Raw genomic sequence first — 72,089 nt, forward strand, 5'->3', positions numbered from 1 at the left:
AAGGAAAAATAGGAAGGCCATAACACAAAGCTTGTTCTGTGGATCTTTACCAGCAATTGTTGTGGAATTGCATTACATGAGTGTGATGTGAGAAGCAGCCATTCAAGCAGAAAATAATGTTACAGAGGCACTTTACAACCCCCACACAGTATCATAGCAGGACAAACACTGGCATATCTGAGTAGGGCAGAGGCCATACCTCCTAACTGTGACAACTTTCCAGGGATGTCCCTGATTGTGAAACATATTTTAGCTGTGTCCCTCCGAATCCCTCAGAAAAGTACTGACATCAGTCAGAAAGGTGGGCTATTACACAATGAATACTGACAATAATAACATAGACACCGCTTGTACTTCATGAAAGGAGTACTAATCCATATGCACTGCATCACTGAAGTCTACACCTACTGTCCCTATTATGTGTAAGGTGTACCTTGCTTTCAACTACCTATCCTTGACTCCATGCAAAGATGTATCTGAGTGTTCCATAGGCCCGTCAGAGGCACAAACACACAGGCATATTGGCTATACTGCTGTTACACACTCTGCAAATAGCTTTGGTAGGACCACCACAAGCATACCCTTATGTAGGAGTATAACACAGAAATACCAATGGATGTAGACATGTACTGGTAGCAACTGACTGTAACAATGCCATTGTAACAGTGCTGAAAACACCTGTGAGTTGCACAGACAAATAATGACAGTGTAACCTCTGGCTACCATCTGTGTAGGTTCACAGTTGGGAACTATGCAGACAGATGACCTGCCCTGATAAACTCACAGGTACACACCAATCCTGCAAGTCCAGTAAGATAATATTTACACATTAATGCATAATGCTCTCTGTATGTAAGCACCCCCCCCCAATTAAAAGATACTTGTGTGTTTAGGTAGGCATACTCAGTACAGGAATTGTCCAGTTGTCCTGCAAACCCTGTGCTAATGTCAACACTAAAAAACACAAATCCTGCAGAAGTCAGTACATTAATATACCCAGTATAACAGTTCACAAGCAGTTCATGTGCCAAGAGAATATGTCTCAATAACTACATTTGTATGATAGTTAATTATATGAGTAGAAAATAAACTACATAGTCACTTAAATGTTGTGTAAGCATTTGTAGTGGTGAGTAAAACTCTACACTGATAGCTCAGTACTGGAAGTGGCAACAGTCAGGTCTGAGTACAACATGTACATCACTGTCTACACCTGTATCTTCATTTATAAGATGTATACCAACCTTCTGACTTACACAACAGTGTCCACAGCAAACAAGCATGGGCCCCACTCTGAAAATCTGAAAGGGCTACGCCTACATACCAAAGCAATTTATAGCATTGGGTTGCTATGACAGTGAGTACTGCAATTACCACTCAGCAGGCTGTATGCATTTACCAAATGCTGGGCAACAATTGATGCAGAGGGTATCACATGCACATGTGCAGATACCTATAAAAGCAGATAGTACTTGCTATCCTCACATGCAATCATTACATTGCACGTTCCAGATAGTGAACAACTCCGAGCAGGAAAAAATAAATAAAAATAAATTCAAAACTAACAACAGTACATTTCTGTACTTAATAAAAAAAAAAACCCATCAAAGCATACACAGACGGACCTAAAAGGGACATACAGGTATGTAACAGTTTGTAGTTACTGGCAAGTAGTAGATGTTTATGGTTAGTACTGTAGATTCTCTGAAACATGCATATGTGGCAGCAGTAGGTATGTATGCACTGATGCCATGCATAAGTATTGCCATGGAGACATTGTTGTGTAGCTGTGTGCAGTGGGACATAAGTGTGACAATTGTAGCTCAGCAGTACATGTCAAACATCTGAACATGTTATCTATGGTCTGTACAGTACTGCGTTTAATGGCAGTTCGGGGGAGTACTGCAAACACCTATATAAACTTTGATGTCACAGATTAAGACATGCATGATAGTCACATAATGTGTAGCTTAGCATTGGCAACTGCTGTACCAGGCTAGTATAGTAATGTATCATTTGCAGATATGTATACCCTTGTACTATTACTGTATGCACAAATGTGACAACTGTCCATGTTGTAGCAAGGCCCAACAGGTCATCCGTGAGGTGTATGTACTTACAACAGTGTAGACCTTGTGTCTGTATGGCACACATATATTTCGAGATACATGTGTGTCTGATTTATAAGCATCTGAACATGTGCATAGAGCAAGGGACATACTGCAACTGTTTGTGAAGGGCGGACATTGATATGTTGGTGCAGGTTGTTATGTGCATATATATATGTAGGTTGTAGTGTGTGTCAAACAAGACAGCATACAGTGCTGGCATATGACATGTGTTGTTCAAACGCCATGGGTATGACTTGTTAGGTATATAGTCTTCCAGATAGGGGGTCCTGCTAAACATATATGGGCTGAGAACACCTTCCATGCATTCTGCACAAGACTGTGCAATATCATTACATAATTCTATCCCCCTCAACCTGTGCATAATTGATATTCCCACCATGAAAGGTGGACTGTATATGTGCCAATATGCATATCTATGTGTACACCAGTGGATGTTCAAATGTACGCTCCAGCTGAATGTTGTACATGTATTGCCATCCCTGTTGTTAAAAGCCCTGTACCCATGAACTAACACATAGGTGTTAGTGTACTCAACACTGAAGGTGTGATAAGAGACTATGAGACACAGGTGGACAGTAGTGTCCCTAATGATGATCACTGTGCCACACTAGTCATGTAAACCTAGTACAGTCCACATGTCGTCAGTAAATGTGTGTCATCCATGGAAACAGAGGTCAGTGTTCCACTCCACTCATCAGTCATAACACCCATCATAGAGTACAATGTCCCTGTTTGTATGTACCTCAGAAGACATCCACAGCAACAGTAGATGCCAGACACATACCTCACAAAGAGTATTACCAGACTCCAACAGATGCCCTATGCTGACTGTCTTACAAAACCACAGCTACACTGTGTTGCATACCGCCTACCCAGAGGCTACCCCTGCCTAACATACAAAGCTATGGCAAACACACAGGTGTTGGACGTGCTCCATGTAAACAGATGGAACACCAGACAAGATACACACTCTACTGATCTACACCTTGTAATGTAAAAAGCAGAACATGCTCAACTGGCACATTATCATCACAGACACATACCATACTGTGGAACCAACTACCTATCAACAGCATATGAAGGTCCTCATTAGCAGTTGCCATGAATAACCATGATGACTGCATGTGAGATAGGAAACACAACCCGGTAATCACCCCTGTGGCTCTGCATGACAGGGGCACATGAACCTACATTACATGGGTGTTGTAGTGCAGGGTACCATATGTCCAAGCTTCCATAGGCCCTATGGATAACAGCCTATCAGATACCTAGGACACGATACACACACGCATGTACCTGTTGCATCACATGCTATGTGAGGTTGACTGTGTGTGATGGAGAATGTGTATGTGAATGTGTCAATGATGTGTATATGTGTGATAGCCTAGTGGGAATCTGTGTATACCATGGTATGTAGTGTTGTAGCTCTAATCCCATCCAAAGGTCCGCATGCTATTGCCAGGCAGGAAAAGCCGTATGGCATATGTTGTGACGTAGTCTCATGGTGTCGACTGGAGTGTGCCATTGTAGGCTAAAGCAGTACATGTATGCTTATTGATTGTTAACACTAGTGAATACAAGTCATGTATGGACTGTAGTACTACCTGAAGCTGTATGCCTCAACTGCACAGTATGGTTTATATCCACATGGCTTGGTAGCATACTTTTGTTTGTTACCTGTAGTCCTCACACATTACATACCTCAGGCATGAGGTTATGTAGGTGCTGACACACAGTAATGTATGGTACACAGGTAAATGTAATCTGGGTTGCCATACCTTTGTGTCTTGTAGGTATGTCTGATGTGTGTGTGTGGGTATGCCTGTAACATGGCCTCATGGTATGTGTGTCACAGGATATAGGTGCATATCTAGCAACATGTATAGTGTAGTACAGCAGTATGCCACCTATAGTGATGAATGTGCACATATGTTACTGAGGTGTTTGCTATCAACAAGTAGTGTGGTGTACTGGTAGTACTGTAACCATACTGTACATTGATTTCAATGGATGACAAATGTCTGTATGCATTAGCTTCATATACACCTCCTGTGGCTAGGTGTTGCATTGTGTCACATACAGTGTGCCATGTACTGTTGTATAGTCTTACATACTGGTTTCACTTTGTGGCTGTGCAAAATATGGTTTGGTATATAGTATGTGCCAGGCACTGTCAGGCAGTTGTGGGCTTAGCAGTCATATGTGGTATTAAAAGTGTGTATCTACTGACAGCCAATAGGTTGCTATATATGGCATTTCACTGATGTCTGTACATTAGAATGTTGAGTGTGCCACATAACTTGCTCACAATTACTGTTTAATTGTCTTCCAGGGTTATGTCACACAACAGAAAGCCAGCCTATTCCCCTGAGGAGGAGGAAGTTATCTCAGATGCATTCATCCAACATTATAACCTTCTGTTCTCAAGATCCTGCCAGGATCAGCACAGTCGCACTACACTGTGGCAGGATGTTGTCCGTTGGGTGAATGATGTAGGTATGCATAACCGGACTTATGAGCAGGTACGCCATCACTGCAGTGATTTAATCAGACATGTCCGGCAGCATGCCTCCGATGTCCACAGACAGCAGCTTGCCACAGCTGGTGGTGCTGCTACACACCCCCCCCCTCACCAGAGTGGAAGAGCTGCTCCTCAGTGTGGTGGCTCCTGGCCAACCAGTACAACACACCTGTGTCATCATGGAGGCTGGAGACACCCAGCACAGTGATAACGAGCGTGCAGGTAACATGGCATATCCGTAGACCGCTGTTATCCCAAGTGTTATAATATGCATTAATCAGATGTGTACTGTGTATGCAGAATATGTGGAGCCTGGTTTCATGTAATACTGATAATTCGGGACATTATATGCATGCCTGTGACTGTCACCACATGTACTACTGTATAATAGCAGACTCACAGCAGCAATGCCATAGTTGTTGACATTGCCATACTGTCTCATATCCTTGCAGGTCCCTCTGGTGTGATAGCAAGACAGCAGACCCATGCTGGTGAGTGGGCTACAGTCAATATAGCATATAACATGTGCATGTCATAGGAGAGTTGTAGGCCATATACACTTGTTAAACACCTACACATAGTGCATGCTCTGCATGTTCTCTGTGTGACTATGCACTTCCCAGTGACATGAGTAGCTGACTCATACACATGCAACACACAGAGCATCACAAACAAGTGGGGTACACTGTAGTGGACATTGTATAGGCAGAGTCAATACACACGCACACAACATACACCACTTTGTCATATGCAGTATGTGTTAATATGATACACATGGCATATGTAGACACCTGCTGTAAGGTCATACTCCAGTATCCCATATGTCATCAACACAGCACACATACTATACCTGGGGGTAGAGGCCTATCATGGGGTAGTGTGACACGCGTCAACACACAACACAGTCATGTTAGGCAATGACCCCTATTGAACACCTGACATGCCCATGTAACAATTGTCTGTGAACTGTTAAATGTAGTCTAAGTGGTGCAGGTCAGGTGCAGCAAGATAGTTGCCAGTATGACATGCATCAGTGGCCTTGAGTGACCACATGATGCACTACATCCAGTTACAGTACCTGCAGTACTATACATAGCATTCATTGTTATACACCTGACAGTTGTGTGCATATGGCCATGTTTTGTATACCTATGAGTGATGGTGCACAGGACATTGGAATGTGTTTCAGACTTGCAGTGCAATGTTGTGTCCATGTACACATTGTGTACCAGGGTGAAGACAATCATTGAACAACACACATGCATCAACGACATGTATACTGTTATCAACAAGGACTCTCTACACTCGCACTGCATGCTGTTGAGCAACACACATCCTGCATGCTGACACGTGTGATAGGACTCTTTGGCTTGTGATACTGTACTCCACCATCAACCACTAACAACTATGTTCCATATTGCTGTTGGTGTGGGTGTGTCAATTTGAATGTATAGTGTATTATTGTGCATGTGCGCATGTGTGCATGTGTGCATGTGTTCATGTGTTCATGTGTGCATGTGTTCATGTGTGCATGTGTGCATGTGTTCATGTGTGCATGTGTTCATGTGTGCATGTGTGCATGTGTTCGTGTCCATGTGTGCATGCCATGTGTGCATGTGTTCATGTGTTCACGTGTGCATGTGTGCATGTGCGCATGTGTTCATGTGTGCATGTGTGCATGTGTTCATGTGTGCATGTGTGCATGTGTGCAAACATCCTGTACAGATGGTAAAGTGTGCTTCCTGTCTCCCTCTCACAGGTGCTGAGGTATTGTTGGATGGGTGCAGCAGGGAACCTGAGGTCACTGCCACAAATAGTGTCCATGATGATACATGTGTAGTGGCACAGGCATGTTTGACAGGGTCTGTCGGTGGTTCACCAATCAACAGTACACAGCTTTCCACTCCATCTATGCGCACATACGTACTGCCATTATATCCCTCAACACCAATGGCCTTAGGTGAAGAACAGCATATGGTAGGCATTGACCAGGAAAGTGTGGTATCTATGGCACATGCAACCCCACACAGTAGCCATGCCCAGACACCCAGAATGGTACCACATAGGCATATGTCCAGGGGTTCTCGTGGGAGCATCGCTGGTCGTAATGCCCCTGGCAGGTGTGCCTGCACAGGTCTCTCAAACTCAGGTATGTTCCGGGCTATGATGCAAGCACAGGCACATATGGAACGGTACACCGGGCAGGGACTAAAGGTGCAGAGGGCTCATAACACCGCGATCAATGACAGTATCCGTGATCTTGCCGGTGCCATCTGCAATTACACCGATGTCAATGATAGATGTTGGGGGGAGACACTAGATGTCCTCCGCAATGTTATGCCCATGTGCCAGGACAGTGCAGGATGGCTGGGCTGTCGATGTGGACATATGCCAACAACATCATCAGTGGGTAGTCGTCCCGGATGACACCCACGTGCCAGCTGCGCCCGTAGTGCCAGTACCAGCCCCAGCAATGTTGTGGCTGGCCTGTCAGTAGACCGTCTGAGACGACCATGTGCACGTGGCTTTGGACAGTCCCAGCAGGGACATGGGTCCAGTCAACATCCCTCTGCCTCTGACGATAGTACACAGTCTGGCTTAGTACCCGATACTGTCCGTGTCACCCCTGCCAGCCACAGGTACTGCGTCCGTGGCTGGAGACAGTGATCTGTACAACCTGGCAGGTACAGTCTGTGGCTGTCCCACAAACTTCCATATTTGGTAGCCACAAGGGGGTACTGTGTGCATGCAGACACACACATACTACCAACATGTAGGGCTAACACATACATACACACACACATCACATCAACACTGACCCATACTGTACTGTTGTCCCTCACACACACACACATACATGTTGATTGGATGGGTCATTGTCGGGCTCTGGAAAAACAATCACACACCCTGTGAATATGTGCCACCTCTTGTCATCTGTGACATTGATGCAGGGACAGGATAACATGGTGCTGATGCACAGAGTGACCTACTAGCAGTGTAACAATGTTAGCATGTTGTGAACAGTAAAGTGTAATGATATCCTTGTAGGTGTATCTGAGCAGGCATGATGCATCACAGCACTGATTATCAATTTAGTATTGTTTACACCAGTGTTAATTCAAAACATGGATTGTCGACACATCTGCCAGTTGGCTGATGTGTGTGGTACTGGCAGCATGTGTCGGTGAGTGGATGTTACGTGTGTGATGTGTGCAGTACAGATTTCAAGGTGTACATTCGTGAACATGGTGGAGGTGCACTGTTTGCATGTACGTGCATGGTGGACAAATGGGAAGGGTGACATGCCCTGTATTACACAGTGTTAACACTTCATATTTCCTATTGGTGTCCAATATGCATGTCACTACACATATGTCACAACTTGGGTACACATGTGTGTATGACATGGTATGACACTATGCTGTGGGTGATACTGTTATCGGTCATTGGTTAGCATTCTGGTAGTGTACATAACCTCAACAGCCTGAGTTTAACCAATCGTTAGATGATGTCTTGACAACTGACACACAGCTGTAGGATACACAGTAGCATTAGAATCTTTCCGGCATTGTACTATACCAGTTACCAGTGGTAATGACCACCACACATTCCGTGACCATTCCTGTTTGTCATGTGTCCATCCTAGGTACAAGCAGACACACTAGGGATATGTACGTCCACATCTGGTGATGCATACAGTGGCCTACAAAGCATTCCCCGGATTAGACACTTATCCTCCACAAGGGTATCATACAAACAGATACCTGTTGACAAACGCATGTTGTGAAGCTATGAGACAACAATAGCATAGTCATCCACATTTACTACACATAGTATCCTGATAGTACCACACTGGTCGTAGCACACAACATGTAGCAGGGGTACCGATGTGTACAAACAGCCATATGTGATTTCATCTGGCCTTTGATATACACATTCCCAAAGCTATGCTGATGTACCTCAGTGTATCACATAAGCAATAAGGGGTCTGTATGCATATCCATGGAGTTGTTGTATACCTACAATGATTGGCCATTATTGACAGACTGTGTTGTGTTCGAACATATGTGTCATATGCCACAGGCATACACCCACACTCACACTATTCTATAACAACTGTCATGTGTGTGTGTGACACAGATGGCCTATGGCACAGCTCACTATGGTGGCTGGACTTGTCACATACATACTTATGTGAGCTACAATATAAGAAGCAGCAGCAACAACTGTCAATGTTAACAGATGTAGTCGTGTTGACAGCAGGCTTCACACCTATGAAGTGAATGAGGTCACATGTACATATATGTCTTGGCCACACAGTTACCAATGTAGGTCAGATGTACATATGTGTATTTGCCACAAAGATACCTGCAGTGTGCAATGCACATACTGTTGTTTTACTGATATGTCATACAGTAGTAAAAGCAAAACCCACAATACATTGCTCAACAGTGTCACACACACACACACACACTCAGAAATTGCAGGATTCAGACCCCTACCTACCTATGTCATGATACTAGACAGATATGCATTACCACAACATGTCTTATGCTTTACTGGGAGTTTTCATTTCCGCTGCTGTATTTGTGGGATACTAACATCATCAAACTGGCAAAAGGGGAATTCACACCTTTAAATGTGCTTTCTCCAAAATGGCCACTCTTCTCATAAGATTAGATACACACATACACCCACACACTCAGCATTTGCAGGATTCAAACCCCTACCTAACTATGTTATGACACTAGGGCAATATGCATTAACACGACACGCTATATGCTTTATTGGGAGCATTCATTTCCAAAGCTGTATTTGTGGGATACTGACATCATCACACTTGGCAAAGAGGAATTCACCTCTTCTAATGTGTTTTCACAGTCTCCAAAAAGGCCACTCCTCTCAAAGGGAATTCCACACACACTCAACAATTGCAAGATTCAAACCCCTACCTAACTATGTCATGACATTAGTGAGATACACATTAACACGGCGCGCTACTTGCTTTACTAGGAGCATTTATTTCCAAAGCTGTATTTGTGGGATACTGACATCATCACACTTGGCAAAGAGGAATTCACCTCTTCTAATGTGTTTTCACAGTCTCCAAAAAGAGCCACTCCTCTCAAAGGGAATCACATACACACAGCAATTGCATGAGTCAACCCCCTAACTATGTTATTACATATAATGTGAGATATGCATTAACACAATGCACTATATGCTTTATTGGGAGTATTAATTTCCAAAGCTGTATTTGTGGGATACTGACATCATCACACTTGGAAAAGAGGAATTCACCTCTTCTAATGTGTTTTCACAGTTTCCAAAAAGGCCACTCCTCTCGAAGGGAATCACACACACACATACACACATACACTCAGCAATTGCAGAATTCAAACACCTACTTAACTATGTTATGACACTAGTGAGACAAGCATTGACACGACGAGCTATATGCTTTACTGGGTGTTATAATCTCCACCGCTGTATTTGTGGGATACTGACATCATCAGACTTGGCAAAGAGGTGTTCACCTCTTTTAATGTGTTGTGAAAGTCTACAAAAAAGCCACTCCTCCCAAAGGGAATCACACACACACACACACACACACACACACACACACACAGAACAATTGCAGGATTCAAACTCCTACCTAACTATGTTATGACACTAGAGAGATACGCATTAACACGACACGCTGTATACTTTACTGTGTGGTTTCGATTCTCCTGCTATATTTGTAGGATGCTGAAATCATCAGACTGGACATGGTAATGTGTGTGTACTTAGTTTTATGCAATCCCAGGAATGAACCTTGTGGGTCAGCAGGTGTGAACAGTTTGCACAGGAATCCACTATTCATAGCTTGTGTGATGTATCTGTGGACAAATTGCCATTCCTTCATATGACAATACATATTTATGCACAGATTGTTGGTTTTGTGGATACAACATGTGTCTGTGATGCTGATAAAGGGCTATTCAAAGTCTATGTGGGATGTGTGTTGCTCCTTTCAGTGATGTATGTCCTGGGTGGCTGCCTTGAAAACAATCTAGCAGGTTTGGGGAACATGATCTGCTCATTAACATACCACAGACATTTGGGTTGTGTGTTTGTGGGATTACAATAGCTCTGATCCTGACTGCAATCATGATGGACTCCATGGCTTAGCAGTTCAGACTTTATAGGCTTATAGGACTATAGTTCCCATGGTCTGTTGTGCACCAACACTTGTGGGGTGTGCCACATGTTGCTGTAACACATTCAACAGTGTAAGATCCTGTAGAGAGTGTGAGGCTCAACAGACTGTTCAGGTGCAGGGTCTGTTTGTTCTGTTGTTCACTTATGACACATATGGGGAAACAATGTTATCCACATGATGGGATTCATTTGGCTTTGGGAGGAGCAGTTTACACATTCTACATGTGATATCTCCTGGTATGATGATAGGGCCTTTTGTCACTGGGAGGTGGGTATGTATGTATGGGTCTGTCTGACAGGATGTCGACATAGTCAGTCAGGTACAGTTGACCCTGACTCAGGACATATATGACTGTACATTGCTATTTCTGACATAGCTGAAGGAAGTGTAATGGTTCTGTCTGTATTCCTTCACAGATAATCTTTCCAAAGCAACGACAAACCTGAACACTAAACCCCTGTTATACTCTTTTACACACTTAACTCACTACTGATCCTTTGTGATCAGTCAACAGTGTATGTCATCATTATATCCTGGCATGTCCAAAAGTCGGTTTTGTGTGTATTCTCCAGTCCAGCTGGTGCATATTTGAATTTTAACACATTGTTACAACTGCCTTATGTACACAGAGAACCCTGTCCTCCTACCAACAAACTCAGATATATGTGAGAGATACAACTGTATAGACAGACAGGAGGCTGAGCTCTCCCAAGCCGGGACTGGCACAGTCTATCAGGTGGTGAAGGTAACCACACACACCACAAATCCAGTCTCACATGGACCTATGATGACAGCAAACCAAATACATTACCACACAAATACATACTCAAAGCCTCTAAATATACTCTGCTTAAGCAGCAGAAACATCCAAAGCAGACACCCAAACAACTGCTAACCCACAACTATACACACATATCACATAGTTCACAAAGTCAGTGTGCCACACAGTCACTGCCCTTAGGCCTACACAACACACCTAATACACTTGTAATAGGTGACTATAATTGTCAGTCACACTGACAACTGACATCCCACTCACCAGGCTGAACAAGGAGAAGGTCACTTTGTGCTGTCTGTCGGGTGCCAGGATCTGCCACATGACACATGCACTCTTGTCAGTCCACTGCAAGTACAAATATGGCTCCATAATTGACCATGCTGGTGTATAAACCCTCAGACATTCCTCCCTGGACTACATGACAAGAGACATAGTGGAGCTCTCTGATCATGTAGCCCAGGCCAGTATGGCCCTGACCTTGTGTAGCATCTTTTTTTTTTTTTTTTTTTTTTTTTTTTTTTGACCAGAGAAGTCAGGACCAGGTTCCACAGTTCCTTTTTTCAGTGGAGGAGGAGGAAGAAACACTCAGCATGTCTTCTTTAGAATGTGGGAGGAAACCGAGTACCCGGAGGAAACCACCCATGCATGCAGGATGCAAATGCCACACACACAGAAGGCACCCCAGAATCGAAACAGAAGAGAACCTCTTGCTGTGAGGCGACAGCATTAACCGCTGCACCACTGCGCCTCCCTGTCCCTCTTACCCTCACCAAGAATTATGTCACAGTATACAGACTAACTGATCACTTTTAACAGTTGGCTAACATATTGGTGTCATTCAAAGGGGCTCCAGTGTCAGTCAGCCTGGGATTACATGCTCGACATGCCACGTAGATTCGCTATGGACGCCATGCACCTGTCACCCCTAGGCTTTCACAGACTGGCTATGGCTCTTGCCACACCCATAGTGGCTGTTTGAAGCGAGGCTCAGAAGACAAAACCACCTCCATAGATGTTACAAGGTAAGGGAAACGGAGAGTGCTGCTGCTCAACAACATATGTCTAACCCTCAGAATGCATGCACTCAGGACTCACATCAATATGGAGACTGTCGATATATGTGCAGTAACAGACACCTGGTTCAGGCTCCCAAAAGCACACCAGCACTACCAGGTTTTACTTCATACCATGCTTTTCGGACACAAGACTTGGACTGGCCAACAACAATAGGGGGGGTATCCATATACATCATACATACACATACCTCCAGGTTGGTAGCACTGCACATAGCATCGGTGAACGTACATGTGCAACTGACAGTGGGCCAAACTGCATTTCAGTTTGTAGACTGCTACACACCACACTCCCAAAATCGAGAACAACACTCAGTATTCCTGGAAACACTGGGGAATTTGAATGTCTCTCCAAACACCATTATATTGTGTGACTTCATATACACAAACATTGACTGTGAATACTACTCAAGCACCAACACCCTCGCACAACAGTTGCTAGGATTTATAGACTCAAATGCTATGGCAGAACTGGTCACCACAACCACAGGTGGGTAAAACATGTGGGACCTGATCATCACCAACATGGAGACTCTATGTTCCACACCAGAGGTATACCCCTCATTGTTAAGGTCAGAACATACATTCATCTCAGTGGACATACATATCCCATACACACACACATCCTAGGTGATCTCAGTGAAGTACTTCACATAAGCAAACATCACACTTATACAAACTGAGGTGGTATCCATCAAATACCCTGGAACAGTGTTAATTATGGCCCAGATGACTACATGACTCACTCCTCCAAAGGTAGGGGACCTGTCTGGTGGACCATGGCCATTAATGAGCTATACAAGGACAGGAGGAGGCTACTACATTATAGAGCACAATCCCAATCAGGAAGGCATCTCTGATCAGTACTATGGAATAGCTACAATCACTTGTTGATTCATCTAAGGGCCACTTCTAATGGACACTTGCAACAGACACTATGGACAATCACAAGGCCTTCTTTAGTTATGTCAGGGACCTGGGTGGGAACTCACAGATATGCTGTGAGTTACTGCATAATGACAAAACATACAGTGAACCCACTGACATTGCAAACATCCTGGCAAACAGGTTCAGTGGAAATGTTTCCCCCACATCCCCCCTGCGGTGCACATCTCCATCCCAACAGGGTGTAGCCTCCCTGACATTACAGATGAACAGGTGAGTGCTGCCTTCTCCATAGCAGACAACACAGCATCAATGGGACCAGACGATGTCCCAGACTGCGGCTTACAGGAGATTCATGACGAACTTCACACTCACATTATGTCACTGTTCAATATCAGAGTTACTACAGGATATGTACCCAAGGAATGGCGTACAGCAACAGTGTTGCCGCTCCACAGTGGTGGTGCCACAGTAGACCCTGGACAATATCGCACTATATGCCTAACTATCCTGGTCTGCTAAGCTATTGAGTGTATCATCATGGAACACATACACATAGACATTGTGAACCTACAGACACTGGACCCTACACCATTTGGCTTTATTGTGGGCAGATCTTGCCTCTTGCACCTGTTTGATGTCTTTAAACAGTTAACAGGTCCATAGACGTATAGAGGGTTGTCCATACAGCCTACCTGGAGCTCACACAACAGTTCAACACAATACCCCACTCGGCCATTATACATAAGCTCATTGGATTCAATATCTACACATATGTCACAAGATGGATTGCTAACTGGATCATGGATAGCACACACATGATCAGTATTGCAGGTGCCATGTCTGACTATACACCAGTTACACGTGGCATCCCACGGGGCTCAGTCCTGGGACCTCTCTTGTTCCGTATATATTTATCAGACGTACTGGCTAACACAGGAGGAATATGGCTGACCATGTTCACAGATGGCTGCAAACTGTGTGCCATAATCAATTCTCCAGCTGGCACAAGCATTCTCAAAACGGGTCTCACAGAGATGGATAATTGGTGCAAGAGCCATGGCCTACAGCTACCTTCCATTAGATGCATAGTCATCACCTTTGGTAATAACGTGCCCACACATTACCACATAGGTGATGATACATCACGTACGGTGTGTGTGATTTGTGATTTGGGGACATGAATAGTTAGTACTCTCGCCTTTGACATTCACATTGCCAATGTTGTTGGATACACCTTCTATATAGCCCACCTTATCCCGTAGGGTTTTACATCTAGATCAGGTGGGGTCATTGTGCCCCTATACTCATCAGGCCCATGCTTGGATACATTGCCCCATTTCGGATGTACCTTACCCAACACCTGCAGCAACTGTAATGTCCACAAATGTACCTAACCAAGTGGATCTAGGGATTCACACAGATGTTATACACAGTTTGGCTATGGTGACCCCAGCTCTCCTCAGTTGCTTACTGCCTACTTGGATGCGATCTGTGCCTGTTGTTTGAAGCCATGTCCATCACAGCATTGATGGACAAGCTCAACCTCAGGATATCAAAGTACCTGACAGCTACACACTCCAGGGACAGGCATGTCAGCACTGATGTTAATAGGACATGCTGGAGGGGCAGATTCCCATCCCAGAGGCTACACTCACTCAGGAATGAGATCACAGTCCCACATACGCAGAGAGCCACACTGACCACAGATGACATCTTGTCAGGTGGATGGGTGATCATATGTTTAGCCCTGGGATATGTTCTGGGTACCTGCTAGATAGAGGCAGAATTAAATTGAACATATGTGGGATATCTTGTGTGACCTACTATTCACAGGCACAGTCTACTAATCTAGCAGGGTTGCAAAAGCCAAACACACTGTGGCTAGGCTTATACATGCCCTAGGGCAGATAGTCTAGTGTCAACCTCTGAACCTATGATAATGTTCAGGATGCACATTGTTCATTGATGGTACTGATTGCTGGTTTTGTTTCTTCTTTGCTTTCCCACTTTCTATGAACAACCTAAGTATCTGCATAAAATATTTGATTATGACAGGGTTCCACTATATTATATATGTGTCTGTTGTCATATCACTGTGTGCACAAGGTGGATTGGTGAATAGTGCGAGGTTCCTGGGTTGACACATGCAACTGACGGATATGTGTGGCCCACTGCTGTACTCAGACATGGCCTAAGTGTGTGAGCATGTCCAGTTCGGACTTTCAGTGTTTTGTTGCCTGACATTTGTCTCATTTATTCAAGTGTGTGAGCGTGCCCAGTGTGACCTTGCAGTATGTTGCTGTCTGAGGTCCACTACATTTGTTGATGTGTGTGAACATTATCAGTATTAACATTTATACTATATGTGTGTTGAATATCAGGTTCTATTCTTACTGCAGGCCTCACTTTGTGTTTTAACTCGACAGGGATTATGCTATGCCTGCAAGGTTTCCATGAGATACTTTGCATAAACTTATCAACATTTCTTCATACAAGCTGACCACTGACATACTGTCATGGTTTAGTGGTTCTGTACTATGACTATAGTGCACAGTATCCTGGGCTCGAGGACCGTCAATGCTTCATATTTTCATACTGGGCAGAACAGACTGCTTCAGGAACAGTGAAGCAAATATGACCATTTTTACCTGATTTTGCTGAACTATGCCCAAATTTGACCAGACTTGCACAACATTGCTCAATGTTAACCAACATTGCTGAACAGTGCCCAATATTGCTCAACATTGCCTGAAGTTGTGCTACTTAGTGTGTGCAATTTTGTTTACATATACTAAATAGTGGTGAGAGCTGTTTAGCACTGCTTTATATTGCTTAACACATGGCAATCATGCCTCAGGTGGTGCTGCAGGGCTGCCTATGTTGGATGCACATTTTACACTCCCTATACATGTTTGTTAACAGGTAGTGTCAAGTTAGGCATCCCTTTTACTATATGTGCGAGTTGGAGAGAGGTATCATTTCCAGGGTTCCTACTGAGCCAGTGTATATGCTATGCATTGCCTCTTTGCCAAGGCCAAAGCATACCGGGCATGCCTCCTTCTGACTACTGGGGCAGGCTCAGGTTGTTCCTCCTTCAAGTCACGCTCTGCCTGTGATGGCCTTGGCAATGGTGGGGGGCTGTTTGGCCTGGCCCTATGCTGCTCCTGCTGCAGCTGTTTTCGCAGGATCATATTGTGTAGCATAGCAAATACCATGACTGTTTGGGTGCATGTAGTTGGTGAGAAGTGCAAGACTCCACCAGATGTGTTCAGGCACCGGAACCATGACTTGAGCAGCCCAAACACATGCTCGATTACATTTCGTGTTTGTGCATGTGCCTCATTATGGCATTCCTGTTCAGGGGTGTGTGTGCATTTTTGATGGGTGTCATCAGCCATGGCTCAAGTGCATATCCAGCATCCCCCATTAGGTGACCATGAGGGATGTCCCCATTGGCAAATGTCTGATACAGCTGTGCCAGATGCCAGATATGGGAGTCATGGTAGCTTCCAGGGCAGCCAGCACACACATTCGTTACTATGCCCTTGGCATCACACACGACCTGGCAGTTGATGGAGGGGTAACCCTTGCGGTTATAGTAGACCCTACCCCGCTCACCAGCTGGTGCTTTGATGCGAATGTGCATGCAGTCTATTGCACTCACTACCTCAGGGTATTCCGCTATTTGCTGGAAGAGACGCATATTGCTGGCCAATACCTCATGGGAATTGGGGAAATATACATGATCACCGACATGTGCTGACATGGCATTCAGGAACTGGTGCAGTACCCTGGATGCTGATGCCTGTGAAATCCCATTCATATCGCCAGTTGGTCTCTGGAAGGTACCTGTTGCTAGTATTCTTAGGCCAACACATACCTTGGTTTCCACTGGGATGGGTTCCCCTCTGTTGGTTCTGTGTGTGAGGCATGGCTTGCACAGCTCAACAATTTGCTGCATGAGGTCTCTGTCCAATCTATAGCGCTCCACTATCTCCAGCTCATGTAGCCACTGGTAGGTTACCCTGGGCCTGTACACTCTTCTCTGTCTTCTCACTGTGGGTTGCTCAGCAGCATTCACATTGTCACCACCCTCAGAATGTTGCATATGTCGCCTTATAAAAGCAATGGCAGCCCCTAACATTTCTTTGTCTCAGTAAAGCTTTGTCAGTTTTCACTTCTATTAGCTTACTGCAGTGTTGCAGTGTCTCTGAGAAAAACATACTGGAAAGTTGTTTGCTGAGCTTTAAGTGCTGGGCTGGGCTGGGCTAGTGTACTGCCTATGTAATTGTCTGATTCTGATTGTTTTCACCTGCTAGCTCTGCTAGTGCTCCCTGATTAACTTCCTACTATTTCTTGTGCTTCCTTTTCCTTTTCTGTTTCCTCAGGGGGGCAGCGCCATGCACACAAGCACAAACACGTACACACCAGCTCACATGCACGCACACATGATTACACCGGCTCCATCTTGCTTATTCTTGTTAACACACGTGCACACAGGCGCAAATGCACTTACACGGGTTTCAACATCCTTACACTTGCTTACTCAGGCTTAAATGCGCGCATACAGCTGCACACACGCACACACAGGCTTACTCGGTTTTACAGGCGTGCACACATGGGCATACACATTGCAGGCCTTTCTACAAGAAACTTTGGTGTTGTTCATGGCATGCACCTTCAATTTCTTGCCTTTAGCTAGGGTACCTATTGACACACCTCTTCCAGTGATTAGTATCTGACAGCAGACACATGCCACTCTACTCCAATGAGCTTCACTTCTCTCAGATATACCCCCCTTATGATGTCACCTATCTTCTACTCTGTTACATCCCTTATCCTACTCCTACACTACACTGACTGTGCTCTTTTGCTATGTAAACTTGTGATTCACTATCCTTACCCTCATTTGCATAGGATTGCCTACTAATGCTTGGTTACAACTCTTAGACTGAGCTTCCCCACTTAGCAACCTCTACTCGGTAGCCATGTTGTCTTTGGACTGTCATTCCCTTGCATTGTATATTAGGGATTAATGTAAAATCCACATGTATGCATTTTAATTACTGGTTTTTAGAGCGCACCGTGTTTGTGCGGCGCTGTGCTATGCTTAAACATCAGCGATCGGGAAAAAAAATTTTATTTATTTTATTTCATTTTTGCATCGGTGGACATTGCCAATGGCCATATTTTTGGCCATTGGCATGCTTCCTCAACTGGATGCATCCTTTTTTTCGAACTGTCACTGCTCCGTTTTGCTATTTGCAGAACCGTACTCAGTTGTCAACGGAGTACATTTCTGCAAATAACACTACTCTTACTCAGACAGGTTAGGGTTTCCTGAATCGCAATTTTACCTCATTTGCATGCCTTTCAGCAGCAAATGAGGTAATTTGCATATCCGAGCTCTGTCCGTGTAAGAGAAGTTTTAGGAGCTCTCTTACATGCCCCTGCCAGCTGTTTCTGGATTGCTCGGAAGACATGTTGGCTGCATGGAGTCTTACTCTACTCTTAGACTCTGTGCAAGTCTTCATGAATCCGGCCCTGCATATTTTCATAACTACTAACAAACAACTAACAATATTTGTAGTACAGTGTGATATAAACCAGCATTTTCAGTGAATTGTCTTGTTGTCCACATTGGTGTTTTACACCATATGCCTCAATAAAATGTAGATTTATTTATTTATTTACTTATTTATTTATTTATGTATTTCATTTGTTAACTGGGTAGTGTCCAGCTGGGCCAGAAGCCCGTTTTCAGTGGAGGCCCAGGGAGAAAAGCTCCAAGGAAGATCACAGTAGTATATTACAAATTACACATGCCAGTTACAATAATTATAGTGCATAAAAAGTAATGCAAATTAATTAAGTTCTTACCATAGTGTTTAAAACAGGGGTAATAAAGTTAGGCATATTAGACAATATTAAACAATTACATGCAATCATCAAACATTTCAAATAACATCAATTAATTTAGATCAATTATGAATTTAAATGTCTCAGTTATGAAAAAAATGAATATAAATATGAAAATATAAATGATACGTTGCAAAGAAAGATTAATTTCTCTACTTCAGGAAATGTTAGACTAGCAAGCTTAGTGCCATTTTTCTTAATAATTCCTTGCCCTTTCTAGTATTGTCTGTTATTAGCTGGTCCATCATAGAACAAAAGCAATTGTACAGCCCGATGTTACAAATGACACTTTAATCAGAGAAATATTCTTAAATTAAATTTTATTGTGATGAGTATTACATTCACATCCAGTGATAAGCAGTGAATACAAAGTGAGGTGGAAATACGTTTTCATGATGGCACATGTTCTCTTCTTCTCATGCATAGCAAGGGATGGAGTACATAACAGAAGACCTGCAACAGTCAGCATGACCATCAAAGAAGGTAGGAGTGTGGCACTGAATGGAGAAACATAGTAACAAGTGATGCAACGGCCCGAGATTGATGGTGATGATGATGATAATAATGTCTAGCTTCAATAAATCTGCTTTGGTCTAACTCTGTAACTCTAGTTAGCGTTTTGCTCAAATCATCATGTTTGTTATGATTTAATATCAAAATGGGTCTGAAAGATCATAGAGCTAATGAATCTTTGGCTTCTTTTGATCTAGCTACCACCAATGTTTGAGGGTAAAGCCCCCACTTTAGGATATTTTTAAAGTACTAACCAAGCATTTATTATCCCCTTATTTCTCCTTTTCCATACTTCTACTGGAATTCCCCCTTTCTAGGTGTCTTCCCTGTGTTCTGATGTCTTATCATTAACTTCATTTCATTTCTTGCATTCCCCTTAACAATGCCCTTCTTTTTCCTTCTGTTACCCAAGACAGCTGCAAACTCCTCACATATTTTACCATTTCATGCATATTGGTTATCTTCTTGTAGATCTTGTATATATAAGAAATTATAATAACATTTCATTTGCTTGGATCTACTGCTATTTTACCATTCCTCTGATTTGTTATTTTAGTTGTTGTTCTTTCTACTTTCTGTTGCCTCTAAGTCTGTGCTAACAGTTTTGTTGCTCTAGATGAGTGCCATGGTTCTGTGCTCTATACTCTCCAAAACCTCTTCTATTGCACTCCTCACTTCCATCTCTTATAGGCTCATAGGTTCATAGGTAGGTGCTAGGCTATCTGCCCGAGGGCATTTATAAGGCTAGCCAGAGTTTGTCAGCTTTCGCCACCCCATTAATTAATTAACTGAGCCTCTGTCAAGAAGAGCCAATGAAGTGATCCCAGGGGTGTATTTTCTGTTACCCATCCACTCGTCAAGGTTTCTCTTGAAGAGTGTCAGTGAGGGGCTCTGCCTAATGTAGTTAGGAATTTTGTTCCAAATCATGAGGAGTCTCTGTGACAGGAATCTATCCCTCCAGCATGCACTATTTATTGTTGTGGTGAGGTTTAGCTCACTAGAGCGAGTGACTCGCAGTGACTTGGATTTCTTTAGGTGGAGCATGTCCATCAATTCTGAGATGGACATGGCTTTGTAAGTCAGGCAGAGATCACCTCTGAGTAAACGATATGCCACTGAGTACAGCTGGAGTTTTTCCAGTTGGGCTGCATAGAACATATGTTTGAGGCCAGTAATCCTCTTGGTGAGGTATTTTTGTGGTCTTTCCAGCTGTTGGAAGTGTCTTGTGAGGTACATCCCAAATGGGGCATTGTACTCTGTGATGGGTCTCATGAGTGATGAGTAGAGGGGCACTATAACCTCTTTATTTCTACATGTGAACCCTTTAGTAATTAGATGGGCTACATAAAAGGATTTCCTAACAACTTTGGCAATATGATTCTCAAAGGAGCGATTGTTATCTACCTGGGTCCCCAGATCTCTTATTACCTCTTCTGTATTAAGGGACTGCCACCTATGTGGTAATTCATGGATGTTTTGTTTTTCCCAAATGGGATGACTATGCATTTTTTAGCATTTAGCTATTTAGCTTGAGACCATGACTTTGACACCAGGTGACAGTCTCAGTAAGGCCCTGTTGGAGAATGTCCGTGTCAGCTGGAGAGTCAATTATGGCTCCTAGTTTGCAGTCATTGGCAAACTTGGTGAGCCATAGTCCTCCTATCTTTGCCTGCACTTCTGAGAAGTATATGCTGAACAGTAGGGGTCCCAGGACCGAGCCTTGTGGGACACCACTTGTGACTGGTTTAGAGTTGGACCTGGAGCCCGCTGTTCCTACTGTGTGCATTCTGTCTGTAAGCCAGTTGGCAACCCATTTCGTGATGTAGGGGTTTATGTTCAGGCTGGTGAGTTTTTCTATAATTCCCGAGTGGGGAACGGTGTCAAAAGCCTTGGCGAGGTCAAGGTAGGCTGTGTGAACCACCTTCTCCTCATCTATGGCCTTGGTGACTGTCTCATAGGTTAGTACTAGGCTAACTGCCCTTGTGAGCCATTTTAAGCCTAGCCAGTTATCCCCTGTGAGATTCAAACCATGTACCTTGTGTTTGTAAGGCAAACACCTTAACCATTAGGCCACCCTCCCAATCCCCATCTCGAAGAAGTCAACCAGGTTTAGTAGACATGATCTGCCCTTAATAAAGCCAACCTGTGTCAGGTCAAGTGTTTGGAGGTTCCCGAGTTCCATGATGATGCGCTTCATAGCCTTGCAGACCAGGCTACTCAGGCATATGGGGCAATAGTTACCAGGGTCAGTTGTGGCCCCTCCTTTGTGGAGCAGAATAACCATTGCTGTACACCATTCTATGGGCACATAGCCTGTGGAAAGGCTGAGGTTGAACAGTGTGTTTAGGTGGGGGGTTAGTTCATTCTGTAGTTTGTGCAAGACTCAGCCTGGGACACCATCTGGCCCCACTGACGCTGTGCTTTTGGCTTTTGAAATGGCTGTTTTCACCTGTGTGTCTGTGATTTCTGGGACACTACACTTTTCCGGTATTGTTGTGGGCCCTTTTTGGGGGTGAGAGGGGGGCTAAGTTTACACTGAATCTATCTGCCAGGATGTTGGCAATATCAGTAAGTTAAGTATATTTTGTGCTATTTTGCACTAGCTCAGAGCATATCTGCGAGTTGCCACTTAGATTCTTGACATAGCTAAAGAAGGCTTTGTGGTTATCTTTTGAATCCTTGGCTATTTTTCTTTCGAAGTTAACCTTGGATGATTTTATGAGGAACCTTAGTTTCTTCCTGATACTGATCAGGGATGTCTTTCCTTCTTGGGATTTTCTGAACTAGTTTCCTCCTTCTATTGTATAGCCTGTTTATGGCATGGGGTCCACCAGACTGGTTTCCTTCTCTTAGGGGAGTGAGTCTTGGTTTTGCTAGATATGGCATGATCCATGCATCCTTGTAAGTACTCATAGAGTGCAGTTGTAAAGGTTCCTGCATCTTGGACACTGTTATCCTTTAGCGTGGGGGCTGTGAAACTTACCACCTCTGTCTTAAGTAAGGTGAAGTTTGCTGTAGAAAAGTTTTTCACTGTGGTTTCCTTGGTTGGGGGTGGTGGTGTGGTGTGGACATCCAGAGTGATTAGTTTATGGTCTGATCTAACCAGTGAAGGGTTGACCTCTGGTGCGGAACACCTGTCACCCATGTTTTGTGATGACCAGGTCCAATATGTTTTCACCTCTGGTAGGGGAGTTTACCAGCTGATCCAGGGCATTTGCATAGATAAATTCCAGGAAGCGCTGGACCTGGGAGTTTGTACTTGAGTCATTTTCCCAGTTAATGGTAGGGTAATTGAAATCTCCCAATATCAGGGTGTTGGGTAGGACCTTCATGTTTTCCAGTGTCTCCAGAAAGGCGAAGTAGTGATCCTGGGTCATGGAGGGTGATCTGTAGCAGGCCACAATTTGCATTGCAGATTTTCCTGATATTAGTTTCACATGGATGATCTCAGAGGTATCATGCTGTGCCACTAACCTGGAGGTGTAGGTATCCTTGATGAATATTGATACACCCCCTCCTTTTGTGTTTTGGTCCATGTTCTGTGGCTGAAATGTGTGGTATGAGTTGTAGCCCAGTAGTGCTGGAGTGCTCTGTGGAGCATTGAACCAGGTTTCAGTTACTGCACAGATGTTGATGTTCTCCATACTGAGGAGTGCTTTGAGCACGTGCATTTTGAGATTTAAACTCCTGGTGTTGAGTAGCATAACCCTCATTTTTTTATTTGTGCTGTTTACGGAGGTGGGTTTGACTTTTGAACCTTGCCTAAAAAAGGCACTATGGGGGCAGCCAGAGCCTTGGCCAGTATTCAAAAGCCTAGGGGTGACAGGTGCAAGCCATCTCTTGTGAAGCAATGAGGCTTGTCGAGCATGTCATCCCAGGCTGACAGACACTGGATCCCCTTTGAATGACACCAGAAGCTTAGCCAATTGTTGAAATTGATAATTTTTTTTCTTTATACTGCGGTATCATTCTTGGTGAGGGCAGGATGCTACTCAGGGTCAAGATAATACCCACTTGGGCTACATGATCAGAGAGCTCTTCCATGTCTCTTTTCATTTAGTCCAGGGAGGTACGTCTCAGGTCATTCACACCAACATTAACAATGACAGTCATATTTGCACTTGTTCCTATAGTGACCTGAGTGCTTGTGTTATGTGGTGGATTTTGGCTCCCGATAAGCAGCTAACAGTAACCTTCTCCTTGTCCAGCCTAGTGAGTGGGAAGTCAGTGTGCCTGACTATAGAGTCGCCTATTACTAGTGTGTTAGGTATGTTATTTTGCCTTAAGGGCTGTGATTGTGTGGCACACTGATTTTGTGTTTTATGTGTTGTCTGGTTTGTGACGGGAGGTGTAGGTTTTTTGGGTGTCTGCTTTGGAGGTCTCTGATGCTTTTGCAGGTTTTTATTTAGAGCCTCCGAGTATGATTTTGTGTATTTATGTGTATTTTTTTCCAGTGCTGGTTTAGTATGTCTATGTGAGGCTGGAGGTGTGGTGCAAGTGTTAACCTTCTCCTCATGACTGCCTGTTCCAGTCTAGGATGGAGAGAGTTTAGCCTCGAATTTAGCTATATAATTGCATCTCTCGCATATGTTAATGTTTTGTGGAAATAGGAGAAGGTTGTCTGTGTACATGAGGCAGTTGTAACATTGCCTCAGGATACCCAGGTTCACCAGCTGGACTGGAGAGTATATCTGAAATTGCCCTTTGGTCATGCCTGAATAGTAGGGTGAGCTGCTTAGTCGCTTCGTTGGTGAGGAGTGAATAATGAGCCTTGTCCTGCTGGGCAATCAAATGTTGGGGTATGTTAGTGCTTGCTATTAGTTCTGAGCAAGTGCTGGACTGTAGGATGCTTTTTAAGTGCTTAGGTTGAGAGTTAGACTACTTTCAAGGGATTAACTGAAGAGGAGACTTGGTGGAGCTGGGAATAATTTAGCCCTAGCTAAACGGTGCTGCCTGGACGTGCAAAACCATTTACATTCATTTTTTACAGCAGGGAAATGAAAGAGATAGAAATTAGCCCAAAATGGCCTATAAACTACTAACTTCTGGGCTGGAACCACTCCTCTAGGGACAGATGGCTGCTCAAACTCCCTCTCTCAGAGGTGAACAGAGAAACCTCCTTCTATCCAAGTAAGGCATGGGCAACTCAGAAACTTGTAACACAGCCCTGAATTCAGCACTAGCCTGAAAACTGGACTATACTAGCTTAGAAATGTGGGAAAAAGGAAAACATTTTTTTGAAAAGATAAGGCAAAATTAGTAAAAAATACACTCAAAACAGCTTTAAACGACTACAAGCAGTAAAAAATACACTTAAAACAGTTTTAGATGACTACAAGCAATCAAAAAAGGCTTTTAAACAAATTAGCCAATTAACCAGTAAAAAAATCTCAAAACTGAGCCCTGTTCCTGTAGTCTTCAATCAGACAAGTTCTAACTGCACACTCCTGCCACTGGGGTGCAGGGGAACCTTCTCCATAAAAGAAGGCCTAGATTAGTGCTCAAGTTATACAAACAAAGCTAGATTCAGCAGTCCTGAATCTAGTTTATGCGACAGCAAACAAGGTACACCAAATTCAGTAAGAAACAGTTCAAATATGCAGGCACTAAAAGCTTCTAACCTGAAATTCCCAGCTCAGAAGGGCAGAGTCCAGCCTCTCCTCCCACAAGAGTGCAGACAACAAACCTTCTTAATGTAAAATGACTGGCCCGAAGCCCAAGAACTTAAACCAGAACTAATACACTTTTAGAATAACAGACACTGAGCCTTTAATCAGCAGTTCCCAACATAGAAGGATGTAAGCTACCTGTCCTGCCACAACAGTGCCAACCACAAACCTTCTTAATGTAAAACAACTGGTCTGAAGCCCAAGTGCTTAAACCAAAAGGCTTAGAATGATAGCTACACTTTAATCAGGTTACTACCAAGCAGTAATAAATACAACTGAATACTTTTAAGAAGGCCTGGATTAGTGCTCAAGCAATACAAACAAAGCTAGATTCAGCAAGCCTGGATCTAGTCTATGCTACAGCAAACAAGGCGAACCAATTTCAGTAAGAAACAGTTAAAATATGCAGGCACTATAAAAATATGCAGGCACTATAAAAAAATTCTAAGCTTGTTTCCTGCCTTTCCTATAAGTTGTCTAGTCCAGATACAGATTTGCTGTATCTAGGACTGTTTGTAAGCATCTGAGCCCCCAAGCCTTTCTGTGTTGGAGGGAAGCCTTCTAGCTTAATTGTGTTTCTTAGAATTAGCCAGCTTTCTAGTTTCAGCACTCAAATCTGTTTCTTTGAGCTCAGCACTTGTTCAGCACTCATTGTAAGCACTAAATAAGCTACAAATTACTACAACATTCAACTTTCCTCACTTGTCTAGAGGAAAACAGTTTTTAGTACTTAATAAATAAGCACCTATCCAGGCATGTCTAAGGGTCAGCTCCTGATGTTTTCTCCTGTCTACCTGATGAATCTGAGCATCTTGGGGCAGTGCAGCAATTGCCTCATGTATAAACAGACAACCATCTCCTCCTACCACCCAACACTACAACCTGTTAGAGATGCACTTATATAACCAAACTGGAAGCAAAGTTCTCTTCACTCAAGACTGGACTAGACAGTCAAGAGGAGAAGGTAAACAGTTGCACCACACCACACTCATCACATAGTCCCTCAAAACCTACACCACCAAAACACACACATAGAAACACAAAACACACACCTACATTTGTGGAGGCTCTAAAAAAAATCTATCCAAGCAAAAGGGACCTACAAAGCAGAAATGCAAGCAACCACCAGCCCCCAACACAACCCAAATGACCCATAGCCCACAAACTCAGTGTGCCACTCAACCACAGCCCATAAGGCATAACAACGTACCTAACACTCTAGTCATAGGTGACTCTATAGTCAGGCACACTGATGTTCCACTCACCAGGCTAAACAAGGAGAAAGTCATTGTCAGCTGCCTGTCAGATGCCAGGATCTGCCACATAATGCATGCACTCAGGTCACTCCACAGCAAGTACAAATATGACTCTGTCATTGTCCATGTTGGTCTGAATGACCTGAGACATACCTCCCTGGACTACATGAAAAGAGACATGGAGGAGCTTTCTGATCTTGTAGCCCAGACAGGTATGACCCTAGCCCTGAGTAGCATCCTACCATCACCCAGAATGATACCACAGTGCAAGGACAAAATGACTGACTTCAACAATTGGCTAAGCTTCTGGTGTCATTCTAAGGGGATCCAGTATCTGTCTGCCTGGGATGACATGATCGAAAACCACGATGCTTTGCCAGAGATGGCCTGCACCTATCACCCTTGGGATTCCGGATGCTGGCTAAGGCTCTTGCCACCCCTATAATGCCTTTTATAGGCAGGATTCAAATGACAAATTCACCACCGTAACAGGTACAAGCAAGCAAAATCTGAGGGTAATGCTACTCAATGCTAGAAGTCTAAACTTCAAAATGCACTCACTCGAGGCACTCCTTAAAATGGAGAACATCGACATCTGTGCAGTGACAGAGACCTGGTTCAAGGCTCCAGATAGCAACCCGGCAATACCAGGCTATAATTCATACCACACCTCTCGGCCACCTAATTTGGACCGAAACACTAAAGGCAGAGGTGTGTCCATGTTCATTAAGTATACCCACACATCCTGGCTAGTTGCTCAGCATAATGCATCTAAGATTATCCAAGTGCAACTAACTCTGGGCAAGACCGCAATGCAAATTGTAGCTTGCTACAGATCCCCCACCATGCCCCGGGATTCCCACTCCTCATTTCTTGATACACTGGAAAATATTAGGGTACAACCTAACACCCTAATAATTGGTGATTTCAGCTACCCCACCATTAACTGGGAAAACTACTCATGTACCAACTCTTGTGCTCAATGTTTTCTGGAATTAATAAATTCCAATGCCTTGGATCAACTTATCCACACCCCTACCAGCGGCAGCAATATCCTAGACCTGGTCATTACCAACATGGGCAACCAGTGTTCCACATCAGAGGTCAATTCTTTGTTGGTTAATTCCGACCACAAGCAAATCACCCTAGACATCCACATCCCAGCCCCACCCCCATTAGGGAAACCACCATAAAAAATTTCTCCAAAGCCAACTTCACACTTCTTAAGACAGAAGTGGCAAACTTCACGACACCCATGCTGATGGACAATAGAGATACGACTGCTGAATCCTATACAATTGCGCTTTATAAGCACTTACACAAGTGCGTGGATCGTGCAATCCCTAACAGAACCAAGATGCTATCCTCCAAAAAAAGGAAGCCAATATGGTGGTCCCCTGCTATAAACAAACTCTACAACAGAAGAAAGAAACTGTTGCAAAAAAGAGTAAAATCCCATGATTGGAGAAACTCCGTGGTCAGCCTCAGTAAGTAGCTGAGATCCCTCATAAAAGCCTCCAAAGCTAGTTACGAAAACAAAATTGCCACCAATTCTAAAGACAACCACAAAGAATTTTATAGCTATGTCAATAATCTCAGTGTCAACACTCAGATCTGCTCTGAGTTACAGCACAATGGCACTAAATATACAGGACCAACTGATATTACCAACATCCTGGCAGATAGGTTCAGTGCTAATTTACCCCTCTCTCATCCCCTAAAGGGTCCATCTCTATACCAGAAGAATGCAAAGTACCTGTAATCATGGCTGCACAGGTAAAAAACACTCTCCAAAGCCAAGAACACAGCATTCATGGGACCTGACAACATCCCAGGCTACATTCTACATGAACTACAGTATGAAATGGCACCCTACCTAAGTACCATGTTCAATCATAGCCTCCCCTCAAGCTTTGTGCTCACTGAATGGCACACAGCAACAATTATCCCACTCCACAAAGGGGGAGCCACCATGGACCCTGGGAACTACCGCCCCATTAGCCTGACGAGCCTGGTCTGCAAGGCTATGGAGTGTATTATCATGGAACTTATAAACAATGACACTGGTAATCTCCAAACTCTGGACCCTACCCAGTTCAGGTTTATAAAAGGCAGACCATGTCTCCTAAACCTAATAGACTTCTTTGAAGCGGTCACCAAAGTTGTAGATGAGGGTAAGGTGGTACACACAGCCTATCTAGATCTCGCCAAAGCTTTTGGCACCATCCCCACTCTGGAATTATAGAAAAACTCACTAAACTAGGTATAAATCCCTATGTCACAATATGGGTTGCCAACTGGCTCACTGACCAAACCCACACTGTGAAAGTAGCAGACTCTAAATTCAACTTCAGACCAGTGACAAGTGGAGTACCACAGGGTTCAGTCCTAAGTCCTCTCCTGTTTGGTATCTACTTTTCTGAAGTACAGGCTAACACAGAAGGTCTTTGGCTAACAAATTACACAGATGACTGCAAACTAGGGGCCATAATTAAATCTCCAGACGATATGGACATCCTACAAAAGGACCTCACTGAAACAGATGCCTGGTGTCAAAGCCATGGCCTCAAGCTCAATACCAAAAAGTGCATTGTCATCCCTTTTGGTAAAAAACTCTGTACCCATGAACTGCCACATAGGCAGTAGTTTACTTAACACTGAAAGTGTGATAGGAGACATTGGGACACAGGTGGACAGTAGTCACTCCTTTGATAATCACATCACCACAGTAGTCAGGAAATCCTTCTATGTGGCACACCTCACCACAAAAGGTTTCTCAGCAGGAAAAAAGAGGTCATTGTTCCCCTCTGCTCATCACTCATTAAACCCATTATAGAGTACAACACCCCTTTTGGTATGTACCTCACAAGACATCTACAACAACTGGAAAGGCTACAGAAATACCTCACAAAGAGGATTACCAGCCTCAAACAGATGCCCTATGCAGACTGTCTCAAAAAACCCCAGCTTTACTCTGTCACATATCACATACTCAGAGGCAATCTCTGCCTAACATACAAAGCTATGTCAAACCCAGAGCTGTTGGACATGCTCCACGTAAAGAAATCCCAATCCCTCCGAGCTACATGCTCTAGGGACCTAAACCTTGTCACCACAATAAACAGAACATGCTGGAGGGATAGATTCCTGTCTCAGAGACTTCCCATATTTTGGAACAAACTACCTATCTATATCAAACAAAGCTTCTCATTAGCACTCTTCAAGAAAAATCTTGATGATTGGATGGGAGATAGGAAATTCACCCCGGGGATCACTTCTGTTGCTCTGCTTGACAGGGGCACAGGAAAATAATTTTCTTGGGTGGCAAAAGCCAGGGTACTGTTTGGCTAGGCTTATACAGGCTCTGGGGCCAATAGCCTAGTACCTACCTATGAACCTATGAACCTATAAGCCTTTAACCAGAAATTCCCAGCTCATAAGGGCAGAGTCCAGCCTCTCCTCCCACAAGAGTACAGACAACAAACCTTCTTAATGTAAAATAACTGGCCTGAAGCCCAAGTGCTTAAACCAGAACTAATACACTTTTAGAATAACAGACACTGAGCCTTCAATCAGCAGTTCCCAACTTAGAAGGATGTAAGCTACCTGCCTGCCACAACAGTGCCGACCACAAACCTTCTTAATGTAAAACAACTGGTCTGAAGCCCAAGTGCTTAAACCAAAAAACTTAGAATAATAGCTACACTTTAATCAGGTTACTACCAAGCAGTAATAAATACAATTGAATACTTTTAAGAAGGCCTAGATTAGTGCTCAAGTTATACAAACAAAGCTAGATTCAGCAGGCCTGGATCTAGTCTATGCTACAGCAAACAAGGCACACCAATTTCAGTAAGAAACAGTTCAAATATGCAGGCACTATAAGCCTTTAACCAGAAATTCCCAGCTCAGAAGGGCAGAGTCCAGCCTCTCCTCGCACAAGAGTGCAGACCACAAACCTTCTTAATGTAAAATAACTGGCCTAAAGCCCAAGTGCTTAAACCAGAACTAATACACTTTTAGTATAACAGACTTTGAGCCTTCAGTCAGCAATTTCCAACTTAGAAGGATGTAAGCTACCTGTCCTGCCACAACAGTGCAAACCACAATCTTTCTTAATGTAAAACAACTGGTCTGAAGCCCAAGTGCTTAAACCAAAAGGCATATAATGATAGTTACACCAAGCAGTAATAAATACAATTGAGTACTTTTAAGATGATGCAAAAGCAAAATAAAATAATAAAGTAGGAAGAAATACAAATACAGTAAAAGCAGATGAATAAAGTGCAATTTTTGTTTTGAGTGAGCAGATGAGATGGGCCCAGGAGGAGTATCCAAATGCAAATTTACAAGAGGGTTGGGCAGTTTCAAAGCCACCAAGATTAACACCAAAACAGAAACAGGGAGGGCAGGTGGGAAACTAACTGAAAAAACAGTGCCACAACTTCCAGCAATTCAATGCAACACAAATAAATCAATTTAAATGCTGTATTATTTGAAAAAAGTGCAGATAAAGATTTACTTAAATTCACTTATACGTCCAGTTGATTGCAGGTAGGCCTTATCCGGCCAAAGCTCAGAGTTTAAGCAGCTGCGATGGCTCACCCATTCTCTTTTGTTTGTGTAAATCATTATTTTTTTTTAGTTCCTCCACATATTTACTATTCTACAGCTCATTGACTTTCACAGAAACCAGGTTTTATATCCTTAATTTATAAATGTCCAACTCCTCTTCTCACATAAAGAGCCAAAAGTTACTGTCTTGTGATTTGATACACCAAGTCACAATAAATTTTCTTTTTCAAAAAATACACTAGGAAATGCAAAGGCTTTTCTGAAAATTCTCTTGTCTGCATCTGAAACTTTGCAAAAGTACATGATCTGAAAATATCACTGGATGAGTAAACATTGAAGCATGAATATATACTCTTTTGAAACATTACATCTATTGAATCTTGTTCTCAATGTCCATATTCTAGTACTTCTGAGACAGGTGCACACTGATCAGTTTAGTTTCAGCTCTCCCTGTATGAAAAAAGAAAGTGAGAGATAAGGGCCAGTAACACTGCCAGTTTTAGCAAATTCAGTTACTGGCTAGTAAATACACAGCTTGAATGCCAGTAAAGAAGAAACTTACAGATCCTGAAAGAAATTCAACTAGAAAAAATGAAGAGAAAACATTAACACAGACTGGAAAGAATCCTCAACTATTCAACAAAAAGCAATTCTAGCTCCATCTTTTTGTTACAAGATATAGGTTCCAGTAATCTACAGGAAAATATAAATAAAATGCGATCAGAGCTGATTAAAATAACTGCAACACTACTCAAATAACAAAAGGTTGTGAATAAAATTGAAAAAGATTTAAACAGCTATTCAGCTGAAAAGATAGACATGCAAAAATCAGAGTTGGAACTGAAGAAATGGCTGGCTGGCTGGCTCGTTGAGTATAAGACTGCAAAGTTCTTAGGTTTCATGGAGACAAGCTGACTATAAGGGCAGGCATTAAACACAGACCACATTTTACTTTAATATTTTTTTTTATTTAAAGAATGATATTTTGTTAAACATTACATGAATTCAAAAGGAAAAATGTACGTATACAATTTTTGAACCTATAAATATCAAAACATTATTTAATTATATACTTTAGTGTCTATACAGGAAAAGCAGTGAATACATTTAATTACATTGTGAAGAATGATGAAGCATTTCATAAATCCTTGTCCATTTTTCAAATATTTCCAATATTTTCATCCAAGAGTTATGAAGTGATGTAGGTCTGGTTGTTCTGTTCTTTAGTGTAAATATTTCCAGATGACCAACTGTTATGGATCAGTTTTTAAACTCCTTGAATGTGGGAGAAGTTGTGCTTTTCCAATATATGGTGATAATTTTGCATGCAACTGTCATCAGTGTCCATAGTAACTTGAAATATTTTTTTGCCACACAGTCTGGGATAGAGGTGTTGAATAAAAAACATTGATTTTGTTAATTGATAGTTATCATTGAAGACAATCTGAAAAAAATATATATATATTTTTCCAATACAAGGTGAGACATTTACAATCATAAAAAATATGTTGCCATTCGGCTCTTACTTTAGTTTAACATCTCCAGCATTTATCTTCACTAGCAAATAATTTGGTTAATTTATGCTGTGTGTAAAAACTGTTTAAATATCTCCAAGTAAATAGCGGTGAATATATTGACAAAGTTGATTATTTTGAGGATTTTAATATAAACGTTTTCTCCTCTTCATTAGGAGGGTGGTTGTTTATCTGTGTATAATAATCCCAGAGGTTCTCTACATAGCAGACTCTTGTTTTTTTTAATAAGTTTATAAATATTAGTCGGGTAACCATTACCTTCATAAGGTTTATTTGTAATTATAATAAAATATACAACAAATTCTGGAACGGTTTGTCTGACTGTTACTTGTATTTGTTCAGTTCTATTGATAGGATATTGCCTTAGATTTTGTAAAAGTAGCCATGAATCTTTATTTATATGATATTTGTTAATTATTTGCTCATTAGTTAATATTTTTCCTTGTTCTATCAATTGATGCCAATATTTTAGCATACCTTTCTTTAGTGCATTTATCTTTTGAATTTGAGATGTATCAAGAATAGTAGGTATAAAGGCTATTGGGAAGGTCAGAAAAAAACAAGAATTAATATTTGGGACTTTATTCATATATTTTTTTAAATGTTGTTAGGGTGATATTTATATATTTTGATGGCAATTTATTGTTTTTAATTTTTCCTAATAAGTGATTTTTTAGCAGCCAGACTAGGGGTGATGGTCTTCTTCTTCTTTCGGCTGTTCCCATTAGGGGTCGCCACAGTGGATCACCTGTTTCCATTTCTTCCTGTCCTCTGCATCTTTCTCTGTCACACCAACCACTTGCATGTCCTCTCTTACCACATCCATAAACCTTATCTTAGGCCTTCCTCTTTTCTTGTTACCTGGTAGCTTCATCCTTAGCATCTTTTTCCCAATATACTCAGCATCCCTCCTCAGCACATGCCCAAACCAAAGTAATCTTGCCTCTCTGGCTTTGTCTCCAAACCTTCCAACCTGGACTTACTGTCTAGTATACTTATTCCTAATCCTGTCCGACCTTGTCACACCCAGTGCAAACCTTAACATCTTTAACTCTGCCACATCCAGGTCAAACTCCTGCCTTTTTGTCAATGTCACTGTCTCCAACCCATATAACATAGCTGGTCTCACTACCCTCTTGTAGACCTTCCGTTTCACTCTTACAGGTACTAGTCTGTCACAAATCACTCCTGACACTCTTCTCCACTCACTCCATCCTGCCTGTACTCTCTTCTTCACCTCTCTTCCACACTCACCGTTACTCTGAACTATTGACCCCAAGTATTTAAACTCATTCACCTTCGCCACCTCTACTCCTTGCATCCTCACCATTCCTCTATCCTCCCTCTCATTCACACACATATATTCTGTCTTAGTCCTGCTGACCTTCATTCCTCTTCTCTCTAGAGCATATCTCCATCTCTCCAGGGTCTCCTCCACCTGTTCCCTACTCTCACTAGAGATCACAATGTCATCTGAAAACATCATAGTCCACGGGGACTCCTGTCTGATCTCGTCTGTCAACCTGTCCATCACTATTGCAAATAAGAAAGGGCTCAGAGCTGATCCTTGATGTAACCCCACCTCCACCTTAAATGCATCCATCACTCCCACAGCAGACCTCACCGCTGTCACACTACCCTCGTACATATCCTGTACCACTCTTACATACTTCTCTGACACTCCTGACTTCCTCATACAGTATGACAATTCCTCTCTAGGCACCCTGCCATATGCTTTCTCTAAGTCTACAAAAACACAATGCAACTCCTTCTGACATTCTCTGTACTTCTCCATCAACAGTCTCCGAGCAAACAGCAAACATTGCATCTGCAGTGCTCTTTCCCAGCATGAAACCATACTGCTGATCACTAATCATCATGTCCCTTCTTAACCTAGCTTTCACTACTCTTTCCCATAACTTCATGCTGTGACTGATCAATTTAATCCAGACTAGGGGTGATGGTATAATAGTTAAACATCCTTGTAAATGATTTTGACTAAATTTCATATAGATTTGTTTGTGTATTTGTTTCCAAATAGGTATGTAAGGTTATATTTTTGACAACAGATGATGTAATATATGTCTCTATGTCTGGTACATCAATTCCTCTTTCTTCCCAATCTGGTAGATGTTTATTTAAAGCAATTTGAGGTTTATTTGGGTGCCATAAGAAGTTTAGTATTTAGTTTGTTAAATCTTTGGATGATATGTTTGGGAGGAGGTAATGATAAGCTTTGTATTAGATATAATACCTTGGGAAAAACTGAATGATTTAATAAGATATAGGGCCAGATTCACGAAGGCTTGCAAGGAGTCTTAGAGTAGAGTAAGACTCCATGCAGCCAACATGTCCGCTGAGCGATCCAAGAACAGCCAGTAGGGGCATGCAACTGAGCTCTCCAAACTAGTCCTACACGGACAGGGCTGGGATATGCAAATTACCTCAATTGCAGGTGAAAGCCATGCAAATGAGGTAAATTTATGATCCAGGAAACCCAAACCTGTCCGAGTAAGAGTAGTGTTATTTGCAGAAATGTACTCAGTTGATAACTGAGTATGGTTTTGCAAATAGCAAAACGGAGCCGTGTCAGCTGGAAAAAAAGCATGCTTTCACAGGAGGAATCATGCCAATGGCCAAAAATACAGCCATTGGCAATGGGAAGTGATGCAAATTAAAAATAAAATAACTTTTTTTTAACCCGATCTCCGAGGTTTAACCATAGCGCAGTGCCGCGCAAATGCACTGCAACCTAAAAAGCAGAAAATTAATAATTAAGATCCACAAATGTGGATTTTGTAGCTAAAATGAATTTACAATGCAAGGGAATAGCAGGCTGAAGACAACATGGCCACCAAGTAGAGGTTGCTAAGGGGGGAAGCTCAGTCTAAGAGATATAACTAAGCATTAGTAGGCAATCCTATGCAAATGAGAGTTATGATAGTGAATCGCAAGTTTACATAGCAAATGAGCACAGTCAGTGGAGTGTAGGAGTAGGATAAAGGGAGTAACAGAGTAGAAGATAGGTGACATCATGAGGGGGGTATGTATGAAAGGAGTGAAGCTCATTGGAGCAGAGTGACATGCGTCAGCTTACATTTACATAATAGTGAAAGAGGTGTGTCAACAGGTGGGCCAGGTAAAGTCAAGAAATCGAAGGTGTTAGCCGTGGATAACATCAAAGTTTCTTGCTGAGCGTGCATGAGCACGTGTGGACCCCAGTAAAACTGAGTAAGACAGTGTGCGTGCATGTAAGCGTGTGTGCATGCGTGTAGGCTTGAGTAAGCATATGTAAGGCTGTGTAAACAGTTGTAAGCGTGTTTGCACCGGTGTGCGTGCATTTTAACAAGAATAAGCAAGTTTAAGTCCGTGTAAGCATGTGTGCGTGCATGTGAGCTGGTGTGCGTGTGCTTGTGCTTGTGTGCGCGGCACTCCCCCCGAGGAAACAGTAAGGAAAAAGGAAGCACACCAAATAGTGGACGTTACCAGGGAGTACTAGCAGAGCTGGCAGGTGAAAACAATCAGAATCAGGCAATTACCCAGGCAGAACACTAGCCCAGCCCAGCACTTAAAACTCCGCAAACAACAGTCCATTATGTTTCTCTCAAGAGACACTGCAACACTGCAGTAAGCTAATAGAAGTAAAAACTGAAAAGGCTTCACTGAGACAAAAAATGTTAGGGGCTGCCATTGCTGTTATAAGGCGACATATGCAACATGCTGAGGGTGGTGATAATGCAAATGCTGTTGGACAACCCACAGTGAGGAGACGGAGAAGAGTGTACAGGCCCAGGGTTACCTACCAGGGGCTACATGAGCTGGAGATAGTGGAGTGCTATAGAGTGGACAGAGACCTCATGCAGAAAATTGTTGAGCTGTGCAGGCCATGCCTCACACACAGAACCAACAGAGGGGAACCCATCCCAGTGGAAACTAAGGTATGTGTTGGCCTAAGAATATTAGCAACAGGTACCTTCCAGAGACCATCTGGTGATATGATGGGGATATCACAGGCATCAGCGTCCAGGGTACTGCACCAGTTCCTGGATGCCATGTCAGCACATGTCGGTAATCATGTATATTTCCCCAATTCCCTTGAGGTATTGGCCAGCAATATGTGTCTCTTCCAGCAAATAGCAGAATACCCTGAGGTAGTGGGTGCAATAGACTGCATGCACATATGCATCAAAGCACCAGCTGGTGAGCGGGGTAGGGTCTACTTCAACCGCAAGGGCTTCACTCCATCAACTGCCAGGTCGTGTGCGATGCCCAGGGCATAATACTGAATGTGTGTGCTGGCTGCCCTGGAAGCTACCATGATTCCCATATCTGGCATCTGACGCAGCTGTACCAGACATTTGCCAATGGGGACATCCCACATGGTCACCTAGTGGGGGATGCTGGCTATGCACTGGAGCCATGGCTGATGACACCCATCAGAAATGCACACACACCTGAACAGGAATGCCATAATGAGGCACACGCACAAACATGAAATGTAATTGAGCATGTGTTTGGGCTGCTCAAGTCATGGTTCTGGATACATCTGGTGGAGCCTTGCAGTACTCACCAACTACATGTACCCAAATTGTCATGGTATGTGCTATGCTACATAATATGATCCTGAGAAAACAGCTGCAGCAGGACCAGCATAGGCCTGGGCCAACAGCCCCCCACCATTGCTAAGGCCATCACAGGCAGGCAGAGTATGACTTTGAGGAGGAACAACCTGAGCCTGCCCCAGTAGGCAGAAGGAGGCGTGCCCAGTATGCTTTGGCCTTGGCAAAGAGGCAATGCATAGCACATACACTGGCTCAGTAGGAACTCTGGAAATGATACCTCTCTCCGACCCGCACATATAGTAAAAGGGATGCCTACGTTGACACTACCTGCTTTCAAACATGTATAGGGAGTGTAGTATGTGCATCCGATATAGGCAGCCTTACATCAACACCTGAGGCATGATTGCCATGTGTTAAGCAATATAAAGCAGTGCTAAACAGCATTTACCATCATGAAGTCAATGTAAGCAAAATCGCACACACCAACTACTACAAATGTGGTCAATGTAGAGTAATAATGGCCAATGTCCAGCAATGATGGTTAATATTGAGCAGTGTTGGACAAGCTGGGTCTAGGTAGGGCATAGCTGAACAAAAGCCAACATGCTCATATATGCTCTACAGGCCCCTAAGCAGTCTGGTCTGCTCAGTATGAAAATATAAGCGGCAATGGGCCTCGAACACAGGATACTGTGCACTATAGTCATAGCAATGAACCACTAAACCATGACAGTAGTGCAATGGTTAGCCTGTATGAAGAAATGTTGATAAGTCTATGCAAAGTATTTCACGGAAACCCTGCAGGTACAGCATAATCCCTGTTGAGTTATGACACAAAGGTGAGTCCTGCAGTAAGAATAGAACCTGACTTTCAACACACACAGTACAAATGTTAATAATGGACATGTAGACATACATCAACAAATGTAATGGACCTCAGACAGCAACATACTGAAAGGTCACACTGGGCATGCTCACACACTTGAATACATGAGACAAATGTCAGGCAACAGAACACTGACAGTCTGAACTGGGCATGCTCACACACTTAGGCCATGTTGGAGTAAAGCATTGGGTCACACATAGCAGGCAGTTGCATGTGTTAACCCAGGAACCTCTCACTACACAGCAATCTGCCCTGTGCACACACTTATATGACAATGGACACATATATAATATAGTGGAACCCTGCCATAAGCAAATATGTTCTGCAGATACCTAAGCGGTTCATATAAAGTGTGAAAGCAAAGATATAAAAACCTGCAAACAGTATCAGCAATAAACATTGCGCATCATGATAATTATCATATTCTCAGAGGTTGATACTAGGCTATCTGCCCTAGGGCATGTACAAGTATAGCCAGAGTGTGTTTGGCTACTGCAACCCAGTCAAATCAGATCACTGTGCCTGTGAATAGTAGGTCACACAAGATATCCCATTTATGTTCAGTGTATTGTGCCTCTGTCTAACAGGGACCCAGAAGATATCCCATAGGTAAACATGCGATCACTCATCCACTTGTCAAGATGTCACCTGTAGGTGGTCAGTGGGTGGCTCTGCCTATGCAAAACCGGGACTACACTCCGGAGTGAGTGGAGGCTTTCTGATAATAATCTGTCCCCCCAGCATGTCCTTTTAACATCAGTGCTGAGGTATATGTCCCTGGAGTGTGTAGCAGCAAGGGAGTCGGATATCCTGAGGTGGAGCATGTCCAGTAAGTCTGGGTCAGATATTGCCTTCAACTACAGGCACACAACACATCCATGTAGGTGGTAAGTGACTGAGTAGAGCTGGAGTTACTGTATCGGAACTGTGCAGGGCATCTGTGTGAGTCCCTACATCTGCTCGAAGAGTAACATTTGTGGCCATTACAGTTGCTGCAGGTGTCAGGTAAGGTACATCCCAAAGGTGGCATAGTAATCAATCATGGTCGTGAAGAGTATAGGGGCACAATGACCACACGTCATCAACAGGTGAAACCATGTGGGATATGGTGGGCTATGTAGATGTACTGTCTAACCACTATGGCAATAGGATTGTCAAAGGTGAGAGTACGAACAGGTCGTGTCCCCAAACCCGAACAACTACTACTGTATGTAATGGATTACAACCTATGTGGTAATGTGTGGGCATCTTGTCATCCTCAAAGGGGATGACTATGCAACTAATGGCATGTAGCCATGGGCCATGGCTCAGGCACCAGTCAACCTATCTTTGTGAGACCCTGTATGAGTATGCATGTGCCAGCAAGAGAGCTGATTATGGCACCCAGTTTGCAGTCATCTGTGAACATGGGCAGCCATATTCCTCCTGTGATAGCCTGTACATCACACAAATATATACTGAACAAGAGAGGTCCCAGGACTGAGCCTTGTGGGATGCCAGGTTTAACTGGTGTATAGTCAGACATGGCACCTGCAACACTGAGCATGTGTGTGCTATCCCTGCTCCAGGTAGCAATCCATCGTGTCAGATATGTGTTGATATTGATGCTGGTGAGCCTATGCATAATGGCCGAGTGGGGTATTGTGTTGAAGGGTTGTTTAAGGTCCAGGCAGGCAGTGTGGACAAGCGTCCCAACACTGATGGACCTGGTAACTGTTGAAAGAATTTGAACAGGTCCAACAGGCAAGATCTGCCCACAACAATGCTGTAATGTGTAGGACCCAGTGTCTGTAGGTTTCCCATGTCTATGTGCATGAGTCCCATTACAATACACCCCATAGCTTTGTAGAACAGGCTAGTTAGCCTTTTAGGCCAATATTGTCTGTGGTCTGTTGTGGCAGTATTCAGTGGAGCGGGACCACTATTGCTGTACGCCATTCCGTGGGTACATATCCTGCAGTAACTCTTATATAGAACAGTGATATAATGTGAGTGTTACGTCTGTCATGAAGGCTGTGTACGACACAGTCCAGGACACCGTCTGGTCCCATTGATGCTGTGTTGTCCACTGTGGGGAGGGCAGCACTCACCTGTTTACTCGTGATGTCTGGGAGGTTGCGCTCTGTAGGTATGGACAGTACCACCTTAGGGGGGATGGGGGGACACATCTGCACTGAACCTGTTTGCCAGGATGATGGCAATGTCAGTGGGTTCAGGGTATGCTTAGTCAGTGTGCAGTAACACACAGCATATCAGTGAGTGCCCAGCCAGGTACCTAAATCAAGTGAAGAAGGTCTTGTGAGTGTCTGACGTGTCTGGTGCAATTGTCCATTAGAAGCGTGCCTGACATAAATACCTGAGTGATTGTAGCAGTCCACTAGTACAGATCACAGATGCCTTCCCTGTCTGGAATTGTGCTCTATCATGTAGTAGCTTCCTCCATTTGTTGTAAAGCGTATTAATGGTTGGGGTCTACCAGACAGGTCCACTGCCATTGGAGGAGTGAGTCCAGTTGTTATTTAGGATGCAATGATCCATGCCATCCACTAGGTGTCCATAGAATGTGTATGTAAAGGATTCAGCATTCTGAGCCATACTTACCACTAACCCAGGATCTCTGATGGATACCACCATGGTTTGGAGGAGTGTGACATTTGCTTTTGGGAAGTTCACCAAGATTACCCAGGATGGGTGTGGGTACGGGATATGGATGTCCAGTGAGATAAAGTATGTTCTGCCCTTACCAATGAGGGGTATATCGCAGGTGTGGAACATAGAGTCCCCATGTCGGTGATGATCATGTCCAATATGTTGTCCCCTCTTGTGGGTGTGGTGACCGGTTGTGCCATAGCATATGAGTTTAGAAATAGTAGCAACTGTTGGGCGAGGGTGTTGGGGCCTGAGTACTATCCACAGTCAATGTGTGGGTATTTGACGTCACCCAATATAATGGTGTTTGGGGAGACCTTCATATGGTCCAATTTTCCCAGGAAAGCTGAGTGAGGTTGCTGTGTTGGGGAGTGTGGTCTGTAGCAGGCAACAAACCAAAAGGCAGATTTTCACAACGTTAGGTGCATAAGTATGGTCTGTGATGCATTGTGCAGTGCTACCAACCCTGAGGTATGTGTATCTGTGATGTATATGGATACTCCCCCTATTTGTGTTGGCCATTCCGAGTTATGTGGTCAGAAAACATGGTACGAAATACAACCTGGTAGTGCTGGTGTGCATGTGGGAGCCTCAACCATGTGTCTGTTAGTGCACAGATATTGCTATCCTCCATACCGAGGAGATTCCTGAGTGGGCACAATTTGTGGGTAAGACATCTGGTGTTGAGCAGCATTACCCTCAGTGTCGTGTACTCTGTAATGTGTATGGAGGTGGTTCTGTCCTTTGAGCCATGCTTAAATAGGGCAGTATGGTGGCAGCAAGTGCCCTCGCCAGTATTCAAAAGTCCAAGGGTGACAGGTGCAAGCTGTCCATAGGGAAGCTACGTGGCATGTCAAGCATGTCACCCCAGGGTGACAGACACTGTATCCCCTTTGAATAACACCAATATGTTAGCCAACTGTTAAACGTGATCAGTTTGTTGGTATACTGTGACATCATACTTGGTGAGTGTAAGATGCTAGACAAGGTCAGGGTAATACCGGGCTGGGCTACATGATCACAGTTCCTCTATGTTCCATGTCATGTGGTCCAGGGAGGAACATCTGAGGCTGTACACACCAGCATGGACAATGATGGAGCCAGTCCTGGACTTGCTTTGGAGTGACCTGAGTGCATGTGTTATGTGGCGGATCCTGGCACCTGAGAGACAGCTCAAAGTGACTATTCCCCTGTCTGGCCTGGTGAGTGGGACAATAGTGTGTTTGACATTGTGTCACCTATAACAAGTGTATCATGTGTGTTGTTTAGCCCAATGGGCAGTGACTGTGTGGCACACTGACATTGTGAACTGTGTGACATGTGGGCATTGTAGTGGGGTAGCAGGTGTATGTGTGTCTGCTTTGGAGGTCTCTGCTGCTTAGGCAGAGTGTATGTAGAGCCTCCAAATATGTGTATGTGTGATAATGTGGTTTGTTTGCTGCCACTATCGGTGTATTTGAGACTGATATGTGGTGTGTGTGGGCACCCTCACCATACTCAGCGTCCTGTATGTCAATATTGTTACATCTCCCACATATATGTGAGTGTGATGTGAGGAGGAGAAGGTTGACTGTATACATGAGGCAGATGTTACATTGTGTCATAACCACAATATTCACTAGCTGGAATGGATAGTACACATGAAACGGACCCCTGGACATGCCAGTGTATTATGATGACATACTCTGTAGCCTGATCACAAAGGATCAGTAGGGTGTTAAGTGTGTAAAAGAGTATAACCGGGATTAGTGCTCAGGTTTGTCGGTGTTTTGTAAAGAGTAGCTGAGAAGGAGTCCAGACTGAGAATCATGACATGTCCTTCAGCTATGTAATAAATAGTAATGTACACGCATATATGTGCTGAGTCAGGGACAAATGTACCTTACTGACATTGCCGACATCCTGTCAGACAGGCCTGTGTATACATAACCACCCCCGACTGACGATAGTCCCTGACATTATACCAGGAGATATCACATGTAGAATGGCTGAACATCTCCCCTCAAAGCCAAAAGCATGGCAGCAATTGGGTTACATTGTTTCCCAATATGTGTCATGCATGCACTACAGAACAAACAAAACTTGCACCTGAACAGTCTGTTGAGCCTCACCCACTCCACAGGACATGGAACCGTTGAATGTGTTACAGAAACATATGGCACTCCCCACATGTGTGGGTGCACAACACACCATGGGAAGTATAGTCCAGTAAGCCTATAAAGTCTGATCTGCAAGGCCATGGAGTGCATCATGGCAGAAGTCATAAACAGAGCTACTGGAAACCGACAAACACACAACCCTACCAACTGTGGCATGTTCATGTGCAGATCATGGTTCCCAAGCATGCTACACCATCTGCAAGGCAGCCACCCAGGACATACATCATGGAACAGAGCTACACATGTCCCACATAGACTTTGAACAGCTCTTCATCAACATTGCAGACACATGTCATATCCACAAAACCAACAATCTGTGCATAGATATGTGTTGACATATGAAGGGATGGCAATGTGTCTACAGATAGATCACACAAGGTGAGACTCACGGGGTCCTGTACAAGCTGTTGATACCTGCTGACCTACATGGATCATTTCTGGGATTGCATAAAAATGTGTACACACATTACCATGTCCAGTCTGATGATGTTATCATCCTACAAATATACCAGGAGAACAGAAACCACCCAATAATGCATATAGTGTGCTGTATTAATGCGTATCTCTCTAGCATCATAACATAGTTAGGTAGGGGTTTGAGTCCTGCAAACGCCAAGTGTGTGTGGGTGTGTGTGTGTGTATGTGTGTAATTTCCTTTGAGAGGAGTAGCCTTTTTGGAGACTGGGAAAACACATTAAAAGAGGTACATCCCTCTTTGGAAAGTCTGATGATGTCAGCATCCTACAAATATTCAAGGAGAACAGAAATCACCCAGTATTGTATATAGCGTGCAGTGTTAATGCGTATCTCTCTAGTATCATAGCATAGTTAGGTAGGTGTTTGAGTCCTGAAAAAAGCTGAGTGTGTGTGTGCCACAGGTGGTCAATGCAGTGTGGGTTTTGCTTTTACTACGGTATGACATACATTTCAAACAGTATGTGCATTGCACACATCGGGTATCTGCATGTCAAACAAATTTGTGTACATGTGACCTCAATCAGTACATAGGTGTGAAGCCTGCACACTACATGAATACATTTGTAACCTTCGACAGATTGTGCCGCTGCTTCTTAGAATATAGGTCACATATGTATGTATGCGTCAAGACCGGCCAATGTAGTGATCCGTGGCCAAGGACATCCCTGCCACACACACCCATGACACGTACGATAAAGTACCGTGAGTGAGGGTAATTGCCGGGGTATATGTCAGACATGTTCATACACAACAACGATTGGCGATAATAGACAGTCATTATAAGTGTGCACCAGCCCTGTGGATATGCATGCAGGCCCCTAATGTGTTATGTGAAACACCGAGGGACCCCACAATACCTATCGATATGTGGATACCAAGGGACAGATGACATAACACGTGTCTGTCTGTACACATTGGTAACCAACATACATGTTCAGGGCTACCACCTATGTGGTACTGTCGGGATAGTATGTATAGTAAATGTGGATGACTATGCCATAGATGGCGTACTGCTATACAGCATGTATCGGACAACAGGTATCTGTCTGTATGATACCGTTGTGTAGGATATGCGTCCCATCCTGGGAATGCAGTGTAGGCCAATGCATGCATTTCCAGATGTGAACGGACATATCCCTAGTGTGTTTGCATGTACCTAAGAGGGCTATATGCCACACAGGTGTGGTCCCAGGAATGTGTGGCGGTCAATACCACTGATTGCTGTTATAGTATAGTACTGGAAGGATCCAACTGTTACTGAGTTCCCTACAACTGTGAGTCATTTGTTAGGACATCATCTAATGATTGGTTATAGTCATGCTGTTGAGGTGGTGTATACTGCCAGACTGCAGATCATTGACCGATATCAACGGTATCACCCACAGCATAGTGCCAACCCATGTCATACACACATGTGTACCCATGTTAGTACATATCTGTAGTAGAATGCATACTGGCCATCGAAAGATACCATGAGATGTTAACAATGTGTAGAACAGGGTATGTCGCACATCCCACATGTCCACTATGAACGTACATGCAGACAGTGAGCACAAATCATGTTCACATATGTACACCCGCTAATTTGCAATGCACACATCACACATGTACTGTCCACTCACTAACACATGCTGGCAACACTGTACACTTCAGCCAAGTGGCACATGGGTGGACAATACATACTCAGACCTAACACTGGTGAAACAATGCTACAATGACTATTAGAGCTGTGATGCATAATGCCTGCTCAGATATACCTACAAGAATATCAGTACACTTTCCTGTTGGCAACTTGCTACTATTGCTACACTGCTATAATGTCACCCTGTGCATTAGAACCATGTTAGCCTATTCCTGCATCAATGTGACAGATGACAGGAGGTGGCACAGGTGTCATCATATGCACAGGGTGTGTTGTAGGTTTGCCAGAGCCCAACATTGACCCATCCAATCAGCATGTCTGTGTGTGTGTGTGTGTGTGTGTGTGTGTGTGTGTGTGTGTGTGTGTGTGTGGGACAACAGTACTGCATGGGCCAATGTTGATGTAATGTGTGTGTGTATGTGTGAGCCCTAGTTGTATGGCAAATGTGTGTGTGTCTGCATGCACACAACTCCACCATGTGGCTGCCATATACGGGCAGTTGTGGGACAGCCACAGACTGTACCTGCTAGGCCATACAGATCACTGTCTCCAGCCATGGACACAGTACCTGTGCCTAGCAGGGGTGCTACGGGCAGTATCGGGTACCAACCCTGACTGGGTGCTATCATCAGAGGCAGAGGTATGATGACTGGACCCATGTCCCTGCTGGGACTGGCCAGCACCATGTGCACATGGTCTAGTAGGACAGTCAATGAACAGGCCAGCCCCAGCATTGCTGGGGCTGGTACTGCCACTACGGGAGCGGCTGTGATCCACGGTCCATCCGCGTCGACTGCCAGCTAATGCTGTTGCTGGCATGCATCCGCGTCAGCTTCTCATCCATCCCGCATGGTCCTGGCTCATGGCTAACACATTGTGGAGGACATCTAATGTCTCCCTCCAATGGCTATCAATGACTTTGGTGTAATTCCAGATGGCACCGGCAATGTCACTGATGCTGTCATTGATAGCAGTGTAATGGGCCCTCTGCGCCCTTAGTCCCTGTTGGGTGTACCGTTCCATATGTACCTGTGCCTGCATTACAGCCCAGAACATACTGGAGGTTGTAATACCTCCGGGGGCACGTCTGCCAGGGGCAATACGACCAGTGGTGCTCCCCCAAGAACCCCTGGACATCTGCCTATGTGGTACCATTCTGCTAATCTGGCTATGGCTGCTGTGAGGGGGATGCACATGCCATAGGTACCATACTCTCTGGGTCAATGCCAACTGTATGCTGTCCCTCAGTTACGGCCATTAGTGATGAGGGATGTATTGGCAGTATGAGTGTGCACATAGATGGGGTTGACCACTGTGTACTGTCAATTGGTGGACCAATGACAGACCTTGTCAGACCTTCCTGTGCCACAATACATGTTTCATCATCTCTACTATTAGTGGCGGTGACATCAGGTTCCCTGCTGCATTCAGCCACCCCTAACTCAGCACCTGAGGAAGGAAAACAGGAAACACACTTTACAATCTGTACATGATGGTAGCACACATGCACATATGCACAAATGCATGCATGCACACATCCACACATGCACACACGTACACATGAACACATCCACACATGCACACATGCATACATGAACACGCACACATGCACACATGCACACATGCACACATGCACAGAAATACACTGCTCACCACAGCACATGCACACACACACGCAAACACACACACACACACACACACACACACACACACACACCAGCAATCCAACACATACACAATAGTGGGTGATGGTGGGTGACAGTATCACAAGGCAAACAGTCACCACACACGTGTCAGCAGGCAGACCATGTGTTGCTCAACAGCATGTAGTGCAAGTGTAGACAGCCCTATCTAATGACATTATACATGGCTTTGATGCATGTGTGTAGTTGTTCAGTGATTGGCTACACCCTGGAACACAATGTGTACATGGACACAGCATTGCTGTGCAAGTATTATCTGCTCTGCAATGTCATGTGCACCATCACTCAATGGTATACATACCAGGGCTGCATGTGTTATCTGTGTGACACATAGATTGCCATGTCTGATGACAGTGTCTGTGTCCATAGCACATAATAGTGGGCACAGGGTAGCAAATGCATGCAATGTACAGACATGGGATGAGTGGTGTATGTAGACGTGAAGGAATCCCAATGCACGACATGGACATTGCACAGTGGTTATGGTGTGTGTGGGACATATTGCAGATATGTCGGTGCCAGCCATGATATGGCATGCTACACAACTGCAGCATTAAACACCACACATACCCAGTGTGTGTCATGTAACCTATACCCCCAATAGCATTCCAGGACATATATTTGACTCTTTGTACAGATGGCGACTGTTGTGCAAAATGTGTATACTAGCTTATGTAAGCACACACGCAACATGCTATGCATGGTGTGTATAGGTGCATATGTTTGCACACACAGAACAATGAGGTGCACAGCAAAGACTGCTATGTGTAGTACTGTGGTCACTGTAACTGGATGGAGTGTAGTACCATGTGCCATCATCATCATCATGCATCTTGTGGTCACTCACGGATACTACTGTGTGACAGACCACTGCCTAGCATGCTGTACCTGAACTGCAGTGCCGTGGATACGTTCACTATTACACAGCCACTTTGTACATGGGTGTATGAGGTGCCCAGTAGAGAGCATTGCCTAACATGACTGTGTTATGAAGAGTGTTGCATAGCCCCATGATAGGCCTCTACCCCTGAGGTACATCATTTGTGTGTGGATGACATGTGGGATACTGAAGTGTGACCTTACAGCGGATGTGTGGTTACGCCATATGTAGCATGATTTTGTGTACCGCATGTGATAAATGTGTTATGTTGTACTCAGGTGTTGCAACTATGCCTATCCAAAGTGCAGTATGGGGTTGCCACAACTGTGTGTCATGCTCTGTGTATTGCATGTCATTGAGGCAGCTACTGACATTACTTATCTGAGCAACGTCTCACAGCAAACATGCATGCCATGCATTATGCGTAGGTGTGTTACGTGTACATGGCCTACACCTCACCTATGACATGCATATTTTATTACCAACATTGCAGGTATAACACACTCACCAGCATGGATCGGCTGCCCTGCCGTCACACCAGAGGGACCTACGAGAATATGAAAGGGTTCGTCAGTGGCCACAACTGTGGCATTGCTACAGTGGGAATGCTAAACTGCAGTACAACAACAGTCAACAGTCACAGGTGTAGGGATATTATTCAAACTATCCATATTGCACAACACTAGGCAGCGGACCTGCTAAACACACAGTACACATCTCAAGTAAACATAATCTAACAATACAGTTAACTGTAGTCTACAGATAGGGCATGTTACCTGCTTGCTCCAGGTGGATGTGCTGTGTGGCTCCGGCCTCCATTACAACACATGTCAGATGTTAATGTAGCTGTTGTCCAGGAGCCATCATGCTTAGGAGAAGCTCCTCTGCTCTGGTGAGGGGGGGATGAATGGGGCCACCCTACCACCTGTGGCAAGCTGCTGTCTTTGGATATCAGACGCATGCCGCCGGACTTGTCTAATTAAATCACTGCAGTGATGGCGTACCTGTTCATATGTCCAGTTATGCATACCTATGTCATTTACCTGATGAACAAGTTCCTGCCACAGTGCAGTCCGCTCCTGCTGGTGTTGGCTGCTTCTGGAGAAGAGCAGTGTGTACCGCTGAAATAGACTGTTGAGTATCACCTCTTCCTCATCCGATGTGTATGCTGAGTTGCGTTGGTGGGCCATCTGGCTGAAAAAGATATGAACAATATGTGTGAGAGTGTCCTGTGGCACACTTTACACCTTTACCCACAGATATCACTTTACTGACATATATACCATCCTATTGTCTGTCAGAGGTTACACACGTTCAATATCACGTATTGGTTCTCAGGCCACAACTAACTAACACTACCTGGCAGACTCTATATATCACACCACTATACAACAGTACCCGACACACTGTTTGTGACACATTGCACAACCTCAAGACAGGGGTGTATGTCACACCAATGCACGAACAGAGATGTCATCCATTGCAATGGATGTAAAGTATAGGTACAGTAGTACTAATCAACCACCCTAGTCATTGATGCCATAGCCCTGCCTAACAGATGTGTCCAGTTGTTACTATAGGTGGCATACTGCTGTAACAGACTATATATGTTGCTGGATACACATGTTTACCCTGTAACACACATATGATTGCAGCCATTGTACAGGCATAATCACACACACATCAGGCAAACATACAACGTACCACTGTATGCCAACACAGATGAGCATTACCTGTGTACCATACGGTACTGTGTGCCACTACTTACACACCCTTATGCCTGCATTCTGTCCTCTGTGCAGACTACAGGAAACACACATGACAGTGTTTCCAAGCAATGTGAATGCACACCATACTGTGCTCTTTAGGCCTACAGCTTCAGGTAGTACTACACTTCATATTGGTGATGGATTCACCAGCAGTACCACTCACTAAGCATACATGTATTGCTTTAGCCTACAATGAGACACCACATTCGTCAATGGAGAACTATGTCACATCATATGCCGTACTACTATGTTTGCCTAACAGTACATTACACATCGGTTGCTGTCCTTACAGCTAGGATAGGCACTACCATGTCAGATACAACATCACACTAAGCTATCACACCTTTACAGACTTTGCACACATTCAGCGTTACACTTATTCAACCTGACATAGCAGCTATTGCATTAAGTACATGTGTGAGTGCATAGTGTCATAGGTAGGTAATATGCTATTGGCCCTAGGGCCTACAGCAGCCTAGCCATATGCTACCCTAGCCTTTGACACACATGTACTTTGATTTCACTTGCTCCTGCCACCCTGAACCACAGAGGTGTTTCCTGGGGTGTATTACCAATATCCCACATAATCATCAGGGGTATTTATAACAACTGCTAAGGAGAATCCTTGTTTGCTATTGCTAGCTGGTCTATTCCGGTGTATGGCATATCTCTGAGATGGGAACCTATCTCTCCAGCATGTGCTGTTTAGTGAGCTGACAAGGTTTAAGGCCCTAGAGCGTGTATCCCGGAGGGATTGTGATATGTTGCCATGGTGGTTGTCACCCAGCTATGGGTGTGACCAACCTCTGTATGTCTGGCAGAGGTCACCTCTGTGTGGCCAGTATGCAGTAGAGTGTAGTTGTGGTTTAGTGAGTCAGTCTGCATAGGGCATCTGTTTGCGGCCAGTATTACCATTTGGGAGGTCTGTCTGTGGCCTGTTCACCTGGTGCAGTTGTCATGTGAAGTACATACCACACAGGGCATTGTGATGCGTAGAGGGGGAACTCTATCCTATACTTCCATGGATGATACACCTGTTGTCATGACACATACCACACAGACAGATTACAGGTGTAGTGTGGCACTGTCTTCATCAAAGTGGAGGCTACTGTCCACCTGTGTCCCATGTTCCCTTATCACACCTTCACTGTTAGGTAAATCTCTACCTATGTGGTAGTTAATGGGTACACTGTTTTGGGAAGGTGGAATGGCACTGCAGTATCAACACTTGTCTACAGTCCATGCCTTGGTCACCACACACCTGTTGCGGTACATATGACCCCGTGTCTCTGTCTCTCTGTCTCTCTCTCTCTTACTCTATATGTATATATATATATATATATATATATATATATATATATATATATATATATATATATATATACATATCTATACACATACATGTACACATCCATTGCTGCACACACGGATGTACATATAGGCACATGTACAGTCCACCTTTCATGGTGAGGATATCACTTATGCGACAGTTGTGGGATGTGATTAAATTGCACAGTGTTGTGCAGAATGCATGTGGGTGTCCTCAGCCCTTGTAGCATTAGCAGGCCTCACTGGCTGTAACACAGCAGATCTGACAAATCTGTCCCACAGCATTTAACCACCACATGACAAATATCAACACTACCATAGCTGGCCTTAAGCATAGGCCTACTGGGCGGCCGCCTCGGGAACCGCTCGAGCAGGGGTGCTTTTCCACTATTTATGTGGTGTAGTAAGCTAAGGATGGGGGCACCAGGAAGTGTGGTAGGAGGCACCATGAAGCCCTTTTGCCTAGGGCACCAGTTGACCTAAGGCCGCTCTGTGCACTGCATGCTGTCTTCTAGGCCACACACTACGACCTACATGGATATATGCACATATCAACCTTCACTGACAGATAACTGTCCACCCTTCACTAACAGTTGCAGTATGTCCCTTGCCCTATGCACATGTGCAGATACAGATAGATACATACTGCTGCCACACATGGATGATTTGCAGTGTGTAGAGTACTCTTCAGGAACATCTACAACATGCCAACACATACAGGTGAGTTACATACCTTACCTTTGTATTTCCCTGCTCCGTGTGTTATTGTTTTGTAGGTTTTTTTTTTATTGGTGGTTTGTTTTGGGTTTTTGCCCTCTATTTAACTTTCTGTCTCAGTTTCTCGCACTGTTCTGTCTCTGTCTCAGTCTGTGTCTGTGTCCTTGTCTCTCTCTCTCTCTCTCTCTCTCTCTCTCTCACTCTCTATCTCACATCACCTGCAATGATATAACTGCATGTGTGGAGTGTAGGTACAGCCTGCTTTTCTAGGTATCAGCACTTGTGCATGTGACAGCCTCTGCACCAATTGCTGCCCACCATTCAGTAATTGCATGCAGCCTGCTGTTTGGTGTTTGCATTACTCACTGTGATTGCAGCCTACTGCTATAAAATGCTAGGTTAGGTAGGCGTAGCCCTTTCAGATTTCTAAGGTGGGGCCCATGCTTGTTTGCTCTGGACACCGTTGTGTCAGTCTGAAGGTTGGTATATGTCTCTTATCTGATGCTAGGGTTGTAGCCAGTTATATGCATGTTGTACTCAAACCTGAATGTTGCTGCTTCCAGTACACAAATCTTAGTGTAGACATGTATGCACCCCTCCAAATGCTAACACAGGATACATGGGAGTATGTACTTTTTTCTCACTTACACGATTAACTGCTAAACAAATGTGGTTATTGCACTGTATTCCTGTGGCCAGTATTTATCCTGGTCTGATACTGTGTGGTGTTTGTAAGGTGCTACTGTAACATTATTCCCTGCTAGGATGGCTGGTTCTCCTTTCACAGTCATGTCATGCAATTCCACAACCACTGCTGGTAAAGACCCACAGAAAATGATTTGTGTTATACCATTCCTTATTTCCATTTACATTCCCTCATTGTAATGCATGATATATTTATTTCAGAACCAAGTTATTTGCATATCTGCTGTGGCTTAGTGGTAATTCATGCAGTCTATTGTGTCAATGGTCTGGGGTTTGAGACTGGCAGAGGTATTTTCTTTTGCTGCTCAGCAGAACAAGGGCCCTGCCATAGAGTGACTAAGGCAATTTTAAGCAGTTGTAAGTGGGTTTGTGCGGGTTTGCGTGATGCTTAGCGATGCTTAGCTAAGAGTACACATGCGCACACTCGCTTAATCCCGCTTACTACTGCTTAAAAGTGCTTACTCCGCTAACCCCTGCACTAATTTCTTTTAAAGAAAAGAAAATGGGGAGATAAGAAAGTGGTGAAAAAGGGGGCACAAAGAGGGACAGACAGTAGGTAAACAAGCTTGGGATGTGCAGGATGGGTGTAGGGGAGGTCCGTAGCTGCCCATTTCTTTAACAGCAACAGCTGTGCATATGCAATGAATTTGGAGTGAAATTTGAAACCTTCCACCCCTGGGAGATGGGTGAAGACAACAAAGTATGTTGTACTGCAAATTCTAATTATCAGCTTACATGTCCAATGGACATGTGTGCGAAATGGGCAGCTATGTATGGGGTGTAATTCTTTTGTGGGTACAGATTGCCCTTTTTTTTTTTTCAGGTGAGAGTGGGAAGTGAGGTAGAGGAAGTAGGTATGTCCGGGGAGGTGGGTTGGGAAGGTAAACAGACAAGATGCACACAGGGGTGGTGTATGACACATGGGGTGGGTGAACACAATTGACGGGGTCGGATGTTTGGAAATCGCAAGCCCATGAGCCCACAGATGGTAACAGTGGAACTGAGATCCCCACCCATAGGCAGTCACCACTGAACCTTCACAGCCCGAGGGTGGCTGTGCTGGAGGCTGCGTAGGATGGGCAGGCTCACACGTGAGACTCGCCACTCTCGCCTCAAGTTGGTGTAGGGGATCAGCGACTGAATGCTGGATCTCCCTACACACCACAACCCAGACCCTTCGAAGGGTGACAGGTGGCCCTTCTCAGCCCATGCTTGCATGGGGGGATGAGCCCCATCCCCTGCAGTGCTTCCACCCAAAGGTGGCACAGGACCAATGGAGGAGGGGAGCCCAGGCTAGGCACCGGACCTGCTGGTGCCAGGTGCACTCGCCAGCTGAGGAGGGACAGGTAGGTCCGTTCTGTGATTAGGTGTGTTTAATTACAACATAAGCAAAACAGCATTCCAGATTAGTTGTAATAGCATGCAGTAATATTCCCATTAACCCAACACACCAAGGTTACAACAGTTGAACAGCAAGCATAATACATGCATATATTGAACCACAGTGGATATTCCTACATTATGCATGGATGTTTGGTAGCAACAGACCACCATGATTGTGGTGTTTAAACAGAGCACATGCATCAACGTGAATGCAAATATTTATAGAACAATAGGACATATGTTCCAACAAATATTTAAGATTACACATACCCACTGAGGTGTGGAATTGCATGGTTTATGCGCATACCGTAGGGTGTAGAACAAACCTCGGTTAACATCTTATAATTGCATTTTCGTCTACACTACATTCCTAGTGACTGCAAGTGTATATCCCCTACATGTATTATTACACTTGCCACCATACATTAGGTTGTGTAATGGGTTTGGCTAGTTCAATATATGCCTGACCTATATCTGACATACTAACTGTCCAGGATGCAGATGTTACTGCTACATATTCCTTGATTGCATTTATATTTCTTTATCTACATAACTGGGATGTTTTCACATGACATTTTCACTTCAATTTGTACAGAATCCTGCATTTCTTGACACACACTCACATTTCTGGGGAAAAATAACATGCTACACGTGTGCCAGATTTACTTATTCATGCCAGCCAGTAACTGACTGTTGTGGACTATATATATGTTTCACAGCTACTAGCACTTCCATCACCCACTTTATATGGGATTGCACAACTCTGGGTTGCCAGCACCTTTTCAAACAGTACTGATTGTATAATGCAAGGGTACAACATTTCAAACTCTGTGGCACAGACACACTCCGGGTTTTAGACCTTTATTAATGACGTTACACACTTTTCCACAGGCTCATTCCTTTATTTGTTTTAACGGTGTATATGGCAGACACGTTCAAGACATATTATACCTTTATTAATGGGTTAGAACACTCTTTTCTCAGGCTCACTCACTTATTTTATATGACAGTGCCTGCAGAGATATTATTCCAGACATATGTTACCTTTCTTAATGGGTTACTACACTCTTTCTGCCTCTCTGATGTTTTTATCTGACAGTACATGCAGAGGACTTATTCAGGCAATTTTATGGCTGTATTATTGGACTACAACACTTTCTTTCATGCTCTCTCCCATATTTTATATAACAATACATGCAGAATAATCACTAACCTGCCTGGTAGCGCAGCCTTAGCAGCCTATCAGCATAGGCTTGCTGATTCGCAGCATGGTAACCTGCAGCTGTAAAGTAAATGAAGGGATATTGAGACATACCTATCCATTATACAGACTCCATTTTCAATTCTTACATATTGCATTCCATGGCTACTTACTCAGTTGTGGGGCATCCCACATACCACGGGCCTCCTGTATCCATTGGTTCAGGTGGTCCTGTTTTCATCTCTTCAGGTCTGCATGGTGGTGACAGACCTGCTCACCAGTCCAAGGAACGCCTGTGGCACTGGTAAGGTCACAAGCTAACTGGTTCCAAGCTTCTGCCTTGTACTCTGTCCCTTGGAACTGGCACTGCAGGAGTCTTGACTCAGACGGTGGACAAGGAGCCAAACCATGTATTTCGACTCCTCGATGCCCAAACGTTGCACTCGGAGGCGTGTTCCCTCTCCGACACCAGACATTCTAACTGCAGATGTGAGCTACAATCAGTTATGGCATGTATTCCCACCTGTGGGGCTTAAATATGCTGCATTTCCCGCACCTTTTTGTGATTGGCCGTTTTATAAAATTCTTGGCTGACTGCAGACCTGCTTAGTAATGGTTAAACTACCATTAGTAAGTATATGAATGTTAACAGTGGCTGTTTCCTTGATGTTGTTATGGCTTACTGGTTCTGTACTTTGCTTCTGATGCACAGAGTCCTGGGTTCGAACATTGTCATTCATTTTATTTTCATACTGTCCAGACAGGCCAGGGGGGGTGTGGCTGCATTTAAGCAACTTTGCTCTATGTTGCTCCTTGGTGCCCTACGGTGCCCTGGTTGGCGCAGCGTGCACATCCGTGCAAACACATTGTGCTAGGTAAAGCGCTGTTAAACTATGGGCAACTCTATTGCACTGGGTAAAGTGCTATTGAACTATGGGCAACTCTATTGCGCTGGGTAAAGCGCTGTTAAACTATAGGCAACTCTATTGCGTTGGGTGAAGTGCTGCTTAACTGCAGGCAATTTTAAATTGAGATCCTTTGAAATATTTATTTTATTCACTGATATATTGGCCATTTCACTGCTTTTTATTATGTTTGAACATATATGTTAGGTATTATTCCATATACTGATTTAAAAAATAAATACAAAAGGGAGTGGTGTGACTCGAACCGTGAATGCCTTTTCTTTGTGCAAACGCTCTACCATTATGCTATTGCTATTTTGTGTGATTTGCATAAACATTCTTTCTTATGCTCTTCCATTTCAGAATTGCTAACTGTAGCAAAGCAATGGGAACACCTGCGCGCACACACACACAAATACGGGTAGCTATTTTGGGAATTTAAAAAAAAATTTAATGTTATGCGTTTTAGAACTGTGATGGGGGTTGACAGTATCAGACAGTGAGGTGTTGGGTGCAGCGACATTTGAGCGGACTCGCTCTTGTTTATTTGCTTTTATTTTCAACACTTGCAAGGGCGTGGACATTTAGACTGCTCGGCAGTCGGACACACCCCCTGCTTTCTTACACGGTCCGTGTAAGACTTATGGTTGAGTCAGCATGCCCTCATGCATATTCATGGCACGCTGACATCATACCATTCAACTGCAGCCTCCGAGTAAGACTTATTAAGTCTTACACGGAGGATTTGTGAATCCAGGGGATAATCTGTCTCCCATTGTAAATATATATTTGTTCCAGTTAGATATCGCTTGCTCTATTTTATCTAATGATTTTTTATAGTTAAATATGTGAGTCTGTTAAATCCTCAAGCAAATCTATACCCAAATATGTTATTTTGTTGTCCACTGCTATGAATTCAGAAATTTTATTGTTTATATGTTTCATTTTGGTGTTGCATGACATGTTTTTTTTTTGTTTTTATTAAAGTGTAAACATGAGACACTATGAAATTCTTTTATGTCCTTAAATAGAGCCTGTAAAGATGTATTACTGTCTGAGAGGTTTAGAAGTATGTCATCAGCAAAAAGTTGTAGTTTAAGGTTTTTTTTTCTCAAAAATTTTTTTATTAATTATATGAATAGCAAGACAATTAAAAGATTATACATAACAAGAAGGCATAAATGAACATATAACAATTCATCTAGTGATAACAACCTTCATGAGATTTTGATAAGTTATTTAGAAATAAAACATACACCATATGTACACTATATACAAGTTAGGCAACCTGAGAGAAAAAAAAAAAAAAATATTTAACATTAACTATTTAATATGTTTAGAACCTTTTCTAACACAACCTTTCTAATAGCTTTTTTTTTTGGACTTCCACCTAAGTATCTTTGAGCATCAATAAATTTAAAAGCCATTTTCTGGAAAGTAACCCATTTTAATTTAGAAACGATCAATCCAATTTTGTATTATATAAAGTTTTAGTAATGAGCAAATAAAAATGATAACATGAATATCAACTTTTGAAAGATGAATCAATGGAATATGTAGAATAGCAAATTCCCACATCAACGTGGATTTTTGATATCCCATTTTCTGCAGTCTGACTTTCAAAGATGTCCACAATCTGTGAGAAAAATGACAATACCATAGAATATGAAGGAGGTCTGCTTGGAGATGAGAACAGCATGAACACGAAGGGGATTTATTTGGGTTAAATTTGTTTAATTTGATTGGGGTAAAGTAGGCATTATTATTAATCATTAATTGTGTGTATGCTAATTTTTTAAAAGGGATAAATTCCTTAGTGTGTCTAATAGCCAGGACTTTCTGAGATTCTGACAATTGGGAATTATAATTCAACCAAACATTAGATAAAAGACAGTTGTGGTCCATCATTAAAGAATTAATTAATTTATATGAGTTTGAGAGCATTTTATCAGATGATGAAAGTATTTTGATAATCGTGTTAAGGTTTTTCAATTGTGAGTCTATGGGGACCAGAGATACAAATTTGTTTTTAATTATTGCTCTTAGTTGTGTAAGAATTGGTGAGTAATTCCAGTTTACTTTCAATAACTTACCAGTCAGATAAAGGCAAGTCAAGATATTTCAAAACATCTCCTACTTTTAGATTTTTAATTAAAGGATAGTTTGTTAAGTTCAAAAGTTTATTGTCCAATAATATATTTGGGTTTAGATGAATTGGCTGAACATGGTGAGATCTTATGTAGTTTACACATTTTGAGTAAGGTTTGGAAATCTCTAATCTTTTGTTTAAATACTGTAGATATATTTTGAATAAATAAACTATCCAGAGAGATAAAGGAATAGCTTCAGGATTTAAATTATTAGAAATGACATAATTATACCATAATTTTATCCATAAAGAGTGATTTGGATAAGAAGTGTTATTGAATTTAGAGATAGTAAGAAGTTTATTGGATGAGACAATCAAATAATAGAGATAAAGATTAGGTAAACCCAAACCTCCCTTGTCCTTCGAAAATGCCAATCTAGAATAGGAAATTCTAACAGATTTAGGGAACCATATGAATTTTGCCAAAGCTTTATTTACAGACTCAAAAAATTTTTTGAAATTATCTGATCAGATGATGAGAATTGGTAAAGAAATTTAGGCAGAATATTCATTTTAATAATGGCCACCCTTGAAAGAAATGAAAGGTTTAGATGCTTCCATCTGTCCATATCAGACAATATAGAGTTCCATAATTTATTAATATTATTTTGAAAGGAAGATTTATTATTGTGTTCTAAATTGATTCCTAAATATTTTATATTATAAGTAAACTGAAAATGATCGTCTGGAAACAAAAAGATTTGTGTGCTAAATGATTTAAGGGAAAAATATGAGTTTTGTAGAATTTAAAGATAGTTGGAAACCAAAGAAAAATAATCAATAGAATTCATTATTTTTCTGTAATCAGATAATGGAGTTTGAAAGTAGATTACTAAATCATCCGCAAAAGCAGAGAAATGAATATTAGTATTAAGAATTCTAGGATGTTATGAAAAGTATTTTGAGTAATAAACAATAGCAAAGGTTCTAAGTAAATGTTGAAAAGAAAAGGGGACAATGGACAACCCTGTCTTGTTCCTTTAGTGATCTTTATCGGAGCAGAAAATTGACCATTAATGTATAGTCTAGTAAACATATTCTTGTATAAAACTTTTAAAAAATTTATAAAGAATAAGGGAATATTAAAACATAACATTGTTTGAAATAGAAAGTTCCAACATACTCTGTCAAAGGCATTTGATGCATCTATAATCAAAGCATATATAGGGTTTGGATTTTTCTTAATGAGATGAAGTATAGTCTCTAAAGATAGAGTATTATCCCAAGCATGTCTCTGAGACATAAAACCTGATTGATCTGATGAGATAATTGAGGGTAAAATCCGTTTCAATCTGTTAGCCAGAATAGATGACAGAATCTTAATATCCACGTTAATTAAAGAAATGGGTCTATAATTTACTGGGTCAGATTTATCTTTATTATTTTTAGAATTAGAATGGTTTTGATGTGTTCCAATGAATATCTGAGATATCATTAACTCTTATATGATTGTAAACTTTAAATAGAAAGGGAAGAACTGCCAATTTGAAAGTTTTGAAAAATTCTGGAGTAAAACCATCAGGTCCCGGAGATTTACCCAATTTAAGATTATCTATTGAATATTTCTTGTACCGATATAGGGGTAGAAAGTAGTTTTGCTGATTATCATTAAGTTTAGGGAACTGCAAAGAGTCTAAAAAGAGTTTTGAGTGATTATCTTTAACAGAATTAGAAGAACCTGAATATAACTCAGTGTAAAGAGAGGTGAAAAGTTGAATAATCTCTTCATCAGTATTATATAATCTGTTATTATAAGATAAAGATGTAATATTTGGATTTCTGAAGTTAACTTTAATAATTCTCGCTAACAATTTAGATGGAACCTGGGCCCACTCTGAATATGAAGCAAGTAGCTTTTGTTCAGCTAAGGAGAGGTTATTTTGGTGAAGCAGAATTAAATCTTTCTGACAATCAAAAATTTGTTTTTCTAAAGTAGCATCATAGTTCAGACTAAGATGATTTTCCAATGAAGAAATTCTTGATTTTACGAATTCCTCTTTCTTAAAGTATTGTTTTTTGAAAAAAGCAGCTTTACTAATAAATAAACCTCTTAATCTTGCTTTACATGCAGCCCATTGTATGTCATAAGGAATGTCTGATGATTCAAGACTATTCACCATTTCATTTAGGATTTCTGAAGCTTGTTTGCAAATATCTTCATTTGACAATAAGTCATTATTTAAGGTCCACTTATTAAACATAGTTTTATTTTTGATATTGGGTTTTATGTTCAATTTTAGTGAAATTCTTGAGTGATCCGAAAAGAATCTGGGTTCTGTAGTAAAGTCTACAATATATTTTGAAATATAATCTGAAATTAGAAAGAAGTCTAATCTGGACCACGAATGATAGCACTTAGAATAATAAGTATATATGTCATTCTTGTTTATATTTTTAACAGTGTGGAGGGGATCTATTAAATTATATTCTGTCATCAAATCATTTATAGCCAGAGTAGATTGAAGATTATAGGTGACAGTGGAGGAACGATCAATTACAGGGTTTATAACTGCATTCCAGTCACCACCCACTATAATATGATAATCCTTATAGGATGCAAGAATATTGTAAATTTTTAAAATGAACAAATGTTGTGAATTACATGGGCCATATAGATTTAAAATTAATAAGGGTTTGTCCAAACCAGCAATAGAAGCGTAAATAAGCACCACCTCCCCTCATCATCAAATTTCTCATCAATAATATTCCCAATGAATTTTTGTTTAATGATTATAGCTACACCTCTGGAGTTAGATGAGTCACCTGAAGCTATAATCTTTTTGATCCATTTTTAACTCTTTATTCCAATCAATACGTGAAATATGGGTCTCTTGAATAAAACAAATGTTAGCCTGTGATTTAAAAGATCATATGAAATAATAGTGACTTTTTCGCTTTATCTTGAATGCCTCTAACATTCCAAGAATCTAAAATTATGTCAACAGGCATATTCTACAAGTATAGTCATTATTGATGCTATAAAAGTGAACTCAAGGTGCAAATCCAACACAACATTAAAAAGAAAAAGAAAAAAAAAAAAAGAAAAACAGTCTTTAAGTATTCAAGCAAGTCATCAAATAACATTTGTTGAAAAAAAGAAAAAGTTTTTAAGAACCATGAAATGTATAATAATAACCTTTATCCTAACCCTAGTGCCTACCCACCAACCCCTGTGATAAAGGAAGAGCAGAAGAACATGAAAAACATTGTAATTATAGATAATAATAACCTCAAGTTAGAATACAAATTACTCAAAGGAAGCCTAACATAACATAAAGTCCGAGTAATACTACTAAAAATATATACAAAATTAACTAATTTCAAGACGTCCAACATGCTTAATCCCTACTTCTAATACTAATCTAAAGCTCCTATCCTTAAATTGAAATTTATAGTGATTAAATGTATTTTCTCAAGTATTTCAAGAGAAAGAGAAACAAGTAAATAATAAATAAATCACACTCTGCTTAACTAGAACACTCTATCATAAGAAGTAATACAATTAAAACTGAAATATATGTAAGATAACATATATAAGTATAACTAAACCAACTGGTAACATTATAATATAAGTAAATAAGCATAGCATTACTGAACTAAAGATAATAGTCATGCACTATCTACTGAACCTTCTTTAGTACTTTAGTGATAATTTCATTAATCAACATGACCATTAGTATGATAAAAGCACTAATACCTGTAGAATGAGTATTTAGTTATAGTTCAAATAAAGCAAAAAACAACTACCAAGCAACCATATCTCAAAATGAAAAACAATTCAGTCTGGAGATGCATCTATTAACTAGATAATAATAGTACAGGAACTATTCAAAATGAAATATTATAAGCTGTAAGGTTTTAACACTAGTTACTATACATGAATAAAGTATAATTATATTATTAAATAGTAACTTAAACAGCATCATATATATTGGACTGAATGTACAACAATGTGCATACATATAATTTTAAATCTACTTTTTGAATATTTTACTAATGACTCTGTTAGGTTATGTAGCCATACTATTCCTCTAAGCTATAGATGTAACATAGCAAAACAGCATGAAAAGACAAGGCTTTTAAAGTAAACATTTTGAACATCTAATTAAAACAGAAACAAGCAAGCTAAATGGAGTAAATCTAAGGGCTTAAATATATACAGGTAGATTCAGCTAATCATATTAAAGATAGTTATTTCAAACCTTTCAAATAAGTAAAGGCTTTCTTAAACATAAACTACTAATCATAAATATCACATCCAGCCTCTGAGAAGAGAGACAGCAGAGAATAGAAAGAACATGAAACTTTCATATGAACAGGTATACTTTGTAACATTTGTCAAATTAAACACTTCAGTATAATATAAAATATTGTATGAAAAATATTCTGAATAGGAAAATATGTTCATTTCTTTACACATCCTTTAGAATTTTAATATATAAAACTAACCTGTTCATTTGTTTCCAGAAACATTTTCACTCTGCTTTATGAAAGTAGCAGCTTGCTTTGAAGTCATGCAGACACACTAAAAGTCACTGAATATATTATGTGACATGAATCTGTTTAAATTTAAAAAGCAACCTTCATTTATGAAGAGAAAACACTTTAAATAATGGCCAGATCTATTAAAAAGTTAGTGCTATTGAATACTTGTTGAAAACAATCAGACTTGTGTATTTGAAACTGTCCTTCTTTCCTCACAAATGATGACATCACCATCCATCTCAGAGAGACTGTAGTGTGCATGTTCATGCAGAGCATCAGCTGGAACTCTGAGGGGAAGATTTTCTTGCTAGAATGTTGAGATGGAATGTTTTTCCCTCCAAAAATCATTTAGCTTACACAGAAGGCTGTAACTCCAAAGCTTGTAGTAAAATTAACATATTATCTATTTACACAGCAAGCATATGTGAGAGAAAGAAAAAAGTAAATACAGGAATTTAAATGCTTCTATTAATCCACACAAATCTAACAAGCATATATCCTGTCACTGCACACTGTCACACCAAATCCATCATGTGTAAATTACATGACAAGTTCTTAAGGTAATATAATTATGTCACACCAGAATTACAAATCATGTAACACAAATACTGTCAGATTAAAGAAAGACAAAGATCAAACCTTATTGTAGTTCTTTAACAGTAGAATATTAAGATACAGTGTCAGGAAGCTTTTTAAATGTTTTAAGAAAATGTCTTTGCATCTTTAGGATCTGAACATACAAATCTTTGTCATTAGCTGTGAAAGACAAGGTATTAGGATATGCCATTCGAAATCTAATCCCTCTTTTATCAAGTCAGCACAATAGGGGCTAGTTTTTGTCTATTTAATTTGATCTGTGCAGGAAGATCTTGGGAAAATTATAGTTTGTGAGACTTCCATATGAATTGTTTCTTTGTTTTAGCAGTTTCTAGGATCTGGAAAGTGTCTTGAAAGTTTAGTAACTTAGTATAAATTAACCTTGGTGTGGAAGAATCTTGCTTTGTACGCAGTGCTCTGTGTGTTCTCTCTACAATTATAGATTTTGAAGAAGCTTCACAATTTAACAGTGTTTCAAAGATATTTTTAGTCACAGATAACAAGTTTTTATTGTCATAAGATTCAGGTAAACCATGAATAATGATGTTATTTCTTCGACTCCTGGCTTCCAGATCCAATATTTTAGCTTGTAAATCTGAAACAGTTTTATCTCTAGATTTAAAGTCACTTTCCAATAAGTCTGTTTTAACCTCCAAAGCTAAGATTTTATTTTCAATAGTAACAATACTATCGTTTATTTGCTTTAAAGATTTACTAAAGTCTGCAAACTGTTCTGAAAAGTTTTGTATAGCACTTTGGATTGGTTTTAATGCTATTTTTAGTTCTTCTAAAAGGAAATTTGAGCCATTTAAATCTTTATTACTTACATTAAAAGTTTCTGTAGGTTGTCTAGATGATTTCAGTCTTTTTGAACCTGAATCTTTTTCAGGAGAGAGCATTGAAGTATATTTGGCCTTTGTAGGCTGAGTCTCCATGGAGTCAGATTTTGTAGCCATGCCCAGAAATGGAATGCAGTTAACAGGATACCAGGAACCAGGAACAGACTGGAGCAGTAGGAGTCCCAGCAGCAGAGAGACCAAGAAGGTTCTGAGGTAAAATAAATCCCAGGATAATAATTCCAGAAGAAAAAATAAACCAAATGCGTAGAAAAAGATTTATAAAATCTTTTAGTATAAAAATTTGAGGAAAAAGGTTGATGTAAAGTTGTAAAAAAAACCAAAAGTTAAATAGCTGTGAGGAGCTCAGAGAGTAAGGACTAGACTAGTCGGCGGCCATCTTGGAATCCAAAGTTGTAGTTTAAGGTTCAACGTTGTATTAATCTATATTCCTTTAATGTTGTTGTTTGACCTAATTTGATTTGTAAATGGCTCTATAATTAAGGCAAATAGCAGCGGTGATAACAGGCAACCTTGTTTACTTCCCATTTTAATTTGTATAGGGTCTGATATATATGATCCTAATTTAACATATGCTATAGATTCTTTATATAATGCTTGGATGAGAGAGTTAAAGGTTGTGGGAAATTTATATTCTTTTAAGACTAATGTTAAAAAGTTCAAGTTAACTGAGTCAAAGGCTTTGTTAATGTCTAGAGAAATTATGTTTAAATCAAAATTTATTTGTTTAGTATAATCTATTAATGTTAAAATTCTTTTAAGGTTGTCATATGTATTTCTTCCCTTAACAAAGCCTGTCTGGTCTTCATGAATTAGCATGGAAAGAAAATGTTTGATTCTGTCTGCATATATTGCCATGAACATTTTGTAATCTATGTTTAATAATGATATTGGCCTATATGATGAACATTGTTTCCTCATCTTTGCCTGCTTTAATTATGGCCAATATCAAAGAATATTTCCAAGAGGGTGGGATATTTATACCTTGTTTAACTATGGTATAAACTTTCAGAAGTAAGGATATAGCCTGATTAGGTATTAATTTATACATTTCGGGTAATATATTATCTGGGCCAGGTGCTTTATTTACTTTAAGTTTTTTAATGATTTATTTTCTGTCATAGTAATTGATTTACTTATAACTTCTATTTGTTCTTGTGTTAACCTAGTAATAATTTTATTTTCAAGATAATTTTCTATATCTATAGAGGGTATTTCTTGATAATTTAAAGAGTTATTAGTTGTATTGTAGTCTAAACGCTTCCAAAATACTATTTAGGTCTGTTACTTTTTTCTTAGTATTAGGTATATATATTTCTTTAATTTGTTTGGATTTGATTTTTTTTGTTCTGTTTGCTAATTGTTTCTGATGCTTTGGATTTGTAGATAAGAAATTAATTTTATCTTTTCTAGATTAATCATAATCCTATGATGCAATATTTCTTCATATTTGCTATTGGTTTGTAATAGTTCCTGAACCAAGTCTACATTTCCTTTCTGAAATTCCAGTTTCAGTTTATCAGCTTTCTTTTGTAATTCTAATATATCTTTATTCCAGGTTTTCTTTTGTTAATGTACCAAGATAATATCTATATACATATATATATATATATATATATATATATATATATATATATATACACACACACACACACACACACACACACACACACACACACACATATATATATATATATATATATATATATATATATATATATATATAGGTTCATAGGTTGGTACTAGGCTATCGGCCCTAGGGCCTATGCAAGCCTAGCCATAACAATTCCCTGGATAACCTAGCACTTGCTCCTACAGTACTTATTACCTTGATACGGCACTCTTATAGATAGCACCCCAAAAAGGCAACCCCCCATTTCTCGGTCACCCACATCCCCGGAATCTTTTTTAAAGTTTTTTGTCTATCCTTCTAGCATGTCGAGGGATCAGTTGCTAGTGTCCTCTCCTGCTCAGCTGGTGAACCTGGGAATATTGAGGCAATGTTACAATTGCCTCATGTACACAGACAACCCTCTCCTCCTCCCACAAAACACAAATACATGCGAGAGATGCAACTATACGGCCAAACTGGAGGCTGAGCTCTCTCAACATAGGACTACAAAACCAGTCAGGAGGAGAAGGTTACCACACACACTATAGACCCAGTCTCACATAGTACCATTACAACCTCAAATCATACACATAAACACACAAAGACATACTCGGAGGCTCTGATCAAAAATCTACCAAAACAGCAGAGGCCACCAAAGCAGACACCCAAACAACCACCACCTCAGAACACAACACCTGCAACACATAGACCTCACAGTCAGAGTGTCAAACAGTCACAGCCCTTAAGGCCAAACACAATGCCAGACACACTAGTCATTGGTGACTCCATAGTCAGACACACTGACGTCCCGCTCACCAGACTGAGTAAGGAGAAGGTCACAGTAAGCTGTCTGTCGGGCGCTAGAATCCGCCACATAACGCAAGCACTCAGGTCTCTCAACAGCAGGTACAAATATGACTCAGTCATTGTCCACGCTGGTGTAAATGACCTGAGACGTACCTCCTTGGACTACATAAAAAGATACATTGAGGAGCTCTCTGATTATGTAGCCCAGGCAGGTATGACCCTGACCTTGAGCAGTATCCTACCTTCACCAAGAATGATGCCACAATACAGAGATAAGATGATCAGCTTTAACAATTGGCTTAAACACTGGTGTCATTCAAAGGGGATCCAGTATCTGTCTGCCTGGGATGACATGCTGGACAAGCCACGCTGCTTCGCAAGGGACGGCTTGCACCTGTCACCCTGGGATTCGGATATTGGCAAAGGCTCTTGCCACCCCATAGTGCCTTTTTAGGCAAGGCTCAAATTCTAAACCTACCACCCTAGAACACAAAAAGGAAAAACTAAGGGTAATGCTGCTCAATGCCAGAAGTCTAAATCTCAAAATGCACGCACTCGAGGCCCTTCTCAGTATGGAGAACATCGATGTCTGTGCTGTGACAGAAACCTGGTTCAAGGCTCCTGAGAGCACCCCAGCGCTATCAGGTTTTACCTCATATCATGCCCGGCCCCAAAATCAGGAAAATACCAAGAAAGGAGGGGGGGTATCCATATTCATCAAGGACACCCACACCTCAAGACTGGTGGCAACGCATGATGCATCGGAGACCATCCAGGTGCAATTAACCGTAGGCAAGACTGCTCTGCAAATTGTAGCATGTTACAGGCCACCCTCACAAACTCAGGAACCTCACATGGCCTTCCTGAAAACACTAGAGGGGATAAATGTATCACCAAACACCATCATACTAGGTGACTTCAATTACCCAAATATAGACTGGGAACACTACTCAAGCCCAAACACCCTAGCCCAAAAGTTCCTGGAATTCATAAACTCAAATGCCATGGAACAACTAGTCACCATTCCCACAAGAGGAGATAACATACTTGATCTCATCATCACGAACATGGGAGCACAATGTTCAACACCGAAGTATACCCTCACTGGTGAGATCAGATCACAAACTAATCTCGCTGGAGGTCCTCATCCCACCCCCACCTGAAATAAAAAGACCACAGTAAAGAACTTCTCAAAGCCGACTTCACACTTCTAAAGACTAGTGTGGTTTCCTTTAAGGCCCCCCGGCGGAAAACAGTACTCAAGCCGCTGAATCACTTACAAATGCCTTCTACTAGCACCTGCAGGACTGCATGGATAAGGCAATCCCAAGCAAAACAAAGACTCTTTGTACCAAAGGCAAGCGTCCAGTCTGGTGGACCCCAGCCATAAACAAACTCTACAACAAAAGGAGGAAGCTACTACAAGATAGAGCAAAATCCTTAAAAGGTAAGACACCCTTGATCACTATAAGTAAAAAACTAAGAGCTCTCATAAAATCATCCAAAGCAAATTTCGAGAGAAAAATAGCTAAAGACTCAAAAGACAATCATAAGGCCTTCTTTAGCTATGTTAGAGACCTAGGAGGAAACTCCCAGATATGCTCAGAACTAGTTCAAAATGATGTGAAGATTACTGATCCTACAGACATTGCCAACATACTGGCTGACAGGTTCAGTGCAAACTTCTCCCCCCCCTCCCCGCCAAAAGGAGAGATATCTATACTAAACGATTGCAGCCCCCAAACATCTCCAGCGCCCAAGTGAGAACTGCTCTCTCCAAAGCAAAAACACAGCATCCATGGGACCTGATGGAGTCCCCGGCTGTGTGCTCCACGAACTCAATGAGGAATTAAACCCACAGCTAGGACAGCTGTTTAATCAAAGTCTTACCTCTGGATACGCACCCAGGAGTGGCGCACTGCAACTGTGGTCCCACATCACAAAGGCGGTGCCTCCACCGACCCTGGAAATTACCGCCCATTAGCTTGACAAGCCTTATCTGCAAAGCCATGGAGAGGATCATAATGGACCTCATAAATAAAGACATAGGGAATTTGCAGACTTTGGATCCAACCCAGTTTGGCTTTGTCAAAGGCAGATCATGCCTTTTAAACTTGGTTGACTTTTGAAACAGTCACCAAAGCCATTGATGAGGAAAGGCAGTCCATACAGCCTACCTCGATCTGGCTAAGGCCTTCGATACAATACCCTACTCGGGTATCATTGAAAAACTCATCAGCTTAAATGTTAACCCATACATCACAAGATGGGTTGCAAACTGGCTGAGTGACAGAACCCACAGGGTCAGAGTTGCTGGCGCCATGTCAGACTCAAAGCCTGTCACAAGTGGTGTCCCACAGGGCTCAGTCCAGGGCCCACTCTTGTTTGGCATCTACTTTTCCGAAGTACAAGCAAACACAGGAGGGTTATGGCTGACAAAGTTTGCAGATGACTGCAAACTGGGCCATAGTAGAAAACACATCTGACACAGATATCCTTCAGAAGGGTCTCACAGAAATGGATAACTGGTGCCAGAGCCACGGCCTAAAGTTAAATGCCAAAAAATGCATAGTCATACCCTTCGGGAAAAACAAGGTTACCCTAGCTACCAAATAGGTGGCAATCCACTGAGCACAGAAGAAGTTATCAGGGACCTGGGGACCCAGGTTGATAGTAGTCTGTCATTCGACACCCATGTAGCTAAAGTAGTTAGGAAGACCTTCTACATTGCCCACCTTATCATGAAGGGATTCTCATCTAGATCAAGGGAGGTTATAGTCTCCCTTTACTCATCACTCATCAGACCAATGATTGAGTACAATGCCCCATTCGAATGTATCTGACCCGACACTTGCAGCAGCTGGAGAGGCCACAAAAGTTCCTCACCAAAAGGATAAAGGGTCTCAAAAATCTATCCTATGCTGCCCGACTGAAAGAACTCCAGCTCTATTCAGTCGCACGCTTGCTCAGAGGTGACCTTTGCCTAACATACAAGGCCATGTCAAACCCAGATTTGATGAATATGCTTCACCTCAAAAGATCTAGATCCATCAGAGCCACAAGGGCGGGAGACTTAAACCTCGACACGGCTATTAATAGGACGTGCTGGAGGGATAGATTCATCACCCAAAGACTCCCTATGCTGTGGAACAAAATCCCGGTACATGTGAGGCAGAGCACCTCGCTGGCCTTGTTCAAGAGAAATCTTGACCAATGGATGGGAGATCGCAGATATACCCCAGGGATTACCTCAGTGTCACTGCTCGACAGAGGCACAGCAAAATAATGGGTATAGTTCTCCATACTAAAGGGGTGGCATAAGCCACAAAACGATGGGCTAGGCTTGTAAATGCCCTCGGGCAGATAGCCTAGTATGAACCTATGAACCTATGAACCTATTTCTTCCCACAATATTTACTTCTCTGGACCTCTGTCTAGCATGGCGACTGACATGATCCCCAGGGTGAATTTCCTATCTCCATTCCAATCATCAAGGTTCCTTTTGAAGAGGGCTAATGAGGCGTTCTGCTTGACATGTATGGGCAGTCTATTCCAGAGTATGGGGAGTCTCTGGGTCAAGAACCTATCCCTCCAGCAAGTTTTGTTCATTGTGATGACAAGGTTTAGATCCCTGGAGCATGTGGCTCTGAGGGATTGGGATTTCTTTAAGTGGAGCATGTCCAGCAGCTCAGGGTTTGACATGGCCTTGTATGTTAAGCAGAGATTGCCTCTGACTAGACGATATGCCACAGAGTATAGCTGGAGTTTTGTTAGATGGTCAGCATATGGCATCTGGTTTAGTCCTGTAATTCTTTTAGTGAGGTATTTCTGTGGCCTTTCCAGCTGTTGCAGATGTCTTGTGAGGTACATACCAAACAGGGCATTATACTCTATAATGGGTTTAATGAGGGATGAGTACAGTGGGACAATGACCTCCTTTTTTCTGGATGAAAAGCCCTTAGTGATGAGGTGTGCCACATAGAAGGATTTCCTGACTGTTGTGGCGATGTGGTTATCGAAAGTGAGACCACTGTCCACCTGTGTCCCTAAATCTCTCATCACACTTTTGATGTTGTGTCCTGCCACCTACATGGTAATTCATGGGTACATGTTTTTTTTCCAAAGGGGATAACTATACATTTATTGGCATTAAGTTTGAGCCCATGGCTCTGGCACCAGGCATCTGTTTCTGTAAGATCCTTTTGTAGATTATCCACATCATTTGGGGATTCAGTAATAGCTCCCAGTTTGCAGTCATCTGCGAACTTTGCTAGCCAGAGTCCCTTAGTGTTGGCCTGTACTTCAGAAAAGTAGATGCCAAACAAGAGTGGTCCCAGGACTGAATTCTGAGGTACTCTACTTGTCACTTGTCTGGAGCTGGATTTGGAGTCGGCTACTTTTACAGTCTGGGTTCTGTCAGTAAGTATATATATATATATATATATATATATATATATATATATATATATATATATATATATATATGCTTTTAATGAGTTCCAAATATATATTTCAGAGATATCCTCTGTTATATTTAATTCAAGAAATGTTTTAATTTCATTTTCAAAGAATTCTTTAAATGCTGTTATTTTTGTGATGTAAGAAGGTATTCTTGTAATAGGATTTGTATTTGCATGCTTAAGTTCTAACTCAAAAACTAGAGCGCTATGATCCGATAGTGGACAGTTTATTATTTTAACTCTTTCAATTTTTGTTATTAAGTCATTGGATATGTATAGCCTGTCTATTCTAGAGTTAGTCCTATGTCTATGTGAGTAAAAGGAGTAAATTCATGAGTCTGAGTCAGCAAATTCATTTATATTGTTTATGTTCATTGCGTCTGTGAATTTTAAAAGTGCCTTTCATATAGGTAATTTTCTTCTTGCAGTTTTTGAATCTGTGTCCTTGTCTTCTGCTATACAATTAAAATCTCCTGCTATTACCAGGCTACCTTTAGCTAACTGGATTATTTCTTCAAAGTGATGCTTAACTGTTTCTAATCCAAGTCCTGGTATCCAGTATAAATTTACTAAAGTATAGATTTTCTTATTCAGTTCCATAGATACGAGACAAAACATACCAGCTATATCACGGTACGTATTAATTATTTTGGGAGATATGATTTCATTATGTATTAATATGGCTACTCCTCTTTTCTTTTGTTTATATTGAGAGTTTGCTAGAACTGTATAAGTGTTATTATTTATACTGTTTATATCAATGTCTAACAAGTGTGTCTCTTGTAAAAATACTATTTGTGGCTTTTGTAAGTTTATATATTTGAATAAACTTCTCTTATTACTATTAGTCAGACCATTGACATTTATAGATAAACATTTCATGTTTTACTTTATGTTTGATTTGTATGATAGTTTATGGAAGCAATTTTGATCCTTGGTTTTGTTTTATAAAAATGTTTTGATTTTTTCTTCTTGTATGTATTCTGTATATTTCCTGTAGACACCAAACCATTATAAAGGAAAAAAAAACTGAACTGCTAAACTTATGATTTCAAATCATATAATACAATCCCTATCACATTTTGTTTGTG

This window comes from Protopterus annectens, chromosome 5.part0 (assembly GCF_019279795.1).
Source record: "Protopterus annectens isolate FY-2018-M chromosome 5.part0, PAN1.0, whole genome shotgun sequence".
Lineage (NCBI taxonomy): Eukaryota > Metazoa > Chordata > Ceratodontiformes > Protopteridae > Protopterus > Protopterus annectens.